Source organism: Spinacia oleracea, chromosome 4 (assembly GCF_020520425.1).
Source record: "Spinacia oleracea cultivar Varoflay chromosome 4, BTI_SOV_V1, whole genome shotgun sequence".
Lineage (NCBI taxonomy): Eukaryota > Viridiplantae > Streptophyta > Magnoliopsida > Caryophyllales > Amaranthaceae > Spinacia > Spinacia oleracea.
The window spans coordinates 53932003-54004091 of NC_079490.1; the positions used below are offsets into that span (position 1 = coordinate 53932003).

Sequence of the window (72089 nt, forward strand, 5' to 3'; positions counted from 1 at the left end):
AAGGCTGTTGATGCTCGTGAGGCTGCTACTGTGTTTTGGCTCTTGCGTGAGTTGCTAGCTGTGTGTTGCTGGCTGCATATATGCATGTGGTTTGCTCCGTCGCTGCACTCAAGAAACAACGAATAGCCAAGTTATCAAAATCGCAGCACACTTATTAAATCGCATAGCATTTTATTAATTCGTATCGCATATTTGCAAATCGTAAAATCATATTAAACATCGTCAAGCATAATGGCACATTAATAAACACGTTAATGCTCAAAACGACCCTTACGCAATGAGAATGCGCACAAAAGGCACGTTTTAAGCAAAAACGACTAAAATCTACGCAGGACGAGAAAATATTACGACTAATGCAAAATGCGATAAACGAACTAAAAACGATAAAACTAAGCGAAAATAATAATAAAATGCTAATAAAATGAACTAAAATCCTAAGCTAAGAGCGACATAAATGTCGCTCATCACATCTTCATAATAAGATAAAGTCGAACGTAGAGTTGGTTCGACAGTGTTTGATAGCCAAGCCACCAACATAGAGTGCACTGTGTTCCAATCTTCTAATTTCTCCTCTTCTGTAGGTTTTGGGACAGTCCCTTCCAAAAACCCAAACTTACACTTTGCCTTCAACGCAGTTCGTATAGCTCTCGCCCATTCATCATAATTATCTCTGCGTAATTGGACTGGTGTGATTATGTTTCCTGGGTTATCATTTGAACCAAGAAAAAATACATCAATCTTCTTGGTTTTTCCTTCATCCTCTCCTGCCATCTCTCACGAATTGTGATTCTTATTTTCTTTCTTTCTTTCCTTTTTTTTTTGTGAAAAAAATAATTTCTCTAAGGTCGTAACCTTACGTTGTTGATACCATGTTAAGATTCAACTTAATCTTGTGTTGTCTTTCATTCATCATGTACAATTCCTTTTATATGCAAATACAAAGAAAGTTACAGTTTCCCAAAGGCGATGAAACTACCGTACTAATACCTCCTAATCAAGTAGGTAACTTCTTTATTAAAACCTCCTAGTTAAGTTCAAGAAACTCACCATATAACTCCCCTAATAACTTCTAATTAATTAAGGATCATAAACCTCTCAATAAAGGGAGAAATACCTTTGAAACCCCTAGTGATATAGGAAATGCAATAGGTCAAGATGACATGGGAGGGTTGCTAAGAGCAGCCTTTGGTGTTGACAATTCAGAGTCTGATAATGAATCCCAAGACATGCACAAAAATGAAGGTTTATTTGACATGCACGAAGAGTTTAATTTTCATTGTGAGGTAAATAATTAACTTCCATCAAGTAACTCAAGTGAAGAAGATGATAAGCGTAAACGACTAATGGAAGCTGTCGATGAGGGTCTATACGAGGGATGCACTACTTTCTCAAAGTTATCCTTTATTTTACACTTGTTTCACCTTAAGTGTATGTTCCACTAGTCTGCAGAGTCATTTACTAAATTGCTTGAACTTCTAATAGACGCATTTCCTCAAATTAAGGAGTTTCCATCGTCTTATTATGAAGGAAAGAAGATAGTGAACTATTTGGGGTTAGGATATGAGAAAATCGATGCATGTCCAAATAATTGCATTTTATATTGGGGTGAATTTGCGGAAAAAGATGAGTGTCATGTTTGCCATATATCAAGGTGGAAAACGGTGAAAGAAAAGGAGAATAATAAAGGTGAGAAAGGAAAAGAAATATGTAAGAAGGGCGAGCCAGCTAAAGTAATGCGATATTTTCCTCTTATACCTAGGCTAAAGAGACTTTACATGTCATCTAAAACAGCCTAGGATATGAGATGGCATTTTGTCTATGAAGATGATAAGATCTTAAGGCACCCGTCGGATGGTGAGGCTTGGAAAAGTTTTGATAAAAGATATGTAGAATTCTCCGAAGATCCTCGTAGTGTTAGATTAGGTCTAGCGAGTGATGGTTTCAATCCATATCGTCCAATGAATACCAATTATAGTACATGGCCGGTGATTTTGATTCCTTATAAGTTGCCACCGTGGCTGTGTATGAAGCCGTCATCATTCATTTTGTCCTTGCTTATTCCGGGTAAACATAGTCCTGGGATAGATATTGATGTGTATTTGTAACTAATAGTCCACGAGTTAAAGTTATTGTGGGAAGGTGTAGATGCCTATGATGCGTATAGTGGAAATAAATTTAAGATGCGAGCAGCCTTACATTCCACTATAAACGACTTTCCGGCATATGCTATGTTGTCCGGTTGGAGTACAAGAGGTTACAAAGCTTGCCCTACATGTGCCCATGATACTAATTCATATTGGTTTGGCGGAAAAATGTGCTACCCAGGGCATCGAAAATAGTTTCCAATTGATCATCCTTATCGTTCTCAAGGTAGTTTATTTGACGGGACAAATGAATATGGTATTTCTCCGGTCCCTGCAAGTGGGACAGACATTTTGGAGGAATTAGATAAGGTTAAGTATGTTTATGGACAGTCAAAGGAAAAATCTAAGAAAAATTCTAAGAAAAGAAAGAGACAACAAGGTGAAACTTCTCATGATGAGCTGGATGATGGTGATGGTGGTGAAGAGGAAGCCAATAGAGTTATTTGGAAAAAGAAAAGTCTATTCTTTGAGTTGGAATATTGGAAACATAATCCGCTAAGACATAATTTAGATGTTATGCACATTGAAAAGAATGTGTGTGACAATGTGATAGCAACTCTTTTAGATATGGATAAAAGTATAGATGATAAGCAAGCAAGACATGCTCTCAAAGAAAAATATATAAAATCTCATCTTTGGCCAAAATCTCATCCTAATCGTGTTAATGACTATTTTCCTCCAGCTAAATACACCATGTTTACAGAAGAGAAAGAACGCTTTTTAATGGTCATAGAAAAGCTTAAAGTTCCCGATGGATACGGGTCTAATTTGCAAAGATGCGTGAATATGAAGCAACGTAAACTTATTAATTTGAAAAGCCATGACAATCATATTCTAATGCAAGATCTTCTTCTTGTTGTTTTAAGAGCATCGAATGCCACAAAAGTTATTGACTTGATTGAGGAGTTGTCCGACTCTTTCAAGAAGATTTGTTCGACCACTATTCATTCTGATGACTTGGATAATATTCAGTCAAAACTTATTTTGACTCTTTGTGAGATGGAGAAAGATTTTTTACCAATATTCTTTACAATCATGGTTCATCTACTAATTCATCTAGTGGATGAGGTCAAACTTGGCGGACCTGTTCAATATCGATGGATGTATCCCATTGAAAGGTCAATATCTCAAGCCTCAATTTTATATTATTTTATCATTTCAATTAAAATATATATTCACTATTTTTATCTTTTTATTTCACAATCACTTTCTTCATTCTATAAAAGGTACTTGGCATTTTTGAAATCTCATGTAAGCAATAAAGCCCATCCTGAAGGGTCAATTGCGGAAGGATACCTTTTATGGGAGACGATTATATTCTGCTCTAGATATTAAGAAAGTGCCCAGACCATATTCACCCGGCCTAAAAGAAATGAAGATGGTGTTCTAGACAACAATACCTATTTATATCATTCGGTTTGTCGTGTGGTAGGAAAGTAAGAAAATGTTCAACGAAATGACAAAAGTTTAAGACAAGTCCATCGCTATGTTTTGCTTCATTCAGATGAGATGAAACCTATTCTTGAGTAAGTAGTGTCATGAGTTAAATTATTGTTTACCAACTATTAATTTTTTAGTAACACATTTTTTTTCAATGTTTAAAGTGCTTTATATGCCAAAACGACAAGAGGGTCAATTTGGACAAAGCCAATTCAACGAAATTATTGAAACTGGGTGGATAATCAATGAGTTCCCTGAGTGGTTGCGGAATCAGGTTATATGTCGTAACCTTTTGGATGTTTTTTGTTTTAGGCCTATAACATAGATGATATTACAATAGAAGGAAAGTTGAGAAAAGCCTTGGTCTATGGTTTAAGTAATCACAGTAGAAGATTTAAAAGCGTCATTATCAATGGCTATAAATTTGATACTGTGGATTGCGAGCGATTTCGAAAGACACAAAATTCTGGAGTTTATGTAGAAGAAGATGGGCAAGATTATTATGGAAGACTCCAAGAAATATTCGAATTAGATTGGTTCCTTCAAGGTTATATTGTTTCGTTGTGATGATTGGGTTGATATACATAGGGGTTTGAAAATATACCCAAATGGTAGTGCTCGTGTAAATTTCTCGAAGTTGATGCACACTGGCCAAAATTTGCATGATGATCCATTTGTTTTCTCATCTCAGGCAAAACAATGTTTTTACGTTGAGGATGAGATACAAAAAGGATGGTTGCATGTTATTAAGACTAAGCCTAGAGACTTTTTTGACATAGGCGATGATAAGCCTTAAATTTTTGCTTTTGCTCCAACGTTATATGTATTGATGTCAGTTGAATGGATTTCTTTCTTTATATGGTATTTTGATAATTTGTTTTGTTTCTAGAAACATCTTTAGTGTATATATGTCATTGGTAGAAATATCTTTCTAGAAATATCTTCAGTGAATATCTTCTTTGGTAAGTTCTTTCTTTCTAGATATTACTTTGGTAGTTTCTATTTTCAATAGTTAAAGGCTGGATTTTATGTGTTTTTTTTATATGTTCAATAGTTAAAGGCTGCAAATGAGTGCAAAGAAAATTACTTAGCTTGTTATTAAGCATAGGTCACGAGCCTGTGCTTTCACTTTAGTTTAGTTCTTTCCTAAACTTGATTTCATAAATGCAGTGTACAGTAGACTCCTACTTCCAAATGATAAATGCAGAAACTCGATCTTTCTATATTGAGTTCTTACTAAACTAGTATGAGAAACGTAGTTTTTCCTCCTGCATAGGTTTATATGAGCTTCTTGAGTTGATGCCCTCTGTAACTTGAAAAATATAACTGCAAGAGTGTCCAATTTAGAGTTTTAATTTTAATTCTCAAGGGTGCTTGAGCATCCTTTAACTTGTTAGTTCAGTATAAGATTTTTGGAGTTTCTCACTTTGAAGTAGATGTTAGTTCAGTATAAGATTGTCATGTATAATATTGTAATTAACTGAATAGTGTCATACCCTACACTAAGTAGCTAAGTTTATACTCCTCTGGAGTTTCCCACTTTGAAGCAGATGTTATTGCTTGATGGTTTTTGAATCGTGATTAGTGTATGAATTTGTTGCTGCGTTAGTACACAACCAGTCTTTAGTCTACTAGTGTGTTTTGTTGCGTTGATAATTCAAAGGCAGATTGATAAGTTTACATGCTACTGTCTGTCTGTGTTTTGTTAGTCTGGAAATTACGCTGACTGTATATATCCTATGAGGCTTCCAACTGTGTTGTCTGGATGGAGAAAGAAAGTGTGACTGTATCATTACATATCATACTAAACAGAGACATTCACCTAAAGGAAAGCATACAAATATCATTAATGGAGTGTTAACAGTTTTCTAGAATGATGTACTGTTTTTGGATTCGTTCTTGTTCAAGGGTCCCAGAGTAAACCTGGTTTGCATTCAAGATTCAGACTTACACTACAAGAAAATTTAGATACGGAGGCAACACCTTGAGGCAATTCATTTTTTATGGCCTCTAAAAGTGCCTTTTAGCATTAGTTAATTATGGTAGCCTCTAAAAGTTATTTTTAGGGTCGGTGAAATTTAGCCTGCCCCTAAAAGTACTTTTTAGCATTAATAAAATAATGGTTGCCCCTAAAAAGTTTCTGTAGCATCAAAAGAAATTAAGTTGCCCCTGAAAAGTACCTTTTAGCATTAATGGAATAATATTTGCCTCTAAAACTGTTTTTTAGCGTTAATGAAATTTACGTTGCCCCTAAAAATTACTTTTTAGCATTAATGAAATAGTGGTTGCCTCTAAAACATTTTTTTAGCATCAGAAAATAATGGTTGCCTCTATAACTTTTTTTTTTAGCATCAATGAAATTTACGTTGCCCCTAAAAAGTACTTTTTAGCATTAATGAAATAATGGTTGCCTCTAAAACAGTAGCATCAAAAAATAATGTTTGCCTCTATAACTTTTTTTTTAGCATCAATGAAATTTACGTTGCCCCTAAAAAGTACTTTTTAACATTAATGAAATAATGATTGCCTCTAAAATATTTTTTTTAACATCATAAAATAATGGTTTCCTTTAAAACTTCTTTTTTAACATCAATCAAAATTTTGTTGCCCCTAAAAAGTACTTTTTATTATTAATGAAATAATGGTTGCCTCTAAAATATTTTTTTAGCATCAGTGAAATTTAAGTTACCCCTAAAAACTACTTTTTAGCATTAGTGAGGTAATGGTTGCCTCCAAAATATTTTTTAGCATCAGTGAAAAATAAATTGCCCCTAAAAAAGTATTTTTTAACATTAATGAAGTAATGGTTGCCTCTAAAAAAATATTTTAATTGTCCCTTATTTTTTTTAGCTTTAATAAAATAATATTTTCCTCTAAAACCTTTTTTTTAGTATCAATGAAATTTATGGATGCCCCTAAAAAGTACTTTTTAGCATTACACAAATTTTAGGTCAAGTCTTTAATTTTTATTGTTCGTTTTTTGCTTTTCATCCATATTTTGTTCTCGTAACCGTGGTTTTTACATTCTTCTGTTCATTTCTCCGACTTATTTTTCATGAATTAGCTAGGTTTCTGTTTTTTTTTCTTGGATTAATAAGGGTATGATAAACTAAAGTAAACGATCAACCAATAGGAGAATAATATTATAAATTAATTATAGCCAATGTAGGATTCGAACCTACATCATTGTGCAATTGCACAAAGCTCTGCCAATTGAGCTAATACACTCTTTTTATTGGTATAGTGTCGTGGTAGTTTTAAGAGGAGAAAACAAAGTGTAGTGACATATTAGAGTGTGAAGCTTCATATAAAACAAAGGGTAGTGACATTATTAGTTCACATAGTCTTTTATTATCTTAAGTGAGCCCATGCGAACCAGAATTTCTGTGCTAACTGATGTGAACAATTCTGCCCATGTAGTTAGTACTAGCTCGGAGAATGAATTAAAGAAGTTGAAAGACGCTGATGACTTTGATCTAGCCTAACTGATCAGAATAACGAGCAATGATCAACAACAGAAACAAGAAAAACAACCAACACAACGCCAAGCAAAACAATCAACAAAGTTGCACGTCAGTAAGTTGCACGTCATGTACTTCAGATCAAGTTCTTTTACACAAATATGGGCATTCATTTCGAAAATCTCATAAAATTTTCACATCTGCTATAATAGTTCAACAATTAGCCCGTGTTACACTTAAATTTTCCCATCTGATATAACAGTTCAAAAATAAGCTCCAGTTACCTATGCAAAACTACAAAAACCAACCAAAAAAGTAGAAAAGTCAATTGAGGTCAACTTTTGTATAAACTAGTCTTTTACAAACTATAATTTTCACACATCAAGCATGCTTCAACACCCTTTGCAGCACTTTCCAATCACCACCAGCACGTATTTATGAAACCAGCACAGCGAGAGACTAAAGAATCCCCCACCGATCTCTCGAGTTGAATAGATCTCCTATTTCAAAATTATAAGATAAAAAATAAGAAAAAAACCAAAAGACGTGGAATAACGAAACATTTACAAGCCAACAAGCACAACTACTGGGGCTACACTTCATCTGTTGACCCGATCAGACCTGAAGTGTGCCTGGTTTAGCTCGAATGTATTTTCTTAGTTCCCGTAGTCTTGTAGCAGACTGATCAGAACCTAGAGCTTTGGTATTGTTCAGTGCAGCTTTGGTTCTGGGTTAGTTCAACAAATGGTGAAGGTTAGATGGGTTTTGGAGGCTGCAGTACTTGGTAAATTGAATTCTTAGTGTTGTTTTCTTGTCCTGACTTGGTTCTTGGATAAGCGAAATTTGGTACCTCCCAAGGATCGATTTATAGGTGGCTGCTAATGCTGATCTTCTGGGAGCCTCTTTTGGATGATTGGACGAGGTAGATTACCAGTTCAACCTGAAAAGAAGCATAGAAAAATATCGTTTAAAAATCGTTGACTCTTGTATAACATATCCTACCAAATGTCCTTACATTTGCAGTTTTTCTTCATTGTCTTCCTCAATACGTAATTAAATAGCATGGCAACCTGGCATTGGCTCAAAAATCCTTTGACTATTCTATGATATAATTTAAAATAGCAAACTGATAACCCTTGCATCAACACAAATTATGAATTCGGTACTTAACAGTTCTGCATATGTCTCTATCAATAAACTGAATAACCAAGAGTTATCTGCTCTAATTGCAAACCAAGCAAGATATGGAGATAATGGAAACTTGAAACGAAATTGGAATTTTAATCACCCAAATTCTACTGATTTAGATTGGAATAGATGAATTAGGCTAGGCAGTTCTGAACTGGCTGTCAATTGAATTTAAAAAGTGTTATACTGTAAAAAAATTAGGGTTTTTGATTGAGAGAGAATGTATACCATAAATTGAATCTGTGTAAACAATACACATGTTCTAATCATGAAAACGATGAATGCACCATGGGAGTGTCTAATATATGATACATGAAGCATTTGAAAGAGAAAAGTAAGTGACTGATCTACTAGGGGGGAGGGGAATTGAGTATTTCAACATAGTCCGGATAACATGCTCAAATGACTAATTATTTAATAGCAGGGCTACTTCTAGGCACGCTCTAAGAATCAAACTTACGGTTAGGTACAGAGATGTGTGACAGTCATGACAAGGCAACACAGGAGCATCTTTAAAAAAAAACAGTAATGACAAAGCAAGGCATGAGAATCTTTAAAAGAAATTAAATAGAGAAAAAAAAGTAGCTTGATGATATGAATGAGAAGGATACCTATATGAAGCGGCAGGGTCAGAAGAGAACAAGCTATTTAAAAGGCCTGTTTCAGAAAGACCCACAATATTAGAAGGGATACAATCACTAAAACACGCACATGCCATCAAAGTCCTCATCATGAGACAATTAGCTTAATGAAAACTAGATACTGACTACAGGCTTCAAGAATCATTGCACCATATTCAAATGCCAACCCTACTGTTGCTCAATACCCTACTAGCAAAGGAACATCACACGCCGAAGATCAGAACAACAAATCATATCAGAACTCACCACAACTGAACAACACTCAGTGAAACAGAACAAAAGCAATAAAAAATCAGACTAGTACACAGTCACACAGAGCAGAAGCACAAACAACTACAATCCATTTGTCCCTACTTGTATGACTCATCTTATTCATTTACAATTTTAATTATCTCCAGCAGAAGCAATGATCAACAGAAACAAGTAAAACGACCAACACAATACCAAGAAAAACAGCCAACACATTGCCAAGAAAAATATCACCAAACACTTCTAAATGTTAACATATTCACCTGACAACCTGTCATATTTTTCAGAAACCGAGGAGGCAAGTAAAGAGTTATAGGATCATAATCATGGAGGTTAAAGATTGAACTAGCACATACTTTCCAAGGAATTGAAACTTTTGTTCTTCACGAATACCAAACCTCTCCAACGCATCAGTATTTATGCTACTAACGACATTAGGTGGTTTTGCATTTGTAGAAGAGGGTTCAAAGTCATACTAAGAAGACATTTTGGCATTAAGCGCTAGCCATCAAACATATTAACCAAAAATCATTGACCTGAAAGTCTGAAACGGAAAAGGCATTGAACTCGTGTAAAATGGCATTAAGCGCTAGCTTCAATTTTTGATGTGAATTGTTCGATATTGCAAATCTGGCACCAGAATTACACTAAAAATTCAATCAATTCATACTAATTTAAGCTAATTGACTTTTGCCAGAAAAAAAAGAATTTGCAAGCCACTGTGAAAACTCCAGTTATCATACCTATTGCCTCAATCAGGATTCAAGGTTAGCTATGGACAATATCAACAATTCAAGCCTAAAAATAACAAACAGGCATCTGAAGTCAAAATACTCAATCAAAAGTTAAAAAAAAAGGGCTTAATTCACAAATAAATCAAACCCTAGATTCAGCAAAACCAACATCAAAACAACAACAATGTACTCGATCAAGGGCGGGGACAGGTAAACCTTGACGCATTTCCCAGGCTTCAAAAATCGATCTTGGACGAGGATTGATAATTAGAGAAATCAAAACCCTGTATTTTCTTGAAGATTATGAGTGTAACTGATGCAAATTGCCGGTTTTGAATATTCTCAATCTAACGTCACTAGTGATAGCCAACAACAGGTGTTGGTGCTGGAGAATTAATTGACGACGATGTACACCTAGAAGGTTGGTGAGACTGCTTAAAGCTAAGTGCAAGGCTGCAAGCAGGTCAAAGCAAGATAGAGTTACAAGGAGGGTTTTATTACTTAAAAGCAACTACTCCCTCCGTATTTATTTAAGAGATACAATTGGTCGGGCATGGGTATTATGAAAAAAAATTGAATGAAATAAAGTAATAAAACAAGTGGGGTTGAGTAGATATTTTAATAAGTAAAAAAAGTGGGACCATGTCATTTTAGGGGATGCGGGGTGGGAGTGGGGTGTAGATAGATTATTTAAGTGTATCGTTATTCGACGTCCTCGTACGCTAATAACGTCCGCGTATTTTACATGAAAGGACATTTTTGCCTTTATAAAATTTACCGAGTCCGACAGCTCCCTCTCCACCACCATCCTCTTCCTTCACCTTCTCCACCGCCATCTCCTTCACCTTCTCCACCGCCATCTCCTTCACCACCATATCACAATCACTACCACCTCTTTCACCACACACCATCACGCAACAGCCGCACCACCGCAAAAACAAGCCGCACCACTACTCAACACCACCACGCAGCCTCGTCGGAGGATTGAATTTTTTTAAAAAATTTAAATTTACACTTGAATGCCGCCTGGAAATGGAGGAACAGAGTCATGGTGGCCCGCCCAGAACAGGCGGCACCCACCATGGCTGAGCCGCAAAACTAAGGTGGGTGTGTCATGGTGGGTGCCGCCTATTCTGGGCGAGCCACCATGGTTATGTACCGCCATTCCTGGGCGGCAAGCTGTAGTTTTTTTAAAAAAAAATTGACCCTCAATTAATTGAAAAAAATTGTTTTAAATTTGTGTTTTAATCCACATATATCTGTTTAAAAGAAATTTGTAAAAAATTAGGTAGGTTTACAATTAAAAAAAAACATTAATTTTTTTAAAAAAAATACATGAATGCCGCCCAGAAATTGCGGGTGAAGCCGTAGTTGTGCCGCCCTGGATAAGTGGCGGCGGCCATGGTCCACCCACCCAAGATCTGCGGCAGAACCATGGACGCCACCGCTTATCCAGGGCGGCACAACCACGGCTTCACCCGCAATTTCTGGGCGGCACAGGGATAAAAATGTTTTAAAAAAATCAAAAACTTACCACTCGCAGCCGCGACGCAGGCGGAGGCTGGGACGGCGGGGTCATTCTTGGGGCGGCGCGGTAACTGGGTCGCAGCAACAGAACCAGCGCGGTGGTTGGGGTTTTGTCGAGCAGCGATGATGCGGGGGACAGCGGCAGTGTGTGCGTTGATGGTGGTGGTGTTGTTGTCCGGTTTGTGGTGGTGGTGGTTGTGTGGCGCGGTTTCTGGTGGTGGTGGTGGTGTGGCGCATTTTCTGGTGGTGGTGGTGATGGTGAGGTGGTGGTGGTGATTTACAACAGAGAAATAAGGTTAAGGTGAGAGAAGGGGAGAGGGAGGGAGGGGGGAGGGGTTAATTTGTTTAGGGGTACTAGCGTAATTTTACCTTTGAAATGAGGGCGTTTTTAGCGGAATAGGACGTCGAATAAAAACCCCCTTATTTAACTAGATGGTGGGGTTGATAAGTTACTAAAAATGGCAAGTGTATCTCTTAAATAAATACGGCCGGAAAAGGCAGGTGTATCCCTTAAATAAATACAGAGGGAGTAACAAAAAGGCACAATCTACACACTATTGTAATTTAAAGGAACACACAGTCGTGGCACATAACCCAAACAGTAGCAAAGAGGTTGTAAATTTTGTAATAACATATTGACATTGTGTAAATGAATTTTGCATGAAACTATAAAGGCAATATAATTGAGCAAGAAATCAGACTACAGATCCAAGCAATAAGATCTAACTTATAACCTAAATCAGTACAGAGACCATCATAACCGGACATTCAAGCGAGAAGTAATCAGGGAAGTGTATTTCTTCAATGCCTAGAACATTAAGGGCACATTCATTATCCCGGATATAATAGCAACATTCATGAATAAAAATATTAATTCTCACAGATTTGCATTACGCCAATAAAAAGGAAGAAGTGCAGAGTGGAAGTCGATGTAACCTACTGTAATTTAGAGTTTGACAAAAATATCCAAGTTTCCCTACTCAAATCAAAGGTGTACAAGTAAACAGTACTAATATCCAGGTGAATACATCCGTTTTACACCTACCACCAGGATAAATGCAACGCCTAAAGGCTATAAATTTAAGCATAAACTGCTTCAAAAGGATTCTGAAGTAAGTAATTACTATCATAGATTTCTTAATTTTCGGAATATGAAATTTGAACATGTCAGTTTGACTCCCTTTTCTTATGGTATAACCCTAAAGTTCAAATTACAAAATCAACCAAAATATCCAACCAATTTGCAATATTTCTATTCAATTGAACCAAAATCAATCTCAGGGCAGACAAGGAGAGAGGTAGGACCGTTGGTTGGTGATAAAAGATCAATTAATCATAACATACTTTAAGTAAATTTTGCATAAAATAACATTATTTGGCTCTTAATTAGCATGACAATATTTAGGGTTTCAGCTGCAAAATCAATAAAAACAACAACATTAATAAAAAAAAATTAAAGGTACTCCCTCCGTATTTATTTAAGAGATACACTTGCCTTTTCCGGCCGTATTTATTTAAGAGATACACTTGCCATTTTTAGTAACTTATCAACCCCACCATCTAATTAAATAATACATCTAATTTACTATATGACCCACCATCCTATTAAACAAATAATTTCATAAACCCACCCCACCTCCCACCCACCAAAATGGCATAGTCCCCACATGATTAATTATTAAAATATCTATTTTCCCGCTGAAGGTTTTGAAGTACTTAAGGTTTAGAGTGGCAGGATCTATATTGGGTTATTATTGATTATGATTAATCAACGGTTAGATTTGGATTGGAAGGTGTTATGTGGATTATAACATTTAAATTGTATCTTCTCTCATTTTTCAAGTGGCGGGAGTGTATTATGAAGTATTATTATATATTACTGAGTACAATTTCTCCGTCCCAAATTACTCGTTATACTTACCTTTGTACAAAGTTTTAGGTGATATGTGGTTGTTTGGTTATTAACTCTTATTTTATTGAAAACGTAGATGTACATGATAGGAGTTAGTGGGGTATTTTTTTTTAATCGAATGAGAGAGTGCGTGGGTCAAAAAAAATAGTGGGACAACTAATCTGGGACGGACGAAAAAGTAAAGTGTAACAAGTAATCTGGGACAGAGGGAGTATTAATTAAAATTTAAGGAGTATTTTTTAAAAAATAAAATCATGCGAAGGGATGAGATTTAGGGAAGTGTGCGTTTCGCGTTTGAGAAGTCTTGGTAGAATGGTACTCCTTTGTCGGCTGGAAGTGAAAATAAAAGTTCTAAATATAATCCCACAATTTCAATGTTTTTTATGTCGTTTTTTTATTAAAATTTATGTTAAATGTCGTTTAGATTTTAAAAAACCAAAACTTAAAAGATAAGTTCTTATAATTAGGGGTGAGCTAAATAGGTCAGTGTCGGCTTTGGAATAAGATCCGGTTACGACTGAATTGGGAATTCGACCTTTTGAGTTATTTAAACTACGATATAATGAGTACTATGTTGCATTTTATTTAACTGAAAACTGAAACATAACTTGTTTTAACAAATGAATCTTATCCAATATAACGTATGAAGTACTTAAGTATGTATTTAATTGAGTCATAAAACATTACTTTATCTAAACTAATAGGTAATTTATATACTTTGTTGTTTGAACTTGTTTACACTGAATGAATATATATAATTAAAAGTCAATTATGCTCGGGTCACTATGTTTTACTTTGTTAAAACAATTGATCTAATTTGAAATATAAATAAAGGTGTGTGCGTTATGTTCAAATTATATAACATTTGAACTTTTTCTGACTACATCTGATGTAATTGTACCTGACTGGTATGAGATTATTATGAATAAACAATTGGCCAAACAAAGTAAAATTGTTTATACTTCTTAGAGAAATAAATATTAATAACACAGAAGTTGCTTTCTAGAAGTTTGTTCAAATAATGCCTTGTTGTATATAGAGAAAAATTTCCCACTTTATCTAATCCTAAACTAACTAATGGAATCAAACATCATTTAATCACATCATCAAAATCCTCAATTCAACATTCAAAGGTTTAACCCGAACCTTTAGATATGAACTACTCATTGAGCATGATTAGAAGTAGGATTAAGCTAGCTAGCACAAAACATAATCATGAACCTAATCAAAGCAATTAAGAAAACACAATTAACCTAAATAAAAAAAAACATGAAAAATAAATCCAAAAATCAACCAGAATTTAATGTGCAAAATTAAATCCAAAAAAATCAATTAACATAGTCGAAGTATAAACTAAACTAACAAGAAATTAAAGAATCAAATAACTTATTAAAGGGAAGAGTAAGAATTACACCAAAATTGCTTGAAATGTCGCTCATTATTGGAGCACATATGAAGAACTTAATATACTTTATTAATAGAAAGTGCACTCTAATTGACAAAGTGTAATGCTTAACTTTTTATATTAATAAGTTATTCTTAACTAGTCATATTCTCTAGAAAAAATTGTGTAAGAAATAATATTATATATCGTTTTAAAAGTTATAGTTTGGGCTAATAGCAGTGGATTTTGTGTTAATAGTTAATCATAGGTGTAGTGTTAACAATTATGATTTTCGTGTCAATAGCTAAGTGATAAAATGCTGACAATAGCGATCTTATAAGTAGAAAATAAAAAAAATACACAAAAGTGTCCAAAAAATTTATTATACACCAAGATATATTTTATCTAAATTTTTTAACTTTACCGTGTTTTTTGTAAATTTTAATATATTTTGATTAACTTTAATATTATGAAAAATCGATAATTTATAAAGGTTTATATGATTACTTTTCTACATTATTAGTGATTTTGAATAAAATAACTTTTATTAAAATGACAAAAATTATCACTAAATATAGATAACTTTAACCTATATAAAAAGTAATTTTTAAGCATTTTCAGTGAACTTTTACCCCGGTATACAATATTTATTTTACACCACATAAAAATAAGAATTGTGATTAAACAAAGCGTACCCAATAATATTTTGGGTTAGATAGATTTTATAAAATTGGCGTGCTAAGTAGAAATTAGAACCAACAAACAAAATACTTCATCTGTTCCATAAATACCGCACCATGGTTGACTTTTACTCCTCTAACACCTTACTTTGACTCTTAATATTTCAAATTGTGTGTAAATAAAAATTATAAAAAATGATATTTAGAAAATATATATGGATACGATCTTAGTATAATTCTTAAATGGACTTGGTCCACACTAAATTTATTGTGGACCATGTCTTAAAATAAAGTTAACAACTTGTACCTAATTTATTTTGGTATTTTATTAGGATTATTATGGGAAAAAAAAATCTAATTAGTGTCGTTGATACATGTTGTGCTTGAATAATGTGATTTTAAGTCATAATTCGCTTTTAAAAACATAGGGTTACTATGCTTCAAAAAATGGTTACTATGTCTAAAAATATTGGTGTTTAATTTATTATAGTTACTATATAAACAATAAAGGTCACTATGAGCGTAAAAAGATGCTAGTGAAAATTATTGATTTTGGGTCCGCACTAATATTATTGTGGACCAGGTCCACGCAAGAATATTCCACGATCTTATGTATAAATCACAGAAAATTGCCAAAGTCGTAGTATGTATAGTGCAAAAAAACAAAATGATACGATATTTTCAGAACGAATGAATTATGGTTTTTTTGATCGAATAATATGAAATTTAAAAGTTTCTAAAAAGTATGTAAGTGAAAAGGGCTGAAAAATAAAATGGCTGAAAACTCCCGCCTAATTGAAAAATTAAAGCAATTTAACCCTAATTCAATCTCTCCCTTCGCTTTCTCTCTCCTCACTTCCATTACCCTCAAATCGGTATAGGTCAGACGCCATTGCAAGAAAGCTGGCCAAACTAGGTTATATGTGCCGACGGGACTTCAGTTCCTCAAAATGGTATTACCCTCTTCTCTCTCTATTTTTTAATTTTCTTTCCTGATTTCTGCAATTGAATTGACAGATAGATTTTCAATCTCCCTGTAAATTTCCTCTGTTTGTGGATGAGAATTGTCATGGTATACAAATTCTCGTCTCCAATCAAATAGTGGCGAAGCCAAATTAGATTTCATCTCTTCTAATACTATGTTGATTCATCTTCCCCGCCTGCTATTTCGCCACAATTGAAGAAGAAGCACGAAAGAGTAGAAGGAAGAACTGCTACTCAAACCGTTGTCGATCGGAAAGTTTAATTACCATGTTTTCACTTCGATTTGAAAGCTTCCTGGATTTTTTTTAGCGCACAAAAAAAATGAGAAAGCCAAGGCAACCCTGCCCTGCCCACTCCCTACTCGTCAGTGATATGTTGAACTCATTCACTCCAAGTAGTTTTTTGTTTTAAGGTTTTTTTCCTTCATTATTTCTAGAATAGGAGCCCTTTGAGATGAATTTGAGTCTGTTTGTTTTGTTCCAGGTGAATTTAGATCTGGAGTTGTGTTTATGAGTTTTTTCTTCTTTTTTGTTTCAAATGCTTTGATTTATCTCTCTTCAATTTGTCGAGTAACTTGGGTATTAGGGTTATTGATATTGTTTCTGATTTTGGTTTGATTCATGATGATGTGGAGTGACCCTGGACAACCATGATGATTCTGATTATGAAGTCAGACCTTGTATTACAGATGCTCCAAAGACCAAGTTCAAGATCAAGGTTTGTTGGGTTTTTTAATATTGATTTTTTTGGCACTTTTTCAGCTATTAGCTATTGAAAATGATGATGTTTCTTATGAATTTTACTTTGTACTTACCTTAAATAAATGATCCTGCAATTGCAATTGCTGCATAAAATGGTGGGTGTTTGGGGGAATGTTGAATGTTGCCAATGTCTTGCTCAATTGATGTGTAAGCTTATGAGTCGATTTTTGGTGTTGAATCTGTTTTGTTGGATCATAACATTGAACTAGTAGGTTCTGATGTTTATGGACTATAGAACCAGGCTGCTGTAATGCTCTCCATTTGAAACAGATGTTTGATAGTTGGGAGATGCATTTCAATTGAATTCAGATGGTGTAAACAGTGTAGTTTATTGTTTATTTACATTGCATCTAAAGAGAATAATTAATTTATGTGAGTGTTGTTTTTTCTGAGATCTTTGGTTTAGAACTATAGAAGGAAGTAGTATATCAGCAGGACGTATTATCAAAGAAGTTTTAATGTAATTTTGATTTTCAGGCTGGTAAAACATAGAGTGTAAGGAAATGTCATTTGATTAAGTCAAAATTTTCCTGAAACTACATGGACGATGTATTGATGAGAATTTACTTTTTTGATGAAATACGAGAAATGTGTTTTCATTTATATAATAAAGTGTTGGTTATTCTGAAAATGTGACGAAGTTTATGAATAAGTATGGAGTATTAAGATTTTACAATTTAGGGTGGCTCATGTGAGTCATATATATTTTGTTAACTTCTGAATTGATTGCTCTTGTTTACTGATTTACGGAGACAATATTAAAGTAGGCCTGTTTTTGAGCTTGAACTATGTCTTGCAACTCCTCAGCAAAATCAAGCATTATTTTCTGCTGCAACTATTGAATATATATATGAACCTACATCTGTCGCCTCAAAAGCTAAGGGTAAAATTTTATTTGAAAAAATGCTTATATATATTGTATACTATGTCTGGGTGATAGATACAACAGACCTTTGTATCCGCGAGGAGTTTATGTCAGAATAAAGAGACAACATCAGCGATTTATATGTTTAATTGAACTTTGTGGTAAACTACAGCTCATAAAACTAGGTAAATATGTTTTAACATGCTTAACTGTCTGAATTGTACTTCTAAAAATCCTTCTTTTAACCGTTTCTTTTGATATGTGAAGTGGTGTGCTCACAATAATTCTTGTCTTGGTGACTGCTTCTATTTGAGTACCTAACAACGTTGTTGTCTGTAGGGGTTAAAGAAAAGTCCTTTTAGCAGGTGCAATTCCTCCAATTTGGGATGGTTATACTGCATCTATTAGTGCTACATGATGTTATGCGTACTTTAAGCAGAAAGAGTAATCATATTCATTAAGTCCCTTTAGTATTTTTGTTTCTTTTGGCATTCTTCTCAAAACAAGCTCGTATTTTTTTAAATTCTATCGAAGTGCATTTCTGGAAACAAATGCTCTTTATTGGTTTGATAATCTTAAGATCTTCTCTGCTACATTGCAGACTGAAAAAATACATGATAATTGTTTTCCTTGTGTAGGCTTTAAAATTTTAGCATTCCCGCTCAATCAATTTGGTGGCCAAGAACCTGGCTCAAACCTGAAATGAAGAATTTTGCATGTACAAGGTTCAAAGCTGATACCCAATTTTTGATAAGGTTTGTTAGTAAATTCACCATCTTAGAATCTCTAGAGAACCATAGTTCCCAAACACACCATGACTGCTACTGGTACTGACTGCAACAGGTGGACGTGAATGGTCTAAATACAGGCCCAATTTACCGGTTCCTCAAGTCCAAGGTGGGTTTTCAAGTGACTTAGTCAAGTGGAATTTCTAGAAGTTTTGCTGCTGCTGCCTTGCTATTGCTGTTCGGCTGATACTGCTGTTCTTCTGATACTGATGTTCTTCTGCTGATACTGTTGTTTGGCTGACACTGCTGTTCTGCTGTTCTTCTTTTTGTTGATTTAGTTTGACTTTTTATAAAGTTTTGTTTATGCACCAATCCATTGAACTTTAATCATGCATTAAAGTTGTCAGTAGTGATAGAAATATCCGAATATACCAATCAGGCTTCGTCTAAGACATTTTTTTTGACAACTATTCCAAGACATGTTATTTTTGTGGTTTTATTGTTAGTTTTGGGCTTGCGGGTTGTTGCAAGCCCTAGGGTGTTTTTTGGTTGAGGTTGAACAACAATTGGTTTTCTTTTGTTTAATAATATTTTTTGGAGTTGATAAATCTTCGATTCCTATGAAATTGTGTGGTTCACTTTTGCTATTTTATCATGGTTATTTCTTATAGGTGATCGTGCTTGCAAATGTATGAAATAAATACGCTAGCTTTATTTTCGCTGCCTCTAAACACCTTTCATATATTATCAAATTGTATTTAAATATCATTATTTTAAAAATAAGATACTTCCTCTAATTATATTTAGAGGCATGATTAAATGGTTGCCCCTAAATATACATCGTTTTAGAAACAAATTTTTGTACTGCATCTAATTATATTTCGAGGCAAAATCATATGGTTGCCCCAACTTTTTATATTGCCTCTAATATATTTCGAGGCAAAATTATATGAATGCCCCTAAACATACATATAATGTCTTTAGAATCAATTTTTAGTATTGCCTCCAAATATATTTTGATGCAAGAATATGTGGTTGCCTCTAATTATATTTTGGGGCAAGAATATACGATTGCCTCTAATTGCATTTTGAGGCAATAATATGTGGTTTCCTCTAATTATATTTTGAGGCAAGTATATATGGATGCCTTTAATTATATTTCGAGGCAAGTATATATGGATGCCTCTAATTCATTTTGAGGCAATAATATGTGGTTGCCTCTAATTATATTTTGAGGCAAAAATATATGGTTGCCTCTAAATGTATGGACTTTTAAAAGCAAAGCATTGTATTGCCTCAAAAAGGGGCTTTAGAGGCAACCACTAATTAGCGACGGACTTATTAGAGGCATCCACTTTTTTGCTTCAAAAACTCATTAGAGGCACATCCCCGTTTTTAGAGGCAATAATGTAGTGCCTCTGTAAGCGATTTTTTCGTAGTATTAGTTTGTCCTTGGCCAGGAAGATTGCGGCCTAGCTGCATTTGTTGATATGCCAAGAGTTCAATTGGTTTAAAGATCATTGACTTGGTTTCTTGGTTTAAAGATCAGTGACTTTCTTGATTTAAAGATCAATGACTTTCTTGACAAAAGTATCAATTGACTGCTACTTTGTGGTTCCATCTAGGATTATGTTTTGTTAAATGACATCACTTTTGATTATTTACCATCTTATACATTTCCTTCTTTGCATGTTGGCATACATACTTCTGTATACTTACACACCTCTTGGTATTCTTGTCTTTCAGGGACGAGATGAGTTATCGTAGCAAACGAACTAGGATTGCAGCTCTATATGAGTCTCTTATTGCATCTGAAATTCCTCCACAAAAGGCTCAAAGGGCAGTAGCATCACAGTCAGCACCACAGTTAGCATCACAGTCAGCACATCCACACAAGAATCACCCCACTATCCCAATCCCCTTGCGCTCACTCCAAAATACAAGGTCGGTATCATCACAGTTAGTCCATCCACCAAAAAATCACCCATGATTCCAGTGCCCTCCCCCTCAATCAAAAATACAAGGCCGGTATCATCACAGTCAGTCCATCCACCAAAAAATCACCCCACGATTCCATTGCCCTCCCCGTCACCCAAAAATACAAGGGTGGTGTCATCACAATCAGACCATCCACCAAAAAATCACCCCACGATTCCAGTGCCCTCGCCCTCACTCCAAAATACAAGTGGAATTAATGACAGGTGGGGGCCATTTAATCCTCCAATTACCACTAGCACTCAACATGGGCCTTCGTCTTCCACTACCACTAGCAACCCTATTTGGAAAAATTCACTCACTGTACTGGGAATTCACCAACAACACCTAAGGATAAATATATAAACAATATAAGTGATAGAAAAGCAACAGAGACATTCAAAGAATCATGTGATGGAACAGAAAAAGAGGTCTTCAAAGGATCTAAGCCTCGACATCATGAGTCGCTCCCTGAATGGCTAAGTGCAGTTAAGTATGATAACAAGGAGCAGGTTTTGACCATAGGTATATTCACTTCCTCCTATTTTAATGAATCATTTATTTTCATACGGTATAGTTTCCTAAGATTAAAAAGTTCGACTTGTTGATGTCCCTGCTGGTTACATTGTTACTAAATATATTTCTAACCTGAATTTATTTCAGCATTTTCAGATTAATTAGGTGCTTGCTGTTGTAGCCTTCATATTCTTCCTTAAATTACTTTAAATGGTATTGAAATGTTATATAGTTCTAGAGTACCTAGTCTGCACACCTATAGGTTCAGCATATTCTGGCCAGAACCCTTCAACTGATATGATATATGTGTTGTTCTAGTTGCCATATAAGTCTCTGTCACTTTCAGTGGAGGTGCTTAAAAATGACCCTGAAACCAATGCTGCTAATCGTAAGCTTCTGCATCAACCAATGAATGACATTTACTCATTTACCTGGCCTAATGAATTCACCCTCATGCATCTTAATGATGGTTGTGAGGGGGTCGAAAAAGCACAAGGCTAATGCGTGACCTCGTCCCTCGTGGGCGTGACGTTGTCAAATCAAGTGTAATTGGATTTCCTGTGAGTTTACACCCAATCGACTAGTAATATAGGAGTCGCCATTCAGTTTTTAACGACAATGAGAAAAACTGACAAAACCCGGTTATCGTGACATAAAGGGAGTGCAATTATGTTCGACCACGACGGCCATAGGTTCCCTTGTGATCCCTGGTGTGGGAATCGCTCAACGTATACCCGCAGGGCAGAGATTGAGAGTTCGGGGGACTGTAACTACCGAGAGGAGTGCTCATCGATAACTCCAGAGGCAGGTTATCCTTACTAGCTCAGCATAAATAATTGAAGGGCATGCGTTAAACTATTAAACTATTCTGAATTGATTTTAGCAATATGCAACACATAACACTAAATCGATAGTGATTAACTTATTTAGATTGATTTAAGGTACCTAGCATGATAATTCAGTTGTCCAAGGTATTATCTTATTAGGCGTGATAGATCAATCAAGTTATTAGTTTGACAATTTTATAAAAGGGTGATGAAAGCGATTAAATCATATGAGGGACACATTACAACACACCCTTGAGAGGTGCGTTACGGTTCTCAGAAAACTAACCACTTGGCTTTGCTATTTCTCCTTTTATTTAACGAATCTCGGGTTTTCAAGCAATGTTCCAGTAATTAGGCTTAATTTATCAGCTACAAGGGGCAGGACGCGTTCTGTTCGACTTTTGGGTCGATTGCGACAGAACGCCGGATCAATTTCGCAGCGTGAGGCTAGGCTTAAGGCTAGAGTCAATACTCAGGTTATGGAAATTGTGTGTTTCACGTCGGTTTTGAGGCTGTATTTATAGGGAAAGAGTTTGTGGAAAGATAGATTTTTAGAATACGAATCCAAAAAGAATTCGGAGACGACACGGCCCCAGGCATTTTCAGCGCCCAGGGCTGGGCGCCGAAGATTTCGGCGCCCAGATCCAGGCGTTGAAAATGGGATCTGGGCCGAGTTCTGTGTCAGATTTGGACTCTTAGAACGCGGAGCTTTTGAGACTTATCCGAGTCTTTTAGTGCGTATTAACTTTATGACGGAATGCGTCTGGGCCCGTTACGAACTCTAGGTTCGTTTGGATTTTAATTAATACGTAACTCTTACTTTCGAATTATACCAGGAATAGAATTCCTTTTGCAAATTCTATCTCTTTTAGGATTTATGTTGGAGTGCAACACCTAATTCTGACAGGTTTCTATCTTTTATGACTTTGCCACTTTTAACAACTACCTTTTACGGCAGCTACTATCTTTAGCAGGTTTCCATAAATAGCAGTTTTGGCTGAAATGAAAAGGGTGATTGAGATTCGTTATTTTATAGGAGATGCGTTGCCAAGTGGAGATTTGTGTTCTCATCATCGAACCTTCCCCTTCGGGAATGGGGACAAAAGTAGGTGTCTACAGTTAGCCCCCACTTTGACTGAGTCTCGGGATGAGACGATGGTCAAAGTACTAGACGGAGTGCGTCATACAAGCCATGGTGTATGTGACCTGTTTTGCGAGGGTCTCACGAGCCCCCGAGTGATAACATTTGACTTAAGGGTCATCACTTGAAGCGTTAACACATTCCTCACGTGTCATTGGAATTTGTTAACCGATAGTATAGAAACTCCCTCACTTTGTCATTGGAAGTATCTAAAGATGTTTTCGAAATCAAAGCTATAAAGTGTAACTAGGCCTGGCCAAGCCCAATCACGAGGTAAAACGTTTTAAAAGATTCTCATTTTTAAGGTTAGCTAAAAGAGAAAACCCCCTTGTTTTTATAGGACGTAAAACGAAGGAAAATCCAGCACATCGCTTTTTTTTGGGAAAACGGAAAACCAATCCTTTGATTTTTGGAAAAGGGAAACCAGAAAAAGTTATCGCTGCAGCGACTAAGGACCTGCGCGGTTAGTGACGCAGACCCCGCCCGCTGAAGGTGGGCGAGCCTATCCGCTGAGGGTGGACGCCCCGTCCGATAGAAGCGGACGAATCTGTTTTGATGTTTTGAAAATAAGGACCTACGCGGTTTGTGACGTAGACCCCGCCGGCTGAAGATGGCGAGCCTGTTTTGTGTTTTTGAAGATTTCATTTTCGAAAACTGAGGACCTGTGCGGTTAGTGACGTAGACCCCGCCCACTGAAGGTGGGCGAGCCCTGTCCGCTAAGGGTGGACGCCCCGCCCGCTGGAGGTGAGCGAACCTGGATTCGTCTTTTTGATTAGGGACCCGCGCGGTTCGTGGCGCGATCTTGCCCAATTGAGGTGGGCAAGTCCCTATTTCATTTGTTCTTGGGATTTCTTTTGAGAATTTCTTTTTTATTCATTCTTGTAAGAGCGAGTTCTTTCGAGGGATGCTCGGATTTAGTTGCAACCTGAATGTGGGTTGGCAACGTGCTTAGACAGACCATTGTCTTGCGGTCATCATCTTTCATGGTTTTGAGCTGGTCTTTACGATTCAATTTTGCCACTACCTGGGTCCTTGATTAGGGGACTATGTATAAGTATCAACGGCGACCTTTGTCTTGAGGTCGTAATCCGGTTTTATCTTTTGAGATTATCCAAACACGGGACTTCGTACAGCGTAGTCTGGGAATGTTGTTTTAACTTTGCATACTCTCTTTTGAAATGTTTATTTTCTTTCGAGCCCCCAAGCATTTGTGCTTGACGGTCATTTCTTGTCAAAGAGGTTCCTTGGGGATACGCGTTTTGTAATGTTCTTGATCGTGTTTGGGATCGTGCTCGTAAGTGTGAGCGATCTTTGTAGTGGTATGCTACTTTGACGAAGTCGTGGAGTGCGACTTCATTTTCCGGGCGACAAAGTTTGCTCCATTTTTCAATAATTAATACATCGAGCTTTTTTTGGCCTGGATTGATCTTTTGACAAATAAACACTTTTTAATTTGAGAAACCAACAACTCGATTTTGTTTTTGTGTTCCGAAGAATGACCTTGATTTTTTTTTATATTGCCTTAAAAAATGTACACGTATTTTTTCCTTGAGATGACGATTGTTTGTGAAGGTTTCCACAGAAAGACCTCTGAGTTCTGGCAAACGAGTCTAAGTTTCGACAAGTTTTAACATTTGTTTTCACTATTCGGGCTCTAAAGGTGCTTTGGGCTTGATCTTGATTACAACAGGGCCTCGTACGATTTTAAGTCCTTTCCTGCTCCGCGTTTTGAAGGGTCCGGGTCTTGGACTAGATTTTCGGTGCCCCTGGAAAGGCGTTAATAATTTCGGCGCCCAGCTTTGGGCGCTGGAAATGCTATTTCGACAGTTTTCTTTTCTTAATTTCGGATTTCTTAACACGTTTCCGAATGGGATCAGGATGTCACTTGATGCTTTCGTGTATATATAGGGGTCAAGTACGTCTTTCTTTTTCACCACTCTCCATCTTCCTTTCTCTCACAATTGCCTAGCTTTTACTCTTTCCTATTCTTGCCATGTCGATTCCTCCTTTCTCCCTCCAACGAGTTGTTAGGCGTTGGCTAAGAGCCCTTAATCCCACAGAAAAGGCTTTGTTGAAAGGATACCACTTAGAGGCATTCTTAGGCTTACAACAAATTAATATTGATTATAACTTTCTGTATGCGGCCCTAGACTTTTGGGATTCTGATCACCATGTTTTTGTTTTTCGGGGCAGTGAAGTATGCCCTCTGCCAGATGAGTTTGCCGCGATCCTTGGTTATCCTACCAATGCTACTCCTGCTACCCCTGGCACTGTTAAAGAGGGTAAAACAACCATAGGGGCTTTCCTAGGACTAGATGCTAACATGCTTGCTGAGATCGTTGTGGGTGATAAGGTTAATTTGGCAAAGCTTGTGAAACACCATTAGTGAAGGAAATAATGCCCTTGGTCCAAGTATGCATTCAATGTTAAGTCTAATAAATGCGGTTCAGTATTAATTAACAAGTTAATAATTCAGTGAGATCAAGTGAGCTGAATGCCTAGCTAGAGGCCGCTTCAGTTCAAGTGGAATTAATGATATTAATCCACAGCTTACTCTTGACTGAACCCGTAGGGTCACACAAATAGTACGTAAACGGATCAAGTATTTAATGGCATTAAATACTCCATCTATGGATATTCGGAATCGACGGATCTTGGTTTCAGTGGGAGCTGAGATCGTCACAGGCAAGAAATGAATACTCCGGAAACGATGATATTGCCGGAAACGGAAATATGGATCGTATCGGAAATATAAATATTATCCAAGTCGTAGATGTTGCCGGAAACGGAAACATGGTACATATCGGAAAATATTATCGGAAATGGAAATATTGCCGGAATCGGAAATATTGCCGGAAACGGAAATATTGTCAGAATCGGAAATATTATCGGAATCGGAAAATAATTCCGGAAACGGAAATATTAGATATTTGTTCGAAACGGAAATTGATTCCGGAATCGGAAATATTGAATATTGTTCGTAACGGAAATGAATTCCGGAATCGGGAAATTAATCGGAAGCGTATCGTACGAATTAGCATCGGACGAGGCCTGCCAGACGAAGGCCCAGCACGAAGCCGGGCCATCGCCCAGCAAGCCAGCGCGCCACAAACGCACCAGCCAAGGCTGCGCCAGGCCCACCGCAAGGAAGGCCCAGCGCGCGCCAAGGCTACGGCAGCGTGTGGGCTTGCGGCAGTGGGCTGCGAGCTCGCAGGCTGCGCGCGCGCGCATGGCGCCCCTCGTGGGCTGCTGTGCGTGCGTATGTGTTTGTGTGCTACTCGAATCCTAAAGCTACCGGGATTTGTCATATGATTAAATCTAATCCTAAAAGATTTAGTTTATTTAGTTAGAGTCCTAGTAGGATTATAATTAAATAAATTAGTATCCTAATAGGATTCCAAATCCTTTTCCATAACTCTATAAATAGGTGCCTAGGGTCACATATTTACATCGAGCATTCAAGTATTCAAAGTGAGTTTTTGAGAGCAAAATTCAGTCATACAATTGCCTATAAAGTGCCGCAAATTCTAAGTACCTTAAGGGCGATTCTAGTTGGTCAATCTTAAGGCGGATCCGGACGTGCTGTGGACTATCTACGGAGGGACGACACTTGGAGTCCTAAAGACTTGTTCTTGTTCGGTTCGGGCGCAGCTAGGGAAGGCACGCAACAAAGAGTATGCATCTAAACTATGCTAATTGATTATGTGTAAATAATATGTTTTCCTGGCTTTATGGTTTTTTCGCATGATTTATGAATTGTCATATGTATCATGTTCCAAGTCTTACTAAAAACATCATTTCAGTTTTGGAACTAGAAGAATGTTTCCATGTACTCATTGGGCTAGTTTTGGAACTAGAAGAATGTTTCCATGTTCCAAGTCTTACTAAAAACATCATTTCAGTTTCTTGCTTAGATGCTAAGGGATTTTCCTTTTTAATAAAAGACAATAGTTGTTCGTTTTATTTTAAAGAGATGTTTTAGGGATCTTCTAGATTAGTCAATGGACTTTATTTATTAGATCACGACAAACAAGTTTATAACATAAATACCAAAAAGGCCAAAAAGGATGATTCAGATCTCACCTATCTGTGGCATTGTCGATTAGGCCATATAAACTTGAAACGCTTAGAAAGACTTCAAAAGGAAGGAATTCTAGAACCATTTGACTTAGAGGATTATGGTAAATGCGAATCATGTTTACTTGGCAAAATGACAAAGCAACCTTTCTCTAAAGTTGGAGAAAGAGAAAATGAACTATTGGGTTTAATCCATACAGATGTATGTGGACCAATGAGTACAAATGCTAGAGGTGGTTTCAGCTACTTTGTCAGTTTCACTGATGACTTCAGTAGATATGGTTATGTCTACCTAATGAAGCATAAGTCTGAATCCTTTGACAAATTCAAGGAATTTCAGAGTGAAGTAGAGAATCAATTAGGCAAGAAGATTAAGACACTGCGGTCTGATAGAGGCGGTGAATATCTGAGCTATGAATTTGATGACCATCTGAAAGAATGTGGAATTCTATCAGAATTGACTCCTCCTGGAACACCACAATGGAACGGTGTGTCGGAACGGAGGAACAGAACCTTGCTACACATGGTCAGGTCAATGATGGGTCAGGCCAAACTTCCATTAGAATTTTGGGGACATGCACTAAATACAGCTGCACTCACTATAAATAGAGCTCCGTCTAAAGCTGTCGAAAAGACTCCATATGAATTATGGTTTGGAAAGCCTCCAAATGTAGATTTGGGGATGTGAAGTATACGTCAAACGATTAATTTCAGACAAACTTCATCCAAAATCTGACAAATGTATCCTTGTGGGCTATCCAAAGGAAACAAAGGGGTATTACTTCTACAATACATCTGAGAACAAGGTGTTTGTTGCTCGAGATGGTGTCTTTTTGGAGAAAGATCACATTTCCAAAATGACAAGTGGGAGAAAAGTAGACCTCGAAGAAATTCGAGTCGAACAACAAACTCTAGAGAATGCTCAAGATAACATTCAGGATGAAACTCAGAGATCTTTAGAAGAATCTGGTGAGAATCATGGTCAATCTAGAAATGTTACCCCGCGTAGATCGCAAAGATATAGATCTCAACCGGAAAGGTACTTAGGTATTTTGACGAACGAGAGCTATGACGTTCTATTACTTGAAAATGATGAACCTGCGACTTACAAACAAGCTATGACGAGCCCTAGCTCCAAGCAATGGCAAGAAGCCATGCAATCTAAATTAGACTCCATGTCTGAAAACCAAGTATGGGATTTGGTCGATTTGCCAGATGGCTACCAAGCCATTGGAAGCAAATGGGTTTTCAAACTGAAAAAGGACAAAGATGGGAAACTTGAAGTTTTCAAAGCTAGATTGGTTGCAAAAGGTTACAAGCAAGTCCACGGTGTGGATTACGATGAAACCTTTTCACCAGTTGCAATGCTAAAGTCTATTCGGATAATGTTAGCAATCGCTGCATATTACGATTACGAAATATGGCAGATGGATGTCAAAACTGCTTTCTTAAACGGCGTTTTAACAGAAACTGTGTTTATGACACAGCCTGAAGGTTTTGAGGATCCAAAGAATGCTAAAAAGGTATGCAAGCTAAAGAAGTCAATCTACGGATTGAAGCAGGCATCCAGGAGCTGGAATATACGTTTTGATGAAGCAGTCAGTGACTTTGGTTTCATCAAGAACGCAGACGAATCTTGTGTATACAAGAAGGTCAGTGGGAGCAAAATTGCTTTCCTAGTATTATATGTCGACGATATATTACTTATCGGAAATGACATTCCTATGTTGAACTCTGTCAAGATTTGGCTTGGGAAATGTTTTTCGATGAAAGATCTAGGAGAAGCACAGTACATATTGGGCATCAAGATTTACAGAGATAGATCTAAAAAGATGATTGGACTTGGTCAAAGCACTTATATCAATAAGGTGCTTGATAGGTTCAAGATGGCGGACTCCAAGCGAGGCTACCTACCCATGTCTCATGGAATGACTCTAAGCAAGACTCAGTGCCCAAAAACACTTGATGAGCGTAGACGAATGAATGGGATTCCATATGCATCATTGATTGGTTCAATAATGTATGCTATGATATGTACACGCCCGGATGTTGCGTACGCACTCAGTGCTACGAGCAGATACCAGTCATACCCAGGAGAGGCGCATTGGACTGCTGCCAAGAATATTCTGAAGTACCTGAAAAGGCACAAAGATGACTTCCTGGTCTATGGTGGAGATGATGAATTAATTGTTAAAGGCTATACGGACGCAAGTTTCCAAACCGACAAAGATGATTTCAGATCACAGTCTGGGTTTGTCTTCTGCCTCAACGGAGGTGCAGTAAGCTGGAAAAGTGCTAAGCAAAACACCATTGCGGATTCTACAACTGAAGCAGAGTACATTGCTGCACATGAAGCAGCAAAGGAAGCTATATGGCTAAGGCAGTTCATAGGTGAACTTGGTGTAGTCCCCTCCATTAAAGGACCAATAGCCCTGTATTGTGATAATAACGGAGCTATTGCACAGGCAAAGGAGCCTAGACACCACCAGAGAGTCAAGCATGTACTTCGTAGATTTCACCTTCTACGAGAGTTCGTTGAAAGAAAAGAAGATTTGATAAACAAGATTGGAACTGATGACAACATATCAGATCCATTGACTAAACCTCTGCCGCAGGCGAAGCACAACTCGCACACTGCAGCTATGGGAATCAAGCATATTGGAGAATGGCTTTGATGACCCTGTTTAATGTTTTAAAGTTTTAGAGTTTAAATCTTTGTAAAACATTATTGGTTAATCATTCACAATAAATGAAAAGAATTCATTTTTCCATTTAATTTGTGGTTTATTAAATGATGAGTCCCTTCAATTTGACGATATATTCAAGATAGACTGTCAGGACCAGTCCTGTGACTAAGAAATGTCTATCAAGTGAACTTGAATGTCAAAGGTTGAAAATGGTCCCTAGTCGGAGTTTTCTATAAAATTGGACGCATAGAAAACGTTAGACGATTAGAATGCAAGATGACTAGTAGTTCTGTTTCTTGAACTATGTGGACATGGCAATGTCATAATCATTTGCATAGATACTTACTTTGGGAAGACTAGTATCGGACAAGACCTATGAAACTTTACTGTAAGAGATGAAAATCTGTCATAAGTAAATTTCATTAAAATTATTAGACACTAAATCCTCAATACCTGAGTGATTTGAGATTACTTGTTTGAGAACTGGTTGCTTTGACGTTGACCAACCGTCGCACCGTAAAAGGAGGCTATAAAGGCAACGCTCAGGTAATCACCTATCAAACATAGTCTAATCTCAAGATCGCAAGATTGGGATTTTCCTCCCATAAATCGGGATGAGATGCTTAAAAGTTGTACAAGGCCACTCGGAGAGCTAGAAACTGTGAAATGCATGGCCGTGCTCGGATGAATCATAGGCTATGATTATCTGTTTATTTGAATAGTTGAACTCTGAAACCTATAAACACCTCTGGACATAATAAGGATGACAACTCTTACCTTATGTTCAAGAGCAAGCATCGAGCGACAAAGGAATTAGGAAATGCACACTTGTCCCTAAGGACAAGTGGGAGACTGAAGGAAATAATGCCCTTGGTCCAAGTATGCATTCAATGTTAAGTCTAATAAATGCGGTTCAGTATTAATTAACAAGTTAATAATTCAGTGAGATCAAGTGAGCTGAATGCCTAGCTAGAGGCCGCTTCAGTTCAAGTGGAATTAATGATATTAATCCACAGCTTACTCTTGACTGAACCCGTAGGGTCACACAAATAGTACGTAAACGGATCAAGTATTTAATGGCATTAAATACTCCATCTATGGATATTCGGAATTGACGGATCTTGGTTTCAGTGGGAGCTGAGATCGTCACAGGCAAGAAATGAATACTCCGGAAACGATGATATTGCTGGAAACGGAAATATGGATCGTATCGGAAATATAAATATTATCCAAGTCGTAGATGTTGCCGGAAACGGAAACATGGTACGTATCGGAAAATATTATCGGAAATGGAAATATTGCCGGAATCGGAAATATTGCCGGAAACGGAAATATTGTCAGAATCGGAAATATTATCGGAATCGGAAAATAATTCCGGAAACGGAAATATTAAATATTTGTTCGAAACGGAAATTGATTCCGGAATCGGAAATATTGAATATTGTTTGTATCGGAAATGAATTCCGGAATCGGGAAATTAATCGGAAGCGTATCGTACGAATTAGCATCGGACGAGGCCTGCCAGACGAAGGCCCAGCACGAAGCCGGGCCATCGCCCAGCAAGCCAGCGCGCCACAAACGCACCAGCCAAGGCTTCGCCAGGCCCACCGCAAGGAAGGCCCAGCGCTCGCCAAGGCTACGGCAGCGTGTGGGCTTGCGGCAGTGGGCTGCGAGCTCGCAGGCTGCGCGCGCGCGCATGGCGCCCCTCGTGGGCTGCTGTGCGTGCGTATGTGTTTGTGTGCTACTCGAATCCTAAAGCTACCGGGATTTGTCATATGATTAAATCTAATCCTAAAAGATTTAGTTTATTTAATTAGAGTCCTAGTAGGATTATAATTAAATAAATTAGTATCCTAATAGGATTCCAAATCCTTTTCCATAACTCTATAAATAGGTGCCTAGGGTCACATATTTACATCGAGCATTCAAGTATTCAAAGTGAGTTTTTGAGAGCAAAATTCAGTCATACAATTGCCTATAAAGTGCCGAAAAGTCTAAGTACCTTAAGGGCGATTCTAGTTGGTCAATCTTAAGGCGGATCCGGACGTGCTGTGGACTATCTACGGAGGGACGACACTTGGAGTCCTAAAGACTTGTTCTTGTTCGGTTCGGGCGCAGCTAGGGAAGGCACGCAACAAAGAGTATGCATCTAAACTATGCTAAATGATTATGTGTAAATAATATGTTTTCCTGGCTTTATGGTTTTTCCGCATGATTTATGAATTGTCATATGTATCATAACCTAACAATTAGACCTAGTAAGAATATGACCGAACAGAAATTGAATATTCGAGCATTTGTATTCTGCGTGTTGAACCACTATTTACTGTCGAATAATAATGGCGAGTTTGGTGACATAAGGTTGTTCCCCTTGATCAGCCAGATGGAGTGTTGTTATTCCATTATGCCGTTGGTTGTTGCCGAGACCTTGCTGAGTGCGGATGAGTTAAAGAAGGATGCCAAGTCTGAAATTTTTAAGGGGAGCCCCCTATTGCTGCAGGTAATCGATCGTTTATTTGCGCACATATATTTGTTTTTTATTTTTTTTGTTTGCCCCTGCCTGGAGCTGATTTTCAGCGCCCAGGGCTAGGCGTCGTATATTCTGGCGCCTGGTCCTGGGCGATGAAAGTGCGTCCCAGGCATTATTATTTTTCTGATCGTACCCGTTTTTTTGTAGGTTTGGCTCATGGAACGGCTCTGGCTTTTAGAAGCTCCCGCCGATCCTAAACGTTATCGCCCTATAGCCTTGGGTAACCGAAAGTATTTGCACCAAGGCCAGAACGAGGCCGAGTGGGCCTCCTATTTTACTCATGGCATATGCTCTATTAAGTGGGTGGTACCGTGGTGGGGTTTGACTAATATGACGGGGGGTTCCGAGGCATTAGTTTATGTTTCTTTGTTGGGGTTATCTCGGCCCATTTACATCTTTCCTTACCGAGTCATGCGACAGTACGGCTTAAGGCAGACTATCCCGTTTTTCGATACGGTACCACCTAAAGTAGCGGTCTTTTCCGAAGCGCGGGTTCAAGCGTGGGCTAAGTATTATGGTGGCCTCCCGCGTTGGACCGTGGCCACCGATGGCTTTGTGGGTCTTTCTGAAAACTACAAGTTGTGGATGAGTTCCGATGATAAGGTTGTGAGAACTAAGGCTCGAAATGAAGAGCCGTCTGAGCTTTTGATACCTCGAGGTAGGGCTAAGTATGAGAGTCGTGATGCTGCTAATCCTTGTGACCATGGTATTAAGACTGTAAAAGCTCATCCTGATCGAAAGCGAAAGGAAGTTCCTCCCCGTTCCAGTTCTAGGCCTAAAAAGGTGCCTAACATGAAGGGGCCTGCTGTTCACAAAAGAAATGCAAGCTCTCGTGGAGATCGTCGCCGGAATAATGTATGGGTTAGGAAAGTTCAGCCCCTAGTAGAACCAGTGGCTAATCCAATTGATGTTGATAATCCTTCCCCTCCCATTGTTTGTGCCCTTGAGGCTGAGCGGGCTATAGCTGTTCAAACCGAAAATGTTTCTGAGGCCTTGGCATCCTTGGAAGTTAGTGTCAAGGAGCCTGTTCTTATGGAGATTGATATAGGGCCAGCGCAGAAGCCTGTGGAGGTGGACCCTGCGAACATTGCCCTCTAAGAGACTTTGTTTGATGATCCGGAAGAACTCGAGTGGTGTAGTTCTTGTTAGAGTGTAGGTGCCCTTTATTTATTTTAGTTGTGTTTGTTTTTCATTCCTTAGCACTTTTGTTTTCCTTCTTATTTATTTTTAAATATTAATAAAGGCGTGATTTTATTTTTCTTGTTTTCCTTTTGTTTCTCATTTTTATTTGCTCATTTCTAACACTTATGCACGTTATATTATTTTATTTGATTGGACCGAATCCATAAACAGGATTGCCTACGTATCCTTGTTAAATTACTTTAACTTAGAATCAGGTCGCGCGTAGTTCTAACTAGAATAGATTCTAGGATGCCGAATTCGATAAGTATGTTCTGAGATGGAAACATATTATTTGAAACGGTAGAATAAGTGAAGTTTATTATTTACTTTTAATCTGTTGCTTTGCCGAAAAACAAAAAATTGTTTTTATTTTTTTAGTGCATTTTATTTTTTGAGTACACGTATTTTGCACATCATTTTTTTCATGTGTTTTTTTTTTGTGGTACGTGTACGTGTTGTACCCCCCAAGTGTTCGTTATTTTTCCGTGTATGTGCGGATAAAATGATAAGCGCTTCTAGGCAAAAGTCGGTAAGCAGAGAGATTCAGCGCCCAGGCTGGGGCGTTAAAGATTTTGGCGCCCAGCCCAGGGCGCTGAAAATGATTCCGGGGTAAGTTTCTTGGCGCGTTGCTTCTTTTCCTTGACATGTTCTTGCATTTATTTCTTTTTCTGTGTTTTGTTTTACTCTTTGTTCGGCAGGAATCAATTTTGACGCTATTTTGGAAGCTTTTTGGACTGTTAGCGTTAGACGCTTTTTCGTCCGGATTAATTTTTTCTATTCGTGACTTGAAACGGCTTTGAAAATGGAGTTAGGGTGCGGAAGATATGAAGGTCTTTGCGTAGGCTTTTTGGGTGGGTTGAGGTGCGTGTTGTTAATGAAGGGTATGGTGGGGTTACGTTTTATTAATTTTCTTTTTAAGCAACATTTTCATTTGTTTTGGATTTGGTTTCCTTTGATTTCTTTGGGTTGCATGGGTTGACTTTTATGATTGCACGGGTTGACCTTTATGTCTTGGCGATATGAAGGGGATGGTACGGTTTATTTTGTGGATTTCGAGAATTGGTTTTGATGTCACGATTCAAGACCAGTGGGCCTTGCTATTGGGGCTAAAGTGGGCCGCTTCCTTATATTTTTTGATTTTATATTTGCGAATATGATTAGTGCTTGTTTAGTGTTAGAATAATATTTTAGGAGAAATCTTACGCCTTTATTAATTTGGAAAGTAAGGAAAACAAACTGAAATAAATTAATCAATATTCTAGGGGGTTCTTAGGACCATATCTGGGGCTTTATTCTTTCTATCATCTAAAAAAACTAATAGGCGTTTTGCTAAAGTGCTCTCTACGGCTCAAGCCTTGAGTTTAGTCTCGTAGAACTTTGGTCCTTCGCTTGTACTCATTTTAAACTCTATTCCCTTTGCGTTGACCCACTGACACGTCTTCACCCATCCGTACTCGGCCTCTTCTAGTGTTGATGTAGGAGTGATTAACCAAGTTGGATCGAAACTTTCATCTTGTAGAGCTAGGGTAGTCATCATACTCTCGTCCTCCCTAGGCTTCGATTCGTTAAACAATGTCCATAGAGCTTGGTTGTCCAATATTTCAGTGGTTTCAGTTTTGGTGAGGTGGGGTGCCTCATCCAAAGTATGACAGTCATGGAAAATTTCGAATCCGGGCTTTAGCAGGCCATTCTGAACGAAGGGTTCAGGGAAGTCACATCATGGGTGTTCTTCTCCTTCCCGGACAAACATACCGTTAAGGGTTCTTTGATATGGGGAAAGGAGGGTGGCTCGTTTTGTCTTGGCTGGCTTAAGGCGTAGCCTAGACAAGTGATCAACAATATCTTCCTCCGTTGGTTCATAACCTAGGCCAAAGGGAGTAGATTTGTTGGGTGGGGGATGGAACATGTAGTTCTTCTTCCTTATGCCCAATGGAGTTCCCGGGAAATATTTTAGCAATATTTTAGGAATGACCCAGGATGCACGCGGATCTAGAAATGCTAAATTATAGTCCTCAATGAATTGGATGGCTTCATCCACTTGAAAACCGTAAAGGTCTTCCGCAGTGCCGGCCGTTCCAACCATAGTACAGCTGACGTCGAGAGGAGGGGCGCGTATTTCCAGAATTACCCCGTTATGGTTAAGCTTAACCATTTGATGCAGGGTAGAAGCCACACCTCCTAAGTCATGGAGCCAAGGGCGTCCTAAGAGGAGGTTGAAAGTGGGCTTGATATCGATTATTTGAAACTCCGTGGTACGTGCCACGGGCCCGGTTTGTATTGTGAGGTTGATTTTTCCCAACACAGGCCTTCGAGAGTTATCATAAGCTCGTACTCCTTGCGTGGAGGTTTGGAAGTCATCGCTTCCTAGCCCCAAGCAATGGGTTATTCGCAGTGGGCAAACATTTACCGCTGAACCGTTATCTACGAGTGCTAGGGGAATGTTTTGTCCTTTGCATCCAACCACTAGATAGAGGGCCTTGTTGTGTGCGCCTCCTTCTTTAGTTAAGTCTTTGTCAGTAAAAACTATTGCTTTTTCCTCAACATCTCTTGTGACGTGGTTAACCAACGAGTCAGGTGTGATGTCCGTAGGGACTGAGATGAGGTCAAGTGAGCGAATGAGTTTTTCACGATGTTCCTTTAAAGTGCACATGAGATCACAGATGGTAATCTCGGCTTTAGTTCTTTTTAGTTGCTTCAAGAGAGGATTTTCGATGACTTCTGCGACGGTGGTGTGCCGCACGTTTTCAGGAGTCTGTCTGACTGGGATGTCGTCCATAGGGAGTGGGCGAATATCCTGTTGGTATACCCTTCCGGACCGAGTAAGATTGTCAACTTCGGACTCTCGAGGGGTGGTGTCAATGGGAGCATGCACGGGCCAAGTTTCAGTAAAGAGGTCCTGGCCCGACACTTGAGACAGGTAGACATCTTCGGCATCATCATCCCACACGCCACACACTTCTCTTTCGATTTGATCCATAGGGACCACGGTGAGTGGTGCACCTTGAGGCGTGATATACACCGTAGGGTCAAAGTCCTTATTTTCTGGTTGGTCGAGAGAGATGTGACAAGAACCGAGTGGGCTCTTGTTGTTGTTGGGTTTTCCAACGTTAGGGAGAGGTATTATTTCATCTTGTATCATATCCTGAATTGTGTTTTTTAGATTCCAGCAGTTTTCAGTGTCATGCCCATTTCCTTTATGGAATTTGCAATAGGTGCCCTCGACCCAATATTTACTTTTGAATGAAGGGTCAGGTGTGGGGCATATGGGCCTTAGCTTTCCTTAATTGGTTAGTCTTTGGAAGGCTTGTACCAGAGTCGACCCGAGTGGGGCAAACTTTCGATCTCGGGTCCACCTTCCAGGGCTCCTTCGGGTTGGGGTTTCCTCTAAGGCGTGGACCTCTTGGGCTTGAGGCGTGTGGCCCCTGTTGTAGGTGTTACTTTTGTATGCAGTCTTGCTTTGTACTTTTTTTGCAAGGTCATCCTCGATCTTTATTCCTACATTATAAACCCTTTTGAAGGTATCAAGGCCCAAGTACCTAAGGTGTTGTTTATAAGCTGGGTCTAGGTTGTCAATGAACTTTTGGACCAATTCAGTTTCAGGAGGCCTATTGATTAGTTGGGCCGCTTGGTCTCTCCATCTAGCAAAATAGGTCGTGACACCTTCATTTTTCTTTTGGAAGAGTACTTCCAGCTCGTGCATGGTGACTTGAAAATCCATTTTCGACGAGTATTGCTTGACGAAGACATTGACAAAGTCCTCCCAAGTGGGGAAGAGCTTAGGGTCCTGGTGGTAGTACCATTTGAGTTGCACATGTTCCAAGGATAAAGGAAAGGCGGGAAAATACATGGACTTGTCCACACCTTTCAAGTTCATGGCATTCACGAAGCTCAAGAGATGATCACGGGGATTGTCCGTGGCTTTGAACTTTGGTAAGTCAGATGAACTGAACTTTTCCGGTAGTTTGCCGGGAAAAGGTTTAGGATCGAGGGAGAAGTACTTGCTCCCCATGGTTTGCTGCAGAACCATTTTTTCGATCTTCTTCTCGTTATCGAGGTCATTTTTGGCTTGCGCGGCTGCTAAGGATTCGTTTTCCATTTTCGGTTGATTCATAAGTTGGGTCATTTGGACCATCTGGTCTCGTAATTCTTCCATGGACGTGTTTGAGGGTGCGAATCGAGGTTGGAGAAGCGGAGACCCTTGAAAGGGGGAATGACGGATGGAGCTTGGGGTTACTAAACCTTGTGTTGGTGATGTATCTTCGAGACGCACTAACCTTTGATTTTCAGATCGACACTAAGTGGCAAAACCAGCCCTATGCATAAGACAAGCTAAAGTTTAGGCCCAAAGTTAAGCAGTACTTAGTCTAGACTTCTGACTCTTTCTATTGGCTTTCTATTCTCGCTTTTGTTGGTACACTTTTGGCTCTTCTATTGGTCATTCTTTGGATTTTCGAAACATTTGCCCGTGTGACATTCAAGGTTTTAATTAGCATGCTCGGTTTTGGTGCCGAACATTGTCGTTATGGGAAGCCTAACAACGACACAAGGAGTTCTTTATTTTATAAGTCGTTCTTAGAATCGAGTGCCTTTTTTCATACGTCCTCGTAGCAGATTTGTTGCGAATTTTTTTTATTGCTACGTATATTTCACGCGCGGGCACCGAGGCTGCTGTGCCTGACCAAAAGGCCAGGCAGCAACTTCAGCGCCCAGCTCTGGGCGTTGAAAATGATTGGCGCCCAGCCAGGGGCGTTGAAAATGCGTCCCTGACTGGTACTCGTATTCTGTTCGTCTATCCTTTTTTTCGTACGACTTAATTTTGCGTGCTTGCCTAACAACGTCCTTTACGCGTTGTGCAGCGTTGTGGGATCCGTTACAGGCCGTCCTAGGCGTCGCTTATTTTTGTGGCGATCGCCCGGGGTTGCGGAACACGTATTTTGGTATAACTCTTTGGCCAATCGGTGTTTATGAATGTTTGGGCAATTTTTAGGGTCGTTGGTTTTCCAGTATTATTTGTCACACACAATCTCAACACAATCACATAATTCGCTACACATAACTAGCATTACAACATGAAGCAAGAATAATATGTCACGTAGTTTATGATAGGCTTCTATGGGTAATATTTGCGCCACCTTGGTACCGCTTCTATCGTAGATCCAAGGCGTGCCCCGGTCGAGGTAGTGCATTCAACAGACGAATTTCGTCCCAAGAGGCCAATCACGATGTAAGCCAAGGGGCATGCACCAATGAGAGGGACCTAGTGGGCGAGCGATTGGGTTTGGGACAGGTGTACTACTAGCGAAAGTGCCGAGTGGACAACATTCGAAGCGTATGCACCCCCCGAGTGGCGATGGGTATCCTTAGTCCCAACTCCCGAGATGAAACACACCAAGGGAGCCAAGATTCGTTATGCGGTTATGTCCGTTCACATTAATATGCTGATTTTCAGGTCGTCCCAACTTGATAAGGAAATAAACGCGGAGTAGGATCGTTTCACCCTTCGGCTATTTTGATTACCTACGAGCACGAGTATTTCATTAACGTTCCCCGGTGGAGTCGCCACTGTGAGGGGGTCGAAAAAGCACAAGGCTAATGCGTGACCTCGTCCCTCGTGGGCGTGACGTTGTCAGATCAAGTGTAATTGGATTTCCTGTGAGTTTACACCCAATCGACTAGTAATATAGGAGTCGCCATTCAGTTTTTAAAGACAATGAGAAAAACTGACAAAACCCGGTTATCGTGACATAAAGGGAGTGCAATTATGTTCGACCACGACGGTCGTAGGTTCCCTTGTGATCCCTGGTGTGGGGATCGCTCAACGTACACTCGCATGGCAGAGATTGAGAGTTCGGGGGACTGTAACTACCGTGAGGAGTGCTCATCGATAACTCCAGAGGCAGGTTATCCTTACTAGCTCAACATAAATAATTGAAGGGACATGCGTTAAACTATTAAACTATTCTGAATTGATTTTACAATATGCAACAAATAACACTAAATCGATCGTGATTATCTTATTTAGATTGATTTAAGGTACCTAGCATGATAATTCAATTGTCCAAGGTATTATCTTATTAGGCGTGATAGATCAATCAAGTTAATAGTTTGACAATTTTATAAAAGGGTGATGAAAGCGATTAAATCATATGAGGGACACATTACAACACACCCTTGAGAGGTGCGTTATGGTTCTCAGAAAACTAACCACTTGGCTTTGCTATTTCTCCTTTTATTTAACGAATCTCGGGTTTCCAAGCAATGTTCCAGTATTTAGGCTTAATTTATCAGCTACAAGGGGAAGGACGCGTTCTGTTCGACTTTTGGGTCGATTGCGACAGAACGCCGGATCAATTTCGCAGCGTGAGGCTAGGCTTAAGGCTAGAGTCAATACTCAGGTTATGGAAATTGTGTGTTTCACGTCGGTTTTGAGGTTGTATTTATAGAGAAAGAGTTTGTGGAAAGATATATTTTTAGAATACGAATCCAAAAAGAATTCGGAGACGACACGGCCCCAGGCATTTTCAGCGCCCAGGGCCTGGGCGCCGAAGATTTCGGCGCCCAGATCCAGGCGTTGAAAATGGGATCTGGGCCGAGATCTGTGTCAGATTTGGACTCTTAGAACGCGGAGCTTTTGAGACTGATCCGAGTCTTTTAGTGCGTATTAACTTTATGACGGAATGCGTCTGGGCCCGTTACGAACTCTAGGTTCGTTAGGATTTTAATTAGTACGTAACTCTTACTTTCGAATTATACCAGGAATAGAATTCCTTTTGCAAATTCTATCTCTTTTAGGATTTATGTTGGAGTGCAACACCTAATTCTGACAGGTTTCTATCTTTTATGACTTTGCCACTTTTAACAACTACCTTTTACGGTAGCTACTATCTTTAGCAGGTTTCCATAAATAGCAGTTTTGGCTGAAATGAAAAGGGTGGATTGAGATTCGTTATTTTATAGGAGATGTGTTGCCAAGTGGAGATTTGTGTTCTCATCATCGAACCTTCCCTTTCGGGAATGGGGACAAAAGTAGGTGTCTACAATGGTATAATTTTGTTCTGGCATCTTAACACGGATTAGAAAATGTGTAAATTTATCCAATGATCTGTTATAAAAAAAAGTTTATAATTTTCTGATTTGGACAAGATGTTTTACTATAAACCTATCATTCTCGGAAACAAAAGAAACAAAAAAGATAAGTGTTTTCCGCATATCTATATACATAGTATCCAACCTCAACAATCATGGTTGTCCGACCCTGATGTACGCCACCAGTAAGGGTTTTATGAAGGTGAGACCCAAACATGGTTGTCCCTGTCGATACGATAATGTGGATAAAATATCCTATGCGCGCTTCAGACACCATCACAAATTCTTAATAATTTAGGGTTCCTTGTTAGCTTGTTGTTGTATTTGAGTTAAATATATTCTAGTGCTATCAAAGATCACAGTAATTCTGCTTCGTTAATTGTAAAAAGTATGCATTTTCGAGAATTATTGGTATGCCTAGGTTTTCCCTGTAATAATGATGATTTCCTGAAAATGCATCTCCTTCTCTTTTCTAGGCTGAATGATTTTACTCTTTCATGTTGCCTTTTCCCAGATGCTGCCGGTAATCAACAACTAGTTAGTGGGTCTATTCAACCATTAGACGTTTGGAATAACAATGGAAACATCAAATATGTTGTGCACTTTAATGAACTATACCAACCAATTAGGAAAGGTGGGCATATTTTAGTCAGATTCCTTTGAAGTATTGCAAAGCAAGAACGCTACTGCCCAATTTCTGAAAAGACTTGGGATGAACTAGACAACTATTTTAAAGTTGACATCATCACATTGATTAGGGTATGTTTCTTCTCTCTTGCTAATTTTTTTAAGAATGAAATTGTGTTAACTCATATAGTCATTCATGGATTCGTATTTTTTAAGGACCGCTTTGTGATTCCTGATGATACCAAGTATGACGATCTAGCTCTCCAACGTGTTGATAGAGTGTGAAGGCAATATAAATATGAAATTTTAAAAAAAAAATTACTACACACAGAGTGTGAAAACTGTAGAAGAAATTAAAAAAGATGTGGCACCTGGAGTTTCCAAGCAAGACTGGGTGAATTTGGTCAACTATTGGGAATCATCCAAAGGGAAAGTAAGTTTTTAATATATGAACTTGATATCTAGATCGATTAAAGTTATATTCAGCCCCCTGTACACGTATTAAAAGATGTTTAATTACTTTGCAGTGATTGTCTGAGTACGGAAAAGAGGCATGAGCATCTTTGAGTCAATTACATTCTAATGGAAGTGGAAGCTTTGCGAATACACGTGTTGATTATGTATAAGACCATTAATATCCAACTACACTACAACTTATAACCGTGATATGTCTCTATAATAGTGCATATAACTTGTTTCTATGTGTTGCTATATTTAGGAAGATGAACATGGAGAAGTTATGAGCCTAATAGAACTTTAGCAAGCTTGTTACAAGAAGAAGGATGGAACCTTTATCGAAGGCACATTCACTGAAGACTTTTTGGTAAAGTTCTGATGGTTATTCTTAGCTTGTACTTTCTTTTGTATAATTTTATTCTCCCATTTATTGTTCGTATATGCTGTGCAGGAAGATGTTAAGGTAAAGGCTGAATCTTTAAAGCTTCTTTATCCTCCTGTCTCCAAGTCATTTAAGGAGATCAAGAATGAGGCTTTTGAGGATACACTATATAATGGAGAAGTTCCTGAAATACCACAAGGTTATGGATTTGGTGTTCGTAATGGCGACATTTATGGGGTGCATGGTGCACTCAGAAAAGCAGGGTTTGGTAAAGGAAAAAGGAGGGTAATAGAAGTGGATAACATCAATATCGAGGTATCAAGGTTGAACCAAGAGAATAAGGAAATTCATAAGAAAAATGAAGAGATAAAAGACAAGTGCCACTAGTAGAAAAAACCCTTATTGCAGCGGGCTTTTAGAACCCTGTTGCAGCGTACATCGTATGCTGCAACTGGGGGACCTGCAACAAGTCTAAACTTGTTGCAGCGTACATTGTTCGCTGCGAAAAGTGCTTTTTTGCAGCGTACATATATTTGTACGCTGCAACAAGTGTAAAAAATTTGCCAAAATCATGACTTGTTGTAGCGTACAAATTGGTGTACGCTGCAAAAAACCCATCCTGTTGCAGCGAACATCTATTTGTACGCTGCAACAAGTCATGATTTTTGCCAAATTTTACAGCCTTGTTGCAGCGTACATATATATATATGTACGCTGTAACAAATCACTTTTGGCGGAAAAAATTGAATTTTATTTAGGGATAGCTAGAGTGCCTTGCACCAAATATAGAAACTTGTAACAACAATAATAATATCTCAAATTGTATAACAAATATAAAAACAATAACAGGTGTTTTGTATATATCATAAAACCAAAATGCACGTACTACATTTAAATATATGTACGTCCCAATGTCAACGTACGCATACATTTTAATATAAAAGATTGTTCTATAATATCTAAACCAACTCGATCAAGCGCGCTCAGGCCAATAATAATACGCATTCCACGGAGTAGAGACCATTGCTCACGAACCACATCAATTTCCTCACTAGCATAAGGCGCATTCCTCGGAGTATAGACCTTTACAAAAACAAAAATTTGTAGGGAGCATTAGATTAAATGCAAATGAAATGTCACATTTTAACATTCAAGCAACTAAGAAAGAAATATCCCTAAAACTCTTGTAAATAGTACACGATGTAAAATATAGAGTTCCTAGTATCTTGTCTTGTAAAGTTTCTGCTTCTGACAGAGAAACTGGTTGTTAACTGTCTCCTTGGGTTGTTTACTTATAAGAAGGATATAATACTCACTTACAACCAAGAAAAAAAGAAAGAAAAATAATGCTACATCTATCTTTGAAACGAATGAACCGATTATGGGGTTAGCTATGCAAGTCACTAAACTGGTTTCTCAGGAAAAGAAAGCTCCAATTCACAATTAGTGAAGGACTTCCAAAAGTCCCTGCTATACAAAATTTTCAATGAAAATTTGAAATTTTTTAGTACCAAGTTCAAGTAAATGTGAACATGTTCCTGCTGGTGTAAAAGTAAATATAGATTCCTGATCATGTTTTTGTTCCCTCATTATAACACTCACAATAATTCAGCTGAATTCAATTACTGCCATCTCAACAATTTTAATTCAATCATCAAAACTACTAGATTCAACCATATAAATTTAATTGGTTATTGTTTAGTTTGAGCAGAAATGTAGAATTGTGTAAGAGAGAAAGATGAAAAGAACTTTAGAGTGGTGGTACAATTTGCCTTTTGGTGAAGTACTTGCCTCCTCTTTTACTATCAGATTCTCTCTATACTGATTCCATTACACTTTTGTGCCGGAATGCTAAATGTTTGAGTGCACAGACGCTCAAACAAAAGGCCTAAATTAGTAAAAATAAACTACGGGAAAATCCTATTGACCAAAACAATAAAAAACCAACTGCACGAATAAGTCGCAAAACAACTTGCAGACGCTGGAAGTTTCCAGTGCACAACAGGTTAGTGCAAGAAAACAATTACGTTGCTCACCCCTTCGTTAGTTTATTCTAGCGCTATCTGGTTCAGTTGTTGCATACGACTTCTAAACATACTTAATTCTAAAAATCGATTTGTGAAGTAGTTATTAGTCCTCTAATAACACCAATGGAAGGCATAATACCGTTCATGCTAACATAACTTTGACGTTCATCTAAGCTAGTTATCAAAAACCATTTTTAAAAGAATCATTCCGAGTCTAGACTAAATTCTGTCCAAGTAAACTCCATAATCCTAAATATAATTGTCTTATTCATAGGGCCGGTTCCACTACTTGGTGCCGAACTGAAAAAGATTAATGTGTCTCGAGTCTTCCACCCCAATTTCTAACCCCATTGCAGAAATAGTAACTCCCGGCTCCACTTGTCATGTTCCTTTTCCAGGATCCCCGAGCTTCCATTCCCTGTCACAAAAAAATATCTAAACACAGCTCAAACAAATGGCTACCACCGTGGAACATCTCTCTACAGAAAATCAATCCCTAGCAGTTGCACAAAGCTACATCTGCTATGGCTCTTCAGGGCCACTCTCCCAGAATAGCGCCGCCGAATTTAGACCAATGATTTTCAGTGACTGTAACATGCTGAACGATGGGTACCTATACCACACACTTTTGGGCTATGTTCGGGTTAGAAAAGAAGCCACTATCCAAAGAAGAGGCGCAATAATGACCCTGGCTCTGCAAGATAAAGAATTTGATCCCATTAAGTTGATTGCTCCATCCCGTCCACCAAAGGACAAGTTGAGCGTGGCTGGCACAAAAACTTCATGTTGACTAACACCCAAGGAATAAAGTTCAAAGTGTCTGCTGGAGAAGGCTCAGTGTTTGATAACTCTGAATCTTAGTCCGAATCCGATAGTGACGAATCTGTAGATACTTCTCAATGTAGCATAGATCCAGAAACTTCCACTCCGGAAGCCCTTTTCAATGTAATGCTTAATGATTTCTATAAAATGAACATAGTTTCTGCGTATACGCCGTCTAAAAGTCTGAATAGCCAAACTGAATGCGTTACAAATGATGAATATGAAGATGAATATGATGAATTCACCAAAGCTAAAAATGAACAAGAATATAAAAATCCAGTGGTTAAGCATACTGAATCAGTAAACATTGGAACCGAGGAAGATCCAAAACTCGTAAGGATCGACTTAACCTCAAATCCCACTGAAAAATCCGATCTAATCTCCAAACTTAGGGAATTCATGGGTGTTTTTGCATGGTCCTACAGAGACATGCCCGTAATAGATCGAGAAATCGCCTAGCATACGATACTTACTGTCAGATTCTCTCTATACTGATTCCATGATGGTAACTTTACAAATTCAGTGCTCGAGTTGCGGGGTATAATATCAGGTATTAGTTATACATAAATTTTTGCGTACGCAATAAAATAAAATGTGAAATTACAGGCATGATATAAACTGCTCTCATCTCATATGATATTTATAAGAATACAAGTGACTCCACAATTACAGATTCCTCAACAGATGAATTATTAGGCCAAACTAAAATTTTAAAGACCTATCTTCAACTATTGAGAAGTTATCAGATCTTATCTGATGAATTTGTGAGCAGTAGCCAGGTCACACAGGAAATCTATTACAAGCAGGGTTGAGGGGAAGAAAGAGAGAGAAGAGGGGTATTAGCTCGTCGACTGAGTCCAGACTCTATTCTGAAATAACAGAGTTGTTTTCTCCCGTGCTCTTATTTGTTTCTATAGGTCATATTTAGGTTGTTCATGGGTGTTGTATATAACGGCAGTACACTTTGACTCCTGTTTAAAGGGTTTTACTAGCTTTAAACTGGTTTATCTCAGGATAATGGCCTGATAAATGAGACCAGCTTTGAGGAGAGCTAACATGAACCTAGGTTTTATTGGCTTTAAACTCATTTAGGCGTTGTCTATTAACTGGTTTTTTCCAGGAGAAGGCTGCTTTGTTAGCAGGTTAGAACTTAGAAATTACGCGGGAAACTGGACTAAAAATGTTTCAGGAAAGAAGACAAACCTCGTATAACTTCTTACTTCTTCCTTTAGATTCAATTGGGAACTGTCTCAGCATTACAAACAATCTGGAGTCGTTCATAGAAAACATGACAAGTAAATACAGATACGAAGTATACTGGTATACCAAATTTGCATTGTTGTTCGGTTATAGACGATCAAACTACTCAAACATTCAAAAACTGACCTTCGTCCGTAAAACAAGAAACTGATCGCAGCAACAAATGAGACAGCTGACAGAATATAAAGAAGTTTAGACAGTCTGAAAATAGTGGTCCCATAACAAAAAAAAAATCATCATCAATAACAGAAACGAACCTGTAATAAAGATCCGTCCTACGGTTTCCAATGCTTCACTGTTATACAACCAGAGAAAAATCCAGATACAAACCTAAAGCATAAAATATAACTATCACAGATTCAAACCCTTCGAAAATAAACTGGTAACAAATCACTGACATGAAAGATAAAGTAAACATGAGATGTAATAAACCTGTATGAAGTAAATTCCAGCGTTTAGCAATATGTAAACAAGCCTCAGCTTATCAGTTGGAAGATCCAGTAACACCAATGTTAGAACCTGTCAGAAGCAGAATATCAATGCTATTTTAATTTTCAGAACTTGCTGCGGTTTGCATCTAAAGCATAAACCTTCAAATGAAACAATAACATAAACAACTAGTTACAATTTCCACCCTATATCCCTAAATAATCATGGGAAACTAAGAGCCATCAATGGCAGTAAGTGTACAACAGTACAAGGATACGAGTAACAGTCTTTTTCTGACATTACTAGGCATACCTGCAATCCAGCATGATGGTGACAGTGATATATCAGACCACAGAGCGAAATACCGATAATAAAAAGTGATTGTTAGCTGGTTTTTTCCAGGAGAAGGCTGCTTTGTTAGCAGGAACATTTTTGTCTCCAATGACTTATTTGGCACTTACTAGAACTACAATGAGGCCATGTAACTTAATGCTTGATGCTTCTGTACTGTGTAACTCATACTTTTTTAGCTTAATCTAATTCTGCCCAGTTTATTACCAAAAAAAAAATGAGGCCAGTAGAAAACTAAAATAAGAAAGACTAAAATGACTGCTGCAAAGCACAAGAACAGTTAAATACAAGTTGTGCCAAATACTAAACTAAAACAATCAATAGCAATTACAGGTAACTTAAAGACAATGAAGTACCACATTGTATTACCTAAACACTAGTACTGATAAAAGTAAATTCTCGAAGGAATCAATGGACGTTAACACACTATGTAAACCAAACAATATCCACAGGCCTTGGTTCCCTGGCTGGGACACTATTTTTATCTTTAGCCAGCAAAAAGAGCTAAAACGCACAGAAAATCCACCAAAATCTCTAAAAATGTGGCTTACAGCACCCTGACAATCTGACATTATTCTAATAATATCAATCTCACCGAAACTCTACTAAACCAAAACACTACCTTAATTCATCTTTCCTTCCTAATTTTTGTTGGAAGTTCTTATTAGTGACACACAAAGAAAAGAGAAAATCTCCTAAACAATCTCCGAAATAATCCACAAACAGACTTGGCCCAACAGGAAAATACAATTCATAACAAAAGCATTTACATCCAAATCATACATAAAAAAAACCAAAAAACAGACTTGATAAGTACACAACTCAAAAAATATAAAATATTTGAGAAAAGGGAAGAAATCATAAGCAGCAGGAGGGGTGAGACAGAAGAAAGGGAAGGAGAGAGATTAAGAGACGGGAATACCTCGTCGGAGAAGTCGACGCCGATCGCCAATGAGTTTGCGGTTCTCTAGAAAGACGATGCTAAAATGCAGGTTTCTTGGAAGCCCTAGCATCAAGAAAATTACCATAAGGTAAACCCAATAATTCCGACCCCGCAACAAGCCCAAATACAGTGAAAATTTTCACAAAGATCAATTTACACTAAAAGAATAACATCACCAAGATATTATGAAATAAACCAAATTGCGACCAAGATATTATGAAATAAACCAATGAATTCATTAAATTAACATATGAATCAAAAAATTTGAAAAATTAATTCACCAAATTAACAAACAAGAAGTGGTTTCAGGAATAAATACAGTCATAAAACAAACAAGAAGTGAGCTACTTACTTACCCCCGAACAAGTGGTTTTCTAGTCTTCCTTTGGCCAAAAACTCGTACACCAGAAACCAATCTTGGCCATCAAGGAAGTATCCAAACAGTTTCACCAGATTAGGATGATGCAGTTGGCCAATATAGTTTAACTCTGACTGCATCAAATAAGCGTACGTGCTATAAGGAATCGAAATAGACCAGCTAGGAAGAGTCAATGACAAATGAGCGAATATAGAAAGGTAGCAAAACATTACCAACCAATACTCCTTGTCACCCTGGAAAACTTCAGGTTTAAGGTTCTTGAAAGAAACAGTCGTTCCAGTTTCAGTTGTTGAAGGAGAGAGAGTCTGCTCATCAATCCACCCCTTGAAAACTAAATCAGAACCATCATCGCCGTTCTTTCACCAGTTGAAAAGGACGAGCTTCCATCGTACATATCTACCAAAATTTCAAGTTAGATTCATTTATATGATCCATATATCACAATTACCATAAAAGGTCGATCGGATATGCTTCTATTAAGCTTAATAAATAACTTGATGAAAGAAAGCAACAAGTATTTTTCAACATATGCCAACATGAATAAGACCTTCTATTATTTTATATATGTTGTGACTAATCGTTAACAATAACTCGACTGAAACTAAAAACAATGATCCATTTCGAAGTAAAAGGGCAAAAGGCTAGCAGCAACGATCGATTCGTTTACCCTGTTGATTTATACCCACGAAATACTAGCAACATAACCCAGAAAGGCATTTTCCTAACAAATTAAACCCAAAACCATCATCATTCTTCAATCTATCATGTTATCAAATTCTCAAATCCAGAACAATCTAACTTACACTTCTTAATTAAAAAAACAGCAAGATTTAATAAAAACAAACTGCAAACAACTGATTGAAATAAATCTTTGAGTATAGAGAAATTACCAGCAAGCTAAGTGAATCCGGATGATGCGAATTTCCAAAACTGCTAAGTATTAAAGACAAATCAATCCACAAGAAAACAATTAAACCTACTAAGTTGCTTATAATACTTGCCTCTCCGTTTCGTCTCAACTCTCAAGTAATCTCGGCTTGCTCCGTCGACCACCACTGTGGGCTGTCGTCAGTCACTCACGCCGCTGCTGTGGAGTGGTTCTGAATGGTGCTCTGCCACCGATACGAAAAGCCCTAACTCCCAAATCCCCAAATTCTAATTCACAAACCCTAATTTTTTGAGAAGCAGAGGAGAGAGAAAAACGCAGAGGGAAGAAGAAGAAGGCCAGCGAGGAAGATCGAAGAAGAAGAAGGGGCAAGGTCTGCGGTGTTTCCGGTAGAGCTGAGGGAAGATCGAAGAAGAAGGGCCAGGTGTACGGTGCGAAGGAGAGGAAGATCGAGAGAAGAAGAAGAGACTACTGAGGGTGGGATATGAATTTCGAAATTGGTCACGAGGTTTGAGATAGAAATGTTTCGTCTGAGTTAAAGTTGCAGCGAAAAAAATTTACAAACATGTTATTGCAGGGGGCTTTTACCATGTACGCTGCAAAATAAAAGGCCTATTGCAGGGGGCTTTTACTATGTACGCTGCAAAAATCTCTTTTGCAGGGGGCAATTAATTTGTACGCTGTAATAACCCTTTAAAGGGTTTGACCCGCGTTGACCGACTGGTTGTTGAAGCGTATTAATACTTGTACGCTGCAACAAGGGGGCTGCAACAGGGGTTTTTTCTACTAGTGTGCGATGAGAATGCAAATCTGATTAGGACAATGACATCGCTGTTTTCTCAAGTTTTAGAATCCATTCGCAGTGAAGATGCTTCAACACAACTTATAGACGCTGCACAAACCGCCTTGTGTATGGCTAACCCACCGGTATTATTTAAACCCTTTCACTTAGCATTTTCTACTATTTTCTTTGACTTCTTTTGAGGCTACACTGTTTTCTGTGACATTATGTGAAATGTGTGATCGATTGACTGACTGTAATGAGTAAAGAACTAAACAAGCTTTATACAAAACAGAACTGGGCTTTACAAAGCAGAACTTAGCTTTACAAAACAGAAATGAGCTTTACAAAACAGAACTGGGCTTTATAGAAAACAGAACTGAGCTTTACAAAGTTTTGCATCCTCTGTTACTCATGTTGCTACATAGTGGACATGATTAATTGTCAGACAAATTAACTGATCTTAAAAGTGTTGTATGGAAGTCTGATCTTAGGAGCAACCCCTTAATTGTTTAAGCAGTTTGATTAACAGAAAATCAATTACATTTTGGTGGTTGTAAATTGGCTCGATGAGAATGTCTGTTTGATTTTAAACATACTTTGTAGTTGGTACTTCCAAGAGGCTGATTTTGAGTAATCAGTCAGATTCTAGTGTCCGAGTAGGGAGATTAGTGATGAGGTTTTCCTCCTAGCACAACCTGATCTTTTGTTAACTAAGAAAGCTAGAATTGATTAAGGAATGTGTCTTAACACTTATTTATCTCGAGGCTGCCTTAAAATAGGCATGTATTCATTGTTACAGCAGTGCTTACATTTTATACAAGAACATTCTCATTTTTCTGAATGCTCTTCTCTTTTAAGAATCCTACATATAGGTCCGTCCCGCTTAAGTCACTCGATGAGAGTCTTTGGTTTTGATCACCTTCAGACATGCTCTTTACAAACTCTACCAAATGCCTCCAATTATCTCCTTCAAACAACCTTTTGTTCATCCTTAAATATGTAAAAGCACTTAATTCACTTCCTGAGTGTGACTTGCTGGTTGCTAAAACCTGCCCAATCGCACTTGCATCATATCTCTCCAAAGCATTTTCTCCAGCAAGTTCGATCTCTTGTATTATAATATCATGTTGTTAATTCAGCTGCATGAGATCAGGTTTTGTAATGCCAATGAATTACTGCTACTTTGCCGGACAGTTTCGCCCCAGTATCCTTAAATACTCCATGAGCAACTGCAAGAATGTTCTTGCCATGCTCAATTAGTTTCGCGTTCTACCACTCTAGGAAGAATTTTCCATATGATGTACTCCATGTTCCGTCTCTGCGAAAGAATCCCGTGTTTTCTGGATACTGTTGGTACTGGCCCGAATCATGTGGGCCACTTCTTCCTCATTCTTGCTCTCCAAATGCCTCAGCTGCTGCTTGTAATGATGCTTTCATATACTTTTTTTCAATGAAAGAAAAAGGAAGATGAGTCCATGTCTGATGATTTCAATTGGTTAGTTAATTGTGAAACAATTCTATATATAATTTTGATTTGGAATTATCCTATGCTATTGTTTACTATGGACTTCTCTTAATTTATTTTTACACCGTGGTAGAAAATATTATTAACCGTTTGTATTTTTTTTTTCTTAAGGCCCGTGATGCATTTGGAGATAATGATGGTGGAAGAAAAGAATCAAGTGGTGATGCATAGCTCGTTCAACTATGAATCTGATATTCTTGAACTTATATTGAGTGGCCTTTGTTTTGAAGATGACATTTTAGAATAATAAGTTGGATGACATTTTTTTTGCTGCTTAGTTGTTGTTTTGGTTGCGTGTTTCTGTCTTGTTTGGCTTGCTGTTGCACTGTTGTTTCTGCAGGTGTTTGCTGTTGTTTTCAGCTGCATAGGTGCTGTTTCTTGCTGTTGCAGGGTGTGGGTTGTGCTCCTGACGTGTGCAGGCTGTTCTGCAGGGAGTCACTAGAGGAAAAAACCTCAAGTGCGGGCTCATTTTAAGGGGTTTAGTGCGGGCTTTTACATGTGCAGCACATGGCCTGCCCGCACTTGGCATTTCTCAAGTGCTGCCAATATATGAGCCCGCACAAAACTATTTTTGTGCTGCCAATTTAGAAAATGTGCCCGCACTTGACAACTTTGTGCTGCCAATTTTCGAATACGTGCCCGCACTTGACAAACTTTGTGCTGCCAATTTTTTAAATGTGCCCGCACTTGACAACTTTTGTGCTGCCAATTTTTAAAATGAGCCCGCACTTGACAAACTTTGTGCTGGCAATTTTGTAAATGAGCCCGCACTTGACAACTTTTGTGCTGCCAATTTAGAAAATGTGCCCGCACTTGACAACTTTTGTGCTGCCAATTTTTAAAATGAGCCCGCACTTGACAAACTTTGTGCTGGCAATTTTGTAAATGAGCCCGCACTTGACAACTTTTGTGCTGCCAATTTTGGAATGAGCCCGCACTTGTGATATATATACGAGCCTATAAACGAGCCGTATTTGATATATATCCTATTTTCCTGCCACATATTTTATAGAATTGGACCACGCCACTAGTTAACCTCCATACATCATATAAAAAAGTACCCAATTATATAGATAATTAAATTGTACAGTTGAAAACTCGATTACATAACAGTCATAAAAAACTAGCATCCGTAACCTAAAATTCATTACAAGGAAATATCAAAAACAATAATAAAATTCACTACAAGAAAATATCAAAGACAATCACTAGAAATGAAGTTTGCCAACTTTTCTCGAACTTCATTTATCTCTTCAATCGTGAAAGGCTCCTCCCTCGAATTTTCGAGTACCTTACGAAGATCGACAATAAAAAAAATATATGTATACTTTAGTTAGTTATATTATAAATATTGTATCGTAAAATAAAGTAAGACTTAATTTGCTCATACCAATGAAATAAAGAATAAAATTGTCGTTTTCGATCCAAACTCTTAACTAATGAACCTATATAGATATTCTAAACCTTTTACATGTTTAACATATTGTTTTTATGTTTATGAGTATCATTATTACCTAATTTGGTCAAGTTATGCACAATTAAGGGTCGTTTGATCGTTATATGTAATAATTTTACTAACATTGTCGTTTTTGCTCCTAACTTTTAACTAATGAACCTAAAAAGGTATTCCAAACCATATAATTGTTTAACATACTTGGTTTTATGTTTCTAAGTCTCATTCTTACCTAGTTTGGCCAAGTAATGCATATTTAAGGGTCGTTTGATCGTTATATGTCATATTTTGACTAAAATTGTCGTTTTCGCTCCTAACTCTTAACTAATGAACCTAAAAAGGTATTTGAAGCCATATACATGGTTAACATACTTGTTTTTATGTTTCTAAGTCTCATTCTTACCTATTTTGGTCAAGTTATGCACATTTAAGAGTCTTTTGATCCTTATATGTCATATTTTGACTAAAATTATCGTTTTCGCTCCTAATTCTTAACTAATGGACCTAAAAAGGTATTTGAAACCATATACATGTTTAACATACTTGTTTTATGTTTCTAAGTCTCATTCATACCTATTTTGGTCAAGTTATGCACATTTAAGGGTCGTTTGATTGTTATATGTCATATTTTGACTAAAATTGTAGTTTTCGCTCCTAACTCTTAAATAACGAATCTAAAAAGGTATTTGAAACCATATACATGTTTAACATACTTGGTTTTATGTTTCTAAGTCTGATTCTTACCAATTTTGGTCAAGTAATGCACATTTAAGGGTCGTTTGATCCTTATATGTCATATTTTGACTAAAATTGTCGTTTTCGCTCCTAACTCTTAACTAATGAACCTAAAAAAGTATTTGAAACCATACACATGTTTAACATACTTGTTTTATGTTTATAAGTCCCATTCTTACCTATTTTGGTCAAGTTATGCACATTTAAGGGTCGTTTGATCGTTATATGTCATATTTTGACTAAAATTGTCGTTTTCGCTCCTAACTCTTAACTAACGAACCTAAAAATGTATTTCAAACCATATAAATGTTTAACATATATGGTTTTAAGTTTCTAAGTCTGATTCTTACCTATTTTGGTCAAGTAATGCACATTTAAGGGTCGTTTGATCCTTATATGTCATATTTTGAGTAAAATTGTCGTTTTCGCTCCTAACTCTTAACTAATGAACCTAAAAAAGTATTTGAAACCCATACACATGTTTAACATACTTGTTTTTATGTTTATAAGTCCCATTCTTACCTATTTTGGTCAAGTTATACACATTTAAGGGTCGTTTGATCGTTATATGTCATATTTTGACTAAAATTGTCGTTTTCGCTCCTAACTCTTAACTAACGAACCTAAAAAGGTATTTCAAACCATATAAATGTTTAACATATATGGTTTTAAGTTTCTAAGGCCCTGTTCTTTTTGGCTTAATTTCAGCTTCAGAACTTATTTGGCAGTTCAGTTCAGTTCAGTTCAGTTCAGTTCAGGAGCATTCAGTTCAGTTCAGTTCAGTTCAGTTCAGTTCAGTTCAGTTCAGTTCAGGAGCATTAAATTCAGTTCAGTTTAATTCAGTTTAATTCAATTCAATTCAATTTAATTTAATTTAATTTAATTTATTTTAATAATAATAATTATTATTATAATATATTATTATTATTATTATTAATATTAATTATATTATTATTATTATTAATATTAATTATATTATTATTTATATTATTGTATTACTTATTATTAATATTATTATATTATTATATTACTTATTATTTATACTTATATTATTATATTACTTATTATTATTATTATTTATAACTAAATATTTATTAATAATTAATATAATTTATTATTATTTTTATTAATTAGTATTATTTATTATTTATTATTTATTATTTATTTTTTATTATTTATTATTAATTATTAATTATTAATTATTAATTATTAATTATTAATTATTAATTATTAATTATTAATTATTAATTATTAATTATTAATTATTAATTATTAATTATTAATTATTAATTATTAATTATTAATTATTAATTATTATTATTAATTATTAATTATTAATTATTAATTATTAATTATTAATTATTAATTATTAATTATTAATTATTAATTATTAATTATTAATTATTAATTATTAATTATTAATTATTAATTATTAATTATTAATTATTAATTATTAATTATTAATTATTAATTATTAATTATTAATTATTAATTATTAATTATTAATTATTAATTATTAATTATTAATTATTAATTATTAATTATTAATTATTAATTATTAATTATTAATTATTAATTATTAATTATTAATTATTAATTATTAATTATTAATTAATTATGAATTTTATTATTTATTATTAATTATTATTATTAATTATTAATTATTTATTATTATTATTTATTATTTTTATTATATTATTTTTATTATTATTATTTATTATTTATTATTTATTATTTATTCGGTTTATTATTTATTATTATTATTTATTTATTATTTACATTTATTAGTTATTATTTATTATTTATTATTAGTATTTATTATTTATTATTTATTATTATTATTTATTATTTATTATTTATTATTTATTATTTATTATTTATTATTTATTATTTATTATTATTATTTATTATTTATTATTTATTATTTATATTTATTATTTATTATTTATTATTTATTATTTATTATTTATTATTTATTATTTATTATTTATTATTTATTATTTATTATTTAGTATTTATTATTTATTTATTATTATTTATTATTATTATTTATTATTTATTATTTATTATTTATTAATTTATTATTTATTATTTATTATTTATTATTTATTATTTATTATTATTATTTATTATTTATTATTTATTATTTATTATTTATTATTATTATTTATTATTATTATTTATTATTTATTATTATTATTTATTATTTATTATTTATTATTTATTATTTATTATTATTATTTATTATTTATATTTATTATTTATTATTTATTATTTATTATTTATTATTTATTATTATTATTATTTATTATGTATTATTTATTATTTATTATTTATTATTATTTATTATTTATTATTTATTTATATTATTATTTATTATTTATTATTTATTATTTATTATTTATTATTTATATTTATTATTTATTATTTATTATTTATATTTATTATTTATTATTTATTATTTATTATTATATTATTATTTATTATTTATTATTATTATTTATTATTTATTATTTATTATTTATTATTTATTATTTATTATTATTATTATTATTATTATTTATTATTTATTATTATTATTTATTATTTATTATTTATTATTATTATTTATTATTTATTATTTATTATTTATTATTTATTATTTATTATTTATTATTTATTATTTATTATTTATTATTATTATTTATTATTTATTATTTATTATTTATTATTTATTATTTATTATTTATTATTTATTATTATTATTTATTATTTATTTATTATTTATTATTTATTATTTATATTTATTATTTATTATTTATTATTTATTATTTATTATTTATCATTTATTATTTATTATTATTATTTATTATTTATTATTATTATTATTATTATTATTTATTATTTATTATTTATTATTTATATTATTATTATTATTTATTATTTATTATTATTATTTATACTTATTATTTATTATTTATTATTTATTATTTATTATTATTTATTATTTATTATTTATTATTTATTATTTATTATTATTATTATTATTTATTATTATTATTTATTATTTATTATTATTATTATTATTTATTATTTATTATTTATTATTTATTATTTATTATTTATTATTTATTATTTATTATTTATTATTTATTATTTATTATTTATTATTTATATTATATTTATTATTTATTATTTATTATTTATTATTTATTATTTATTATTTATTCTTTATTATTTATTCTTTATTATTTATTATTTATTATTTATTTCGGTAATATATTCTGTTAAGTAAAGTTCAGTTCAGTTCAGTTCAGTTCAGTTCAGTTCAGTTCAGGAGCATTCAGTTCAGTTCAGTTCAGTTCAGTTCAGTTCAGTTCAGTTCAATTCAGTTCAGTTCAGTTCAGCTCTAAAGAACAAGGCCTAAGTCTAACTCTTACCTAGTTTGGTCAAGTTAAGCACATTTAAGGGTCGTTTGATCGTTATATGTCATATTTTGACTAAAATTGTCGTTTTCTTTCCTAACTCTTAACTAATGAACCTAAAAAGGTATTTGAAACCATATACATGTTTAACATACTTGGTTTTATGTTTCTAAGTCTCATTCTTACTTTGTTTGGTCAAGTTATACACATGTAAGGGTCGTTTAATCGTTATATGTCATATTTTGACTAAAATTGTCGTTTTTGCTCCTAGCTCTTAACTAATGAATTTAAATAGATATTCTAAACCTTTTACATGTTTAATATACTTAGGTTTATGTTTATAATTATCATTATTACCTAATTTGGTCAAGTTATGCACATTTAAGGGTCGTTTGATTGTTATATGTCATTATTTTGACTAAAATTGTCGTTTTCGTTCTTAACTCTTAACGAATGAATCTAAATAGATATTCTAAACCTTTTACCTAAATAGATATAGATAAATTCCATATACCTCATACATCTCTTGTAACTTATTCACGATGTCCCCATCTTCATATTTACCAAATAGCGAAGATGTCATGCAAACACCTATAGAACCCGTGAGAAAAAAGAGTAAGATGTTACCAACCAAAAGCAAAGTACATTAAAAAAAACAAAAGTGTCAAGTTGGAACTTTTTCAATTTATTGAACATGCATGCTTTGCGCTTTACGAAATATGATAACTGGTTGGAAACATCTACCTTGCATAGAAAGAAAACGAAGTTCTTGATTTGTTGATACAGCAATCTCGACAAGGCGATCATCCACTAGTGGATGATCGCCTTGTCGAGATTGCAGATTGTGTAAGATGGATAACGCTTTCGCACAAAAGAAATATGAACCATGTCAACCAGCTTGTTACCCTAAACAGAAAAATGTCAACCAGCTTGTTACCATAAACAGAAAAATGCAGACAGATTTTAGCATAGCTAAACTAGATAAGATTAATGGCTAATTGAAATATATATATATATATATATATATATATATATATATATATATATCCAATAGCTCATGTAAAATGTGTACGGGTAGGGAGATACTACAACAGCAAGGAAAACATTTAGTATTGTACACATACTTGAGTCGTATCTCCTTCAAAGCCAAAAGATATGTGCAAGCATCTGGAATACCCCGGGTTCGGGTTTGGATTGTTTATTGAATCCTCTGAGACTCCGAAAAGAGATCTGACCTGTTTGTCAAATGGTTCAAAAAGTGAATAATAAAAACTTAATGCATCATGTCACAAAAAGACAACAATATTACCATGAAATCCAGTCATTACAAAAAGACAGAGATTAGGCATCCAACCTCAATAAGTGACAATCAATGCTACGACTTTCGTTCACCATCCCAGAATCAGTTCACAACAAATCTGCGGCATCAGTTCACAGCAGATCAGTTCACAACTGCTGTTTTGATCTGGTGAACTGATCAGTACAGCAGATCAGTACAAGAAATGCTCAGTATGTAATAGTCTATAGTTCAACACAAGAAGCAGTCATTTGTGAGTGTTCTGATCTTCTCGCAACAGAAATGAAGAACAGATCAGAAGCAGCAACAAAGTTTGTGAACTGAAAGATCCGATCCAAAGCAGATCAGTTCACAAGCATGCTTCTGATCTGATGCTTCGGATCTGATCTTTCATTTCACAAACTCAGTTCACTAGATCAGAACAACAATTGTGAACTGAGCTTTTTTGTACTAGCTACCAAACATTGTAGTTACGGGGAAAAAAACTTGAAAAGTTACAAAGCTCCATCCATCTAATAGGATACTCTAAGAAATAAAGACCAACTTTTAAACCAAGAAGCTCAAAGTTTTCCCAGCATGGGTTTTTAAAAGTAAATGTCAACTTATGGAACAATCTTAAACTATAAGAAAGAGAACAAGTGACTGAAATCATGGATAAAAAATGACAAGAAACAAATGCACAAATAACTAACCTCGTGAATCTTCTTAAGCTCCACGTAAAGCAAGCTAATCTTTATGAATGCCAGCGCAATAATCATTTGGACAACAGAGTTTGCAACAATCTGCTTTTGAATCGGCACTGCAGCATATAAGATTGCAAGGATTTTAAAGGGTAGAAACAGAAACCCTAGAAGTAGAACAATAGTAGAAAAGCAGATATGTATAACACAACAGTGCAGATCAGACACAACAGACCAAACAACATATTAGAAAAAGTCAACCAAGGTCAACTCTTACTAAACCTCAACAATCAGCAGCTATGCGTTTGCGACATCTAACTTTAAAGACCCTTTTTCTGGTAGCATTGCAAACTTGCAATTGAGTTTAAGCAACCAGCTATAACCAACACCCAACATCCTTCTACTGCTGACCAGAACAAAGCACAATTCGGCCCTAAACACCCACACCAGCTGCTGCAACCCTGCATGGCTCTGTAGACTACCACGAGACTAAGTACCATGGAACTAGTTGACCTAAAAAGAACTTGCTGATATGAGACGTGCATCATTAAAGAAAGAAGCACCAATATTGGTGACGCATAAAATGATGCACAAGAGCAGCAGCAGCTGTTCAGAATAGATGCAGACAGTATGCAGCAGCAGTAAACAACAACATTAGTAACTAGAGCAGTAAACAATAGCAGCAGTCCAGACATAAACTAGCGTAAAACAGTCAGAAGCGTCCCAAAAATACAATTTGAAGACACATATGGGTTTTGAATTGAAATATTCTTAAGTATCAAATCATGACAACTGAAAAGCATAATATGACACCAGAAAAAATGGACAAGTTCAGCTGGGAAGATGAAATTCCAAACTGATTTTGATTCGTGTCCCTTAACAATCACAATTAACTTGTTGTTCTTAACAAATGAACTTTTGGCTTCCTAAGAATGAACCAATTCAATTAGGGAAGCCTGCTAGGAGTATTACACTGTCAATTAAGTTCAACGAGCATTTTGATTGCTACTCCATAAAGAATAATGCATAATTTAATGTGAAGTCATCAGCTAATTTTCAAGAAAGAAAAGATAATCAAATTGACACTCAACAAAATTCTGCACAAATAATTATAAGAAAGTTAAAAAACAAAAACCCAATTCTTTATATTTGGGACTGAATTAGTTCTTTAGCACAATAGAAATTCGTTTGATAATTTATTGAATAATTAAGCAGAAATTGGTGAATTGATAACTGGGAAATCTATAGATGAATTGGAATTGAATTCTACAGATGAATTGAAACTAAAACGTAGATTAAATCACAAAGAGGGAAAGAGGAATTACATGGGCAACTTGAATTCAGCAGGATAGTTGAACGATTTCTTCAAATTAGGGCAACTCGAAGATTCTGGTTCATTCTTCATCTCTGCCTAGTTGATATTGGATTCAGGACCACCGTTGGCGGCGGCGGTACAGACTGGAGACGAGGGAGAGCGCAGAGACAAGTGAGATGGAGGGTGGAGCTCCTGGAACAATCAACCCTACAACATCCATGAACAACTACGCAGCGACGAAGAGGTTTGGCAGTGAGGAAGCGACGACGACGAGAAAACGAAGGTGAAGAGGGAGAAGAATCAGGGATAGAAAGATGAGGCTTCTTTAATTTTAGAATTGTCTTTTTTTTTGCAATTGTAATTTTAGAAACTTTTGTGCGGCACTTGTGAAATGAGCCCGCACTTGAGTTTCAAAGCCCGCACTTAAACTCAAGTGTTGCCAATTTTCTATAATGACCCGCACTTGTGATAATGTATTTTTTTCTTTTTTTTTAGTGATCTCAAGTGCTGCTAATTTACTAAATAACCCGCACTTGAAGGGAAGCACATGTTGATTTTTCTACTAGTGAGTCCAGGTGCTGCAGTCAGGTCTACAGGGAGTGTGGTGTTCGATTGTTGTTGTGTGCAATCTTGTGTTGCGTACCCTTTTATTGCGTTTGTTGTGTTTGGTTGTTAGGGAGTGGTATGTACTCCTTTAACTTTTTCTGATGTTTCGTTGTTTGGATGCTTTTGTTCATACCTTTTGGTAATAAAATCCTTTAATTTACCAAAAAAAAAAATTGGAATTATAATAGTAGATAAATTTTATGATGTTTTGGGTATTAAATTTGTGTTTTGGAGATAGCTAGCTAATTTAATAGTTTGGACATGTGTAAACTTAATTTGATGATATGATCGATTTGGAGCGAGCTAAGTACGTATTATTACATATATATATATATATATATATATATATATATATATATATATATATATATATATATATATATATATACATATATATATATATATATATATATATATATATATAATCTTGTAATTTATAATTTTAAAGGTGTTCGTGCTATATATATAGTTAATTGCATCTGTTTGGTTTGGTTTTAATTAATTAGTTTCAGGTTGATTTTGCTTTGGGCAAAAATGAACGATTAAAAAAAAATTAATTAAATTATCGACGCTTTATAGTGTCAAAACATGATTCGCGCAAAAAATTGTTGATAAGCCAGTAAAAAATATTACTACGCTGATGACCGTCGAGAAATATTTAGCTACATCAAACACCGTCGAGATTCTCGACGCAGATTGGCGCCAAAAATATTCTGAAGACCACAAAAACCGTCAAGATTATCGACGCTATGGAGTGTCCGACGCTGACTTTGGGCGTCGAGAAAAATATTCTCGACGCTTAATGGCCAAAATAGCGTCGAAAAATGACGGGATTTGTTGTAGTGAGTGCAGTGGACGATATTATTGAAAATAAAGAAAACGCTAATATATAGTGTATGAAATAGCCTTGAAGTGGTATAGATATCTGAACTAAAAAAGATAGCCTATGAGAAAAGTTCAATGGTACCAATTTAATATATATTCAGATATCATCGATGAATAGCATGCAAAATACATATTAACTAATACTTGATGATACCGGTATACGATGGAACCGATATGCATATGCGAAAAATAATGGACTTGAGAATGGGGATCTGAAATATATGTCTTGTTGATGTCGACATAATCATAATGATAAAAATGAGCTCTTGGACCCGAAGTCCAAAAAGTTATGGATTTTATAATCTACATTGTATAGTGTTTTGTATTTTGAGTCTTACATTCATGTACATTTGTAATTAATAGGTAAATGCATCATTAATCATACTTTAAGTTCATTTTACATTTTATCATTGTATGATTTTGATTTATCCAGTTATGAATGTTATATTGTATGCAAAACTTTCTAAACTATTATGATGTCGTATATGAATATGCATCCAAGGTAAGACAAATTTGTAATTTTGGTAGAAATTTATAAGAGGAGATTCTTACTTCGTTGATCTAGTAGTTGCAAAAAAAAACATATTATGTTGATATAATAACATATTATGATTCATGCAAAAAAGAGTTTATGAAGAGCTTATACATGATATTCTTAAACATCTAGCCCTTTTGAGTTTTGCATATAAACATCCCAACATTGCTGAGATATTTTCAAAACTCTAAAAGAGTGTTTTTGAAATGTCGTCTCAACCGGTAGTTTGAGTACTTGAGAGTTTTGAAATATACATATTAATTTATTCATGAAAGAATTATTATACAAATATGAATCATCATAAAATATAAGATTAAGGTATGTAATGTCCTCACAATGGATATTATGTTATGGTCCAGAAGAACCATAAATAACATGATTAGCTATATTATACCTCCAAGTTGGACGATGATATTGTTATTTATCATGTATTGCCTTGAAAGTATGGCCACATAAAGTTTGATCAATATTGATAAAAAACTACCATTTATGACCTCCAGAAGAAAGTATATATGTCCAATATGTATGGATAAGTTTTGTAATATCATGTACAAGAAAATGTATTTATCTCAGGTGAAGCTAAAGCATTATCAAATGAGATAGGGAAAATCAAAAACAAATGTATCAAATGAGATACAGAAAAGCACATGATCTTACCTGTATTATTTTAAAAACATGGGTGATATAAATATTCAGCTCATCTGTTTAAGTGGAGAATTTAAAATTCAAGTTAAACTTTGGAGAATCAATTTTCAAGAAACATCATGTTGCTACATTTGAGAAGCTACTCAATAATATTGGATAGATTACACCAGAAGATCTTAAATGATGTATTCACCAGGGGGAGAAATACGCGTTACACTATTTTTCCCTTAACCTAGGTTTTGTCCCACTGGGTTTTGCTGGTAAGGTTTTTAATGAGACAACATCTCAAGCGTATTATGAAAAATAACTTATTCTTTTTCCTTCACTAGGTTTTTATCCCACAGGGTTTTCCTAGTAAAGTTTTGACGAGGCATAATCTTCAATACTTGACATCCTAGGGGGGAGTGTTATGAAACACTACAAGAAAACGGTGATTTAGCTACTGAATTTTTCGACCGTAACAAAAGTAGTCGGTAAAATTGTATTTTACCGACTAATAAAATGGTAGTTGCTAATATTATTTTTTACCGACTAACATTTAGTGGTCGTAATTTGCAGGTTAACTATGACTACTTAATAGTCGTGATTTAAGTCCACCAAAACTAATGTTCGAAAAAACTTACCGACTACTTTTACCGACTAAATATTTAACCGACTACTTAAATGTAGTCGGAATTTACCGTTTTACCGACTACTTTGAAGTTGGTCGTTAATTTAACTACTACAATAATAGTCGGTAAAATATCCACAAAAAAAAATCCCAAAATTTTCCAAAAATGTACTTTACCGACCAATGATGTAGTCGGTATTTTTTTAAAAATAATAAAAGTGATTACCGACTACTAAATTAGTCGAAAATGTCAAAGAATACCGACTAATTTAGTAGTCGGTGTTTTTTTTAATTAAAAACAATTGGGCTTTGGGCTTTCACGCATAAGACCTAACCCTACTCCTTGTCTCTCTTCAATTCGGCCGTTTTCCCCCTAACCCTATTCCTTCTCTCTCTTCATTTAAACCGTTTTCTCTCCCTCTCCCTCTCCCTTCTCTCTCTTCCTTCTCTCTCCTCCCTGTTCATCTCCTACCTCCTTTCTCCTTTCTCTACTTCATCATCATCCCCGTAGATGATCATCACCATCACCGTAGATAATATACATCGTCACCAATCTCCTTCATTATCAACCTCCTTCATCACCATCAACTCCGACTTCATCATCGATCTCCTTCATCATCGACGAAAATTGGTGAGTTTTTTTTTATTTGGTTTTTTTAATTTGATTTTCGTGATTTTTAATTAGTATCTGATTCGTTTTTTTAATTTTAATTTCTTGATTTTTTTAATTTGATTTCGTTTTAAATTTGATTTTCTTTTTTTTTTTTATTTGATTTTCGTTTTTAAATTTGATTTTCCTTTTTAAAATTGGTTTTGTTTTTCAAATTTAATTTTCGTTTTTTTTGTTTTTTAATTTGATTTGATTTTCCTTTTTTAATTTATTTTCGTTTTCTAATTTTATTTTATTTGATTTGATTTTTCATTTTTTTATTTATTTTCGTTTTCTAATTTAATTTTGATTTTCGTTTTGTAAACTGGTTTGGTTTTTTAAGCTGGTTTTTTTAAACCGGTTTTGTTATTTTCTTTCATTTTTTTATTTTCGTTTTTTAATCTAATTTAATTTTTGTTTTATTTTCGATTTTTAATTTGATATTTCGGAAATTTATTTTTATGTGGTTGTAGGTAATAGAAGATCTTAAGCAAATCTTTGAAGTGAGGAGCTCCAACAAAATATTGTCTTAATTAGTATAATTTTTGTTTTAGATTAGATCAGTATTATAATTTTTTTTGACTCTATTAGATCTAAGTTGTTCGTACAAATATTGTTATTTTTGTAATAACTCTTGATGATATAAGTTTGGGTTTTATTTTCGTGGATTAATAATATGAAAAGTTGTTTTGATTAAAAAATTTACATTTTTGTTCGGTTGGAAATGGAAGATTGTCAAACATGAAACTGGTAACTGGAATGTCGGTTTCATTTTTTTATTTTTAAAAATTGTTTTACCGACTACTATTTTAGCCGGAAAATTGCCGACTAACATAGTAGCCGGTAATTTTTCGACTACTATTTTAGTCGGAAAATAGTCGACTAAAAAAGTGGTTGTAATATGTGGATGCCCATTATATCTTAGTATCATTCCGGAATATTCTAGATCTCAGGGTTTATTATTATTATTTTCCAAGGAAACTCTATTCAATTGTAAATATATGTATCCCATTGTTCATGGAATAATACACTCATTACATTGTTCTCTCCCAATTTCTTCTCCATTCTCTCTTTATTTCACAACAGATATTTTGTTTTTCCATTAAATCTCACGTGCTGTGTGAAGGTTTTTACCTGCTATAGCAGGTCGTTGTTTGTTAAGACCAATTATTATAAAATAGGATAAATAGTTCAGCCCAACCATAGTTAATCGATACTTTTTTTTTTGAATGTAGTTAATCAATACTTTACCGTTTAAAGAACTATGTTGATAATTGGAACTGTTTACGTGAAAATAAAATTTGAAAATTAACTAGTTTGATAAAAAAAATATCCAATAAAACAGGCCTAAAACACGCGATGTTACCAACGGCATAATTGCACTACATTAACCATGCATACTACTTACATTAAAATAGGTTTGTGTACCTCTAATACACTTAAATTCCAAGTATGTAATATGTCTTAATAAGTAATAACCTACATAGGGTATTCTGCCAACACCATGAATGTCATGGCATATGCTGACCACGCAGTAAAGAACCACGACCCGAAGGCAAAAACTACTGTCATCTGGTACTTGAAACAATGAATGACCCCAACCGGGAAACATCGATTGTTATCGAAAGAATAGTGTAGCACAATTGCCATTGATGCCGATGCACCGGCGAGGGATAAAACAGCAAATATCTGGTAACAAAATTGAAGCTTTTAAAATTATGGGTGAAAAAGAAAGGAATAATAAGGTTAATAAAAAAAAATGTAATGCATATCATACCCCGTCAAAAACAGCAAAAGAGGTCACTATCGCAAGGATACGAAGGTTTTTGTTTTTCACTCTAGCCCAGACTTCAACAACAATGACGATCAAACTCCATATCACTTGAACTGCCATAATTAATGATAAAACGCTGAAACAAAACATATTTATTAGATTGTAAATCACGGATGTTGAAGACGGAGCAAAAATCAATTACCCAATATTCCATACAAGCTGGACTTTTCGTTCATAATATATATATATAAAACGATAGGCCATAGGCGGTATTTAACTATTTACATTCGCACAACACACGAGAGAAGTACGTAAAATACAAAAGGTCTTGCGCGCACAAGGTGTACAATAATTTTATTGTACACCAAGATAACTTTTACCCATTTTTTTGTAACTTTAACTTAGTTTTGATTAACTTTTATATTAGTAAAAAAAAGGTTGATAGAAGTGGTTAAATGATTAATCATTATTAGTGGTATTGAAGAAATATGTTTTACTGAAATGAAAAAGTTATCACTAAAAAATAGATAACTTTTACCTATATAAGCGTAACTTTAAAACGTTTTGAGTTAACTTTTACTCTGGTTTACACTATTTATTGTACACCCTTTGTAAATAAGAATTCGTGAATGCTATATTGTTCTTCACTGTCAGAATTTAGTCAGGGGCGGATCTTGAACAGTTTTATGAGGGGGTTGGTAGAATTATTTTTAGCAATATACTATGTAATTATACAATCATATACAAATTTTTAGGGAGTCGTAAATAAAAATACGCTATAAAATTTTCCGGCCAGGGGGGCTAGGCCCACCCCAACACAAGCTAAGATCCACCATTACCTCCGGTTCAAAGTGTTCTTTACATTTTATTTTATTCTATTTTAGACATGAAAATTTAATATCTTACCTTTCTTACCCCCACAATATTTAAAATTTTTCATTCACTTTATCTTACTTTATTCTTTTTCTCTTATAACTACCCACATTTTTATACATTTCTCTTACTTTATTCATATATTCTATTACATTCATCCAACTTTTCTAATTTTGTCTTAATATTTGGGCAAATATTAACGGTAAACATTTTTACATAACGGAGGGAGTAACAATCGATCATCTCCTTTTAAACACGGAAACTCCAAAGTTACCCTACCTTAAGCTGTATCCCCTACTTTAACCATACCATAAGCCAATTTACTCTTAAAATATGAAAATTTACTGAATGCAACTATAGCATCTTTTTTATCTTTTTTTTTTTTTTTGGCGATCTGATTGGATTTTAGATTATAAAAAGTGTTGTTAAAATTTTAATGTATGTTATATATGTACGGTATTAAAAGTAATATTCAATATTTTGTATAAAAAGATGGCTTGAGTTTGAATTTCGAACCTATAATACGAATTTTCCGACACCGCCTCTGCTATAGGCTATAACACTCAGTTGCGTGCGTCAAATTACGAAAACTATCCTAGGCATGGCTAAGAAGAAATACTGATTCAAACTAAAATTAAAGAAAGTTAGAAACCATACTTGAAAGCAGAATTGGGGGAGACGTGCCCATGATTTGCCAAAACCACCAATGTGATTATTGTTGCAACAGAGAACAAACATTGTGCCAACCTTAAACAGAATGCCGTCTTCGTCCCCGGACTTCCTAACACAACCTTCATCTTATCCTAAGGTTGAGGAGGGAGGAGAGTGAGGGGAAGAAGGGAAGGGAAGGGAAGCTCAAATTATGTACAGCTTCGAAAGAGAAATAGTCTGAAGAAAAAGCTAGTAGACTAAACTAAAGAGGTGAGCTGAGCTGAGAAATAAGTGAAGGGAAACACTTTTTATATGCAGCTTCAAAAGGATTTACTTCAAAGTATATTTGAAATAGTCGATAATTCTTTCCGTATAGTTATACATTCTATTTTAGGAAATAAACCCATTACAAAAATCGAAATAGGACGAAAAAGAAAAAGGTGTAGCTCTTATGCACCGTAAGTGGTTACTTATGGAGGGTGCTTACGAGATTGGATAAATCGGGGATTGCGTAATCACAAATTCTTATTTACAACAAGTGTACAATATTTATTAAATGTTAACACAGAAGCTTTAAAATTATCCTCATATATGAAAAAGTTATTTATTTTGTAGTGATAAATTTTTTCATTTTAATTAATTTTTTTTTTCAAATCACAAATAATGTATAAATGATAATTATCTATCAATAAATATAAAAGTTAATCAAATATATTAAAAGTTAAAAAATAATAATTAGGTAGATGTTAGAAAAACTGGGTACAAATTATCTTTATCTATTGTAAATTTATTGTACAACTTGTACGCGCAAAACCATTTATTACATATATGGTAAAAGAATTGTAAGCTAGTTTCTGTTGAGTCAAATATGGAGTTTTACTGTTTCTAAAGTTTTTTTTTTTTTGACAGACACTAAACAATGCTTAGAAGCTTTGCTGGAGACCACTTATCCTAGCTTGGATTGCCAGTTTGTGGGCGTCCAGTGTTGCTTGTCTACTAGTGAAAATAATTCTACAGAAGCTAAACTTACTCCCTAAGTTACGGATATCCTCGATCAGATTTCTCAGGTCTGTTGGCGCTTCTTTGCTTATCTCAATATACCTGATGATCGAGTACCCTGCAGTCCGTGTTGATAATTCCTCTTGCTTCTGCATCTGCTGCCGAGGTGCATCTTATGGGCATGCTCATTGTATGTATTGTGGCATTGGTGATGTTGTTGTATATCCTCCATCCGATGCCCGCAGAATTCTTATCTTTGCGTTTCTTGTCCAGCTTCCATGCACCATCTACATTGGCAGATGTAGTGGTCTCCCCATTCTTGTTGTTGCCAATTGAAACACTCTCTTCCTCTTCATTCCTAGTTGATGTTGTTGTCTTTCCACTGCGATCCACTCTATCGTCGGCTGCCTTTTGTGAGGTGTTAGTCCAATGATGAAGAGTTTCTAATATCGTAATTGGGCCGGGGTCTACACCCCTAAAAATAATCTCGTTCCTGTGCTTCTAAATCGCCCAAAAACTTACAAAGAAAATGCTAGTTGAATCGTAATAGAGAGCATCCTCTCTTGACAGTTGCCTTATCCAGTTTTTAACCCATTCCTGGATTGTTGTTGTGCTGCCAGCTCTAGTCTTAATGCCAAGTGAGCAAGATTTCCACATTCTTGATGACCATTCACAGTCACGAAACACATGAGATGCAGTTTCCTCTCCCTTGTCGCAGAACACACAGACGGGATCAACATTTATCCCTCTTTGATTGATGTTTATTTTTGTTGGTAGAGCGTTATTGCAAACCTTCCACATGAAGACTTTCCATTTGTGTAGTGTGTTGATTACCCAGAATGTCTTCCAAATGTTACTGTCTTCTTGATATTTCCTATGGTCATCACTTTCTTTGACCAGGAAACCATACCCAGTTTTAATCGAATAATGTCCAGACTTAGTGTGTGACCATCTTTGTTCATCCTCTTTACCAGTTTCAGGGATGTACGTATTCAGGATTCTTTGTGCATCCATTCTTGGAAAGTTGTTCCATATTAGATTCTGGTTCCATTCCCTTTTATTCCAATCAATCAGGCTGTCTACCTTAGTTAAGTCTTTCCTTGCTTGATCATTGGTGTTTTCCTTGAAGCAAACCACCTGATTATCAGCCCATTTGTCTCCATCAGTGATGATGTTTCTACCAGTCCCTAGTTTCCATCTCGTTCCTTTATGGAACTACATTGCTACTTTGCACATCCCTTTGAAACCCCATGACTAGTGTGGCTTGGTGACTCCCTTCCCCCCTGCTTGTAGAGGTAAAGTACCATACTTTGCCTTATACATTCTTGACAAAATGCTCTCTTTCTGCGCCTCACACCTCCATGCATATTTGTACAACATGGCCCTATTGAACATGGCTACATTCCTTATTCTTAATCCACCCATCCCCTTTCGGGTTTTCAAGTATCAGTTTATTGCGCCAGTGAATTGCATGCTCCTTCCCTTTTGATCTCCAAAAAACTTTTTGATCATGGAGTCTAGAGTATTTGGGAATTTTTTTTGGCATTTAGAAAATGAAAAGGATATGGTTACAAAGTGATGCCAAGATACCATTGATCAAAATCAGTTTACCTGCTTGGGTAAGAGTGGATGCACTCCCGAAGAGATTCTAGATGTCATTTTGTCGCATAGGAATTGAAAATCTTTAGTTTTTGAAGTGGAGAAGGAGATTGGTGATCCCAAATATGCACCTATATCAGATTTCAGTGAGATTGCCATGATCTCTTTCCTTTCTTTTCTTTCATCATTCCCAATATTTGGGCTAAAAATGATTGAAGACTTTGACAAATTAACCACTTCACCCGAAATATCACAAAACTTCTCCAATGTTCTTTTCAGGTTGGTGCAACCATTCTTGTCAGCTTGAATGAAAAACAACGCATCATCAGCGAAAAATAAGTGAGACACTGTAGGGGCTCTCCTTGCTATTTTAATTCCTTTGATAAGATTGTTCTCCTCTAATTCTCTTATTTTCCATGACAGGACCTCCATACAGATTATGAACAAGTAGGGTGATAGGAGGTCCCCCTGAAGAAGCCCACAACACGAAACAATTGTATTAGACGGCTCTCCATTTATCAGTACTTGGTACCTTACTGTTGTCATGCATTCCATGATCATTTGAATCCAACCCAATGGAAAACCCATTCCCTGTAGGACCTTTTGAAGGAAGTCCATCTGATGCGGTCATAAGCTTTGTTCATGTCGATCTTGATTGTGGCCAGTAGTTGCTTCCCTTTCTTTTTCCGTTTGATGTGAGTGATTAGTTTATGAGCAATGAGTCCTGCATCCCCCATCAATTTCCTTGGACGAATGCACTTTGATAGGGGTCAATCAACTCAGGCAAGATCTGTCGTAGTCTCATTGTAAGACATTTCGAAATTATTTTGTACACCACATTGCAAAGACTTATTGGTCTGAATTCATTGACTAATGTTGGGTTGGCCACCTTTGGGATTAGAGTGATGAACGTGTTATTCCATTCTCTAAGAACTTTTCTGGTTGGCAAAAAAACTGTGTATCCGTGACATTATTATATTAGTTGAAATTGGCTCCCATAATTTGTGAAACACCTCACCTGGCACCCCATCAGGTCCTGGCGATTTATTTCTTGCAATTGAGAAGGCTACCAGTTTGATTTCTTCATTTGAAAAGGGATTGTTCAGCATTTTGAGGTGTACTGGTTTGAGTTTCATTGCATCCCATTTGATCTCAAAATCTTGTATACATTGTCTTAATTCTGGTTCTTGGCTTGAGGATCTAAACAACTTCGAAAAATGGTCAGTGAATTGCTTATGGATTCCCTCTTTATCCGAAATCCATTGATCAGCCTCATCTTTGATCAAAAATATTTCATTATGTTTCGTTCTTTGTTTTGTTGACCTGTAGAAAAGAGTAGAGGATGAATCTCCCCATGCATTCCAGTTGAGCCTCGATCTTTGTTTCCAATATTCTAACTTGGCTTGGATGATTTCCTCCTCTTTTTTCCGAAATTCTATTTCTTGATTGAGTTCGTTGTGGACTGATGCAGCCTTCAATTGTTTGTCCCCCACGTTTTTGGAGACTGTTTCCCAATCCAGGTTATTCTCTTGCTTGTATTTCCTGCACCAACTGAAGGATTTGGACTTTATCTCCCCCAATTTCCTTGAGGTCGAATACATTGGTGATCCTCTAGAACTTTTTGCCCACTCCTTCACGAGCTCACTCCTCATTTCTTCAAAATTTAGACTCCATGTTTCAAATTTATATGGCTGTTTTCTTTGGTCTTGGTCCGGTTTCACTTCCAAAATTATGGGAGAGTGATCGGATATGAGAATCGGCAGGTTTAGAATTGAGGCATCAGGGAAGCT

General features: G+C 35.8%; 3 protein-coding genes and 2 long non-coding RNA genes across 11 annotated transcripts; 2 read left to right on the forward strand and 3 right to left on the reverse strand.

Moving 5' to 3' along the window:
- Positions 1-7191: 7191 nt before the first annotated feature.
- Positions 7192-10339, reverse strand: LOC110776215 (uncharacterized). The gene is made up of 3 exons (XR_002530061.2): positions 10074-10339; positions 8845-8890; positions 7192-7985 (listed from the first exon to the last, which is right to left on the reverse strand). It is a non-coding gene; the product is annotated as an uncharacterized lncRNA (long non-coding RNA).
- A 5814-nt stretch (positions 10340-16153) lies between these two features.
- Positions 16154-19306, forward strand: LOC110776216 (uncharacterized). Of its 2 annotated transcripts, XR_002530063.2 has the most exons (4): positions 16154-16313; positions 16979-17061; positions 18609-18725; positions 18814-19306. It is a non-coding gene; the product is annotated as an uncharacterized lncRNA (long non-coding RNA). The 2 variants fall into 2 exon arrangements; XR_008918740.1 differs by having other exon boundaries at positions 16161-17061.
- Positions 19307-20018: 712 nt separating this feature from the next.
- LOC130459611 (uncharacterized) lies at positions 20019-33731 on the forward strand. Its single transcript, XM_056827079.1, has 3 exons — positions 20019-21197; positions 32300-32420; positions 32598-33731. The coding sequence occupies exons 2-3, from the start codon at positions 32304-32306 to the stop codon at positions 33546-33548; spliced, it is 1068 nt and encodes a 355-aa protein (XP_056683057.1). The 5' UTR covers positions 20019-21197; positions 32300-32303; the 3' UTR covers positions 33549-33731.
- Positions 33732-57235: 23504 nt separating this feature from the next.
- On the reverse strand, positions 57236-60996 carry LOC130459352 (uncharacterized). Of its 6 annotated transcripts, XR_008918705.1 has the most exons (7): positions 60484-60996; positions 59436-59671; positions 59171-59260; positions 58536-58599; positions 58306-58416; positions 57926-58087; positions 57240-57772 (listed from the first exon to the last, which is right to left on the reverse strand). XR_008918705.1 is itself a non-coding variant. In XM_056826669.1 (5 exons), coding segments are annotated over exons 2-5 (315 nt in total). In that variant the 5' UTR covers positions 59437-59671; positions 60484-60996; the 3' UTR covers positions 57236-57991. The 6 variants fall into 6 exon arrangements, 1 of the variants encoding a protein (XP_056682647.1); XR_008918707.1 differs by lacking the exon at positions 59436-59671 and having other exon boundaries at positions 57236-57772; positions 58536-58654; positions 59171-59277; XR_008918706.1 differs by lacking the exon at positions 59436-59671 and having other exon boundaries at positions 60484-60995.
- A 4696-nt stretch (positions 60997-65692) lies between these two features.
- On the reverse strand, positions 65693-68024 carry LOC130459355 (CASP-like protein 5B3). The gene is made up of 3 exons (XM_056826672.1): positions 67708-68024; positions 66181-66313; positions 65693-66092 (listed from the first exon to the last, which is right to left on the reverse strand). The coding sequence occupies exons 1-3, from the start codon at positions 67845-67847 to the stop codon at positions 65883-65885; spliced, it is 483 nt and encodes a 160-aa protein (XP_056682650.1). The 5' UTR covers positions 67848-68024; the 3' UTR covers positions 65693-65882.
- Positions 68025-72089: the final 4065 nt, after the last annotated feature.

Excerpts from the sequence above, each read along its gene's own strand:
- LOC130459611 (XM_056827079.1), top strand. The coding sequence starts at position 32,304 with ATGGAGTGTTGTTATTCCATTATGCCGTTGGTTGTTGCCGAGACCTTG. Across the intron at positions 32,421-32,597 it reads GGAGCCCCCTATTGCTGCAG|GTTTGGCTCATGGAACGGCT; the intron begins GTAATCGATCGT and ends GTTTTTTTGTAG.
- LOC130459355 (XM_056826672.1), bottom strand. The coding sequence starts at position 67,847 with ATGAAGGTTGTGTTAGGAAGTCCGGGGACGAAGACGGCATTCTGTTTA. Across the intron at positions 66,314-67,707 it reads TCCCCCAATTCTGCTTTCAA|CGTTTTATCATTAATTATGG; the intron begins GTATGGTTTCTA and ends GTTTTGTTTCAG. Across the intron at positions 66,093-66,180 it reads CTTTTGCTGTTTTTGACGGG|ATATTTGCTGTTTTATCCCT; the intron begins GTATGATATGCA and ends TTTTGTTACCAG.
- LOC130459352 (XM_056826669.1), bottom strand. Across the intron at positions 58,417-59,170 it reads AGCTTAAGAAGATTCACGAG|GTCAGATCTCTTTTCGGAGT; the intron begins GTTAGTTATTTG and ends TTTGACAAACAG. Across the intron at positions 58,088-58,305 it reads TTGAAGGAGATACGACTCAA|GGTAACAAGCTGGTTGACAT; the intron begins GTATGTGTACAA and ends TTTTCTGTTTAG.